This window comes from Schistocerca gregaria, chromosome 1, assembly GCF_023897955.1.
Source record: "Schistocerca gregaria isolate iqSchGreg1 chromosome 1, iqSchGreg1.2, whole genome shotgun sequence".
NCBI classification, from domain to species: domain Eukaryota; kingdom Metazoa; phylum Arthropoda; class Insecta; order Orthoptera; family Acrididae; genus Schistocerca; species Schistocerca gregaria.
Window position 1 is genome coordinate 524,427,225 of NC_064920.1, and position 72,089 is coordinate 524,499,313.

Genomic DNA, 72,089 nt, shown 5'->3' on the forward strand with positions numbered 1-72,089 from the left:
CACTAGAATGTGAACAAGTTATCTTTGAAACGAAACCCAGCGGACGTTATTAACTACATTTCCAAGCAGGTATTTAAAGAATACGGCGAGGTCATAAGAGTTGGGTTTTCACAAATAGTGTTGAATTTATTAGGTCATTTAGACGACAACAGTACGAAATTACAGAGAGTTGAAATGCCATCAGTACTTTGCGTCCGCTGCACAGGCTATGGAAGCAGTAACTACTGCTGGATACTGACCGGCGACTTATAGGATCACGTCTAACAAACATGGTGTGGGAAATCATACTCTACAAAGATATTACACCTCTGGCGACTGTTGAGGAAATATTGAAGAACGCGGAATACATCCATAAAATAATTAATTTTATATTATTATTCATACAATGTGCGCTTCCTGTAAATGAAGACAGTGCATTCGCCTTCAAGTTTTACCAACTTGTTTTCCAAAATGTTTGTCAATTTTCCAGGCCAGCCTGATTACCAGATATTCTTCATTGAAGTACAAGTAGCACATATAGTACTGAAAGTACTGTCCAAGACAGTCTGTCGTTAGGCATATGACCGCGTGTTTTTATAAAACAGAGTTTTTACAGGCAGTATAGCACCTGACTGAAATTCCGTTCAACCTTTGTGAAGACTCAGAAATGTCTGCCAACAAACAACCGGCTTTCGTAATATGTTTGTTTGCATGACCATCTTCCGCAGCACCTGTTAAAGTCAGTTACTATTGGTTATCGGTCTTCAGCTTACTAAAATTTAATTAAAAAGAATTACCCGAGACAATCAAAGTCTTTCGACATCAACCGCAGCCAGTAATGAGGGTAGAAGCAGAATATGGAAAGAAACAGAAATAACAACGGAAGATACTTTAGAAATATAAGCTAAACTCATCTGGTGTAATTATCTTGCAGCAAGTTCAAGACGGATAACCAATAGTAACTGAACCAGCATTCAGTTTACGGCATGGTGGCCACTTCTAACTCTACCGCTGCGAACCTGTCTTCAAACTGTCGGCGAACACGCTTCTAGTGTTGTTGATCCCATGTGATAAATCGTTTATACGCACTGAGAACACCAGAACGTCCCATTAGTCTTCCTTCGGACACATCTGGCGTTAAATTTGTTTCTGTGAAACATTCGCTGTCCACTATAACGTTCTGAGCTCTATTGGCCAAAAAGATTAACGATCACATGTCTGCGAAGACACTACACTCAGGTGACGAATGTCAAGGGATATCTCCTTATACTATGTCGGACTTCCATTTACCTTGCTTAGTACAGCTGCTCGACTTGTCATGGGCTCAACAAGTCATTATCAAGCCATGCTGTCTTTATAGCAGTCCACAATGGCGAAAATGTTGCAGGTGCTGGATTTTGTGTAGGAACTGGTTCCTTGATTATTTCCCATATATGTTCGATGGGATTCATGTCGGGGATTGGGGAGGCCAAATCATTCATTCGAATATTTTAGAATGTTCTTCAAACCAATCACGAATGGTTTTGGCCTGGTGACATGTCTGGGAACATGAAGTCCATGAATCGTTGTAAATGGTCTCCAAGTAGCTGACCATAACCACGCCGCTGCCGGTGAAATTAATGATCGTTTCAGTTGGACCAGAGGCCCCAGTCCATTACATGTAAACACAGACCAGACCATTATGAACCTACCATAATCCTTATTGACAACTTGGTTCCACGGTTTGGTGGGGTATTCGCCCTTCTTGAACCCTAGTATCAGTACTTATCAACATAAATTGGGACTCATCACTCCACGAAACTTTTTTCAGTCATCTAAGATCCAGCTGATATGATCACGAGCCCAAGAGAGGCACTGAAGTCGATGTTGGGCTTTTAGCAAGGCATTCTAGTCGGTGGTCTCTTACCATAGCCCTCTAACGGCAAATTTCGCCTCACTGTCCTGAAGGATACGTCCTTCGTACGTCCCACATTGACTTCTCCGGTTATTTCACCCAGAGCCGCTAGTCTGTTAGCACTGGCAACTCTGCAGAAATGCCGATGGTCTCGGTCGTTAAGTGAAAGCCCCTGCATTGTCCTTGGTGAGAGATAATGTCTGATATTAGGTATTCTTGGCACAATCTTGACATAGTGGGTCTCGGAATTATAAATTTTCCAAACGATTTCCGAAATGAAATATCCCAGGTGTCTGGCTCCAACTATATTTCCGCGTTCAGAGTCTGTTAATTCCCATCGTACGATCTTAATAAATAACATTGTAAATTTTTCACATGACTCTCTTGAGTACTAATGAGAGCATTACCAGTGAACTGCCCTTTTATACCATGTGTAGGCGATACCACCGCCATATGCATATGTGCATGTCGCTATCGCATGAATTTGGTCATCTGATTATGTTTGATCCGTGTTGTCGAAAGAGAGAAGATAATGTGGGAGAGTAAATTGAGGGAGGGAGAGAAATCTTGCCACCTCGTAATGTATTGTCGAGTATTTGGACAGAGCGCATCACACCTTCGTGCATGCCTATCTGATCCATAATGGCTGCATATTACTTTTTTTTTATGGAGTCAGTCTTCTGACTGGTTCGATGTGGCTGGCCACCACTTCCTCCCTTGTGTCAGCCACTTCCCAGAGTAGCACTTGAGACCTACGTCCTCAATTATTTGTGGAATGTATTCCAATCTCGGCCATTCCCAAAGTTATAACCTTCTACTGATCCCTCTAGTACTGTGGAAGTTATTCCTGATGTTTTATCACAATCATGTCCCACCAACACTGTCAATTTTGCTCGACAGTGTCCTCCACATTTTTCTTTCCTCGCCCATGTTTTGAAAGACCTCCTCACTGCTTATCAGCCCAAGTAAAGTTAATCGTCGTTCTATGGCACTAAATCTCAAGCATCTTCTGTTCCCGTTTTCCCACAGCCCACGATTCGCTACCATAGAATGTTGTGCTTCAAAAGTACGCTCACACAAATTTCCTCCTGATCTAAACGCTTATGTTTCATACTAGTAGCACAACATATGGTACGTAGTTAAAGATACAAGAAGACTTTTGTTCAGCAATGGACTCTCCGCCTGTGTCGGTCTGCTCTGTATGTCCTACTTCGTTCGTCCTTCAAGCTTTACGTTTCTTCTAAATTATCAGAATTCCTTCATTTAATCCGTCTCCTGGTCCGCCACTTAGATGTTAAATTGATCGGTTATCACATATCCAGAACCCGTAGTTACTTTCGTCTCCCTTTCGTTTACTCGAATCCGTATTCTGTATTCATTACACACTTTACTCCACTGAGGATATCGTGAGACTATTCTGCACACTGACTGATGATAGTAATGTCAACAGCCAATCTTGTCATAGCTAAATTTTAATCCATCTCGCCGGCCGCTGTGGCCGAGTGGTTCTAGGCACCTCATTCCGGAAATGCGCTGCTGCTACGGTCGCAGGATCTAATCCTGTCTTGGGCATGAATGTGTGTGATGTGCTTAGGTTACTTAGGTTTAGGTAGTTCTAAGTCTAGGTGAATGATGACCTCAGATGTAATGTACCATAGTGTCAGAGCCATTGGAACCATAATTTATCTCCTGAACCGTCATGTTGTTTCCGTCACTTCTTCCTCGAAGCATCGATTCAGTAATAGAGCCAAAATATTACGTTCTTAACTTACTCCGTTTCCTTCCATTGCTAGGTGTCAATGGTGCAAGCGCTCTCTGACCTAAGCACTGCCGGTGAACGGTGTTGTAGTCCAGCCTCGTTGCCTGTGGTCGGTGCCCGCGCAGCCAGAGAGACCGCCATGCAGCCGGAGGCAGAGGACGTTGAGTGGTTGCTAGGCCCCGGGGCGACCCTGCGGCGCCTGGCAGGACTGTGGCGGCAGCAGCAGGACTACTCTGGCCTCCTACGGGCAGCTCTCACCCTGACCGCCGTCGCCCTGCTGCCGGCTTTCGTCGCCCTCAAGCTCACCATGGACCCTCCTGACGAACTGGAAGAACTCGCAATGTGTGGCTTTGTTGCCTTTATCACCAGCGGAATGTTGGTGAAGGTATGTCTTCGATAGATTTTGCATTACGTATGACGCTGTCTTCTGATAAAACAAAAAAACTTTCAGGGTTTCCAGTAGCGTCGAGTGGCTTAAAATCCTCCTCGGCCATCATCGGGTGGGGACGCTCGTGTGCTTGCTCTCGCCGACCTTATAAACCGTCCGCTCAAATATTTCCGAGACTCGTCTTATTCCTCGCGCATAACTGACGTCAGCCTTGTAACCAGGGTGCCAGCTTCGACAAACAACTATAAACGACAGATGTTGATTTGACTAGTAAGCTGTGAGTGGTAGTGGACGCCCAGCCGTAGCGTCTCAGTTTTGTTGCGCTGCAAATCGAAATGGAAAAACCTCTCTAAATAAAACGTCCAAGACATTCTTCAGAATCCCTGAGGGTATTTCCTTTCTGTCGTTACAACTATAAGAAAAGGCGTGTTTTTCTCACCATAGGCCTTTTGTTTCATTGAGATGAAGTATCATCAGTGGTCTGTCATTAAGGATATTTACAATTTTATTCGTTTTTAAGATCGGAAAACAGTTCATTAACAGTTTTTTGGTTTTTACTTATGGTAATTTGTGGTTGCTTATCACCTACAATAATTAAATGCCGCCTGGTAGCTCGCCTTGGGTTTCTTTCTTCATTCGACACTGATACTTGTAGTCTAGTTTTTAGCTGCTTTTACGTTTTACACAACATACTTTTTCGTACACCACTGTTTATTGTTTATTTTTACACTTCTGTTTGTGTACTGTGTTTTGTAGTCTTGCCAACAGTGTCACTAGTTTTCTGTGTGTCCATCTTCTCAGTGGTGCTGCAGGATTCGGCTGTCGGCTACAGGATGTCAGATAAAATACCTTTTAGACGTCTAATTTCCAAGCTTATTTTATTTGATTACCAATTTTGGCGATTTACTACGCCATCTTCAGGCCACTGACTGACGTGTAGGTAGATTCCATGTCGGGTCTTGTTATAAAAGGGTTATTGATTCTCGGATTTCACAGAGTAGATTGGTAGTCATGGGCTCAATCGTTACTCAACAAACGGATTATAATAATAATAATTAGAAAGTGTATTTTTTGTGTACACACACACATTCTTGAATGGAAGAATGCTATTGACATCAAACATTTATTGGTATTCGAATGTTGGCCCCTGTTTTGACCAGAACCGAGGTCGAATCTTCCTATAGGTCGGTCAGGGGCCTGAATATAGCGTAGTAAATCGCCGAACTGGTAGCCAAATAAAATAAGTTTGGAAAGTAGACGACTGAAACGTGTTTGCTTCGACATCCTGTGACACTAGTTTGTCTTTGACCAATACATTTCCTGATGTACACGAGAAATTATTACTGTAATAAAAAACGATCAAACTTTTAACAAACGGTTTTTCGATCATAAAAACAAATCAAATTGTAACTATCGTAAAATACAGATCGCTGATGATGATTTACTCAATAGAGCAACATGAGATCTGCACCGGCCAAGGTGACCGAGCGGTTCTAGGGGCTTCAGTCCGAGACTGCTACGATCGCAAGCTCGAATCCTGCCTCGGGCATGGATTTGTGTGATGTCCTTAAGTTAGTTAGGTTTAAGTAGTTCTAAGTTCTAGGGGACTGATGACCTTAGAAGTTAAGTCCCATAGTGCTCAGAGCCATTTGAACCATTTTTGAGTTACCAATTAAATTATGAATCTCAGTATTTTATCTCGGTCAACTACGTCTCACTGGTCATGAGACACTGCCTCGGTCGCATAGGAGCGTCCTTAGTGAACACTCGAAGCACAACTACATCTTGGTAACAAGTTGGATGTGAATGAATCGAAAAGGAATGTGCAATCTAGGGATGTCCTTGTTAGTGAAATGTTGTGCTATATGAATTCCTGCTTCTTGTTCATCTATACAATGCTTAACACACCAATGACATAGAAAATGCTGGCAAAAGAGATGTATTCTTTCTTACACTTACTACGTCCATCTGGATAACATACCATCCTTTTCGCTAAATGATACAATATACCAGTGTTTCCTGTTTTTATTCACAGTGTTTCCATTAAGAGCCTGCAACATAAGAACATAGTTAGACTCCCCCAGATCATCAGAACTGATTTCAGGTGAGTACGTCAAGGATGTGCGTCTAGTGTTTTTGAGGCATGGTTTGCTGTCCAGTTGTCTCAAACCAAAAAGACCCTTCAACGCTGCCATCAACACCGATGCTTCGCCGAGTACATGTCGTCACAGTGGTGTTTTAGATCCAATAGGTTTTGAGTGAGATTTCTCTAATTTAAAGTCTCTTTAGTGAAATGTAGATTCCTGTAAGAAGCGACCAATTAATCTCTTCTATCACAGATGTTGCCTTTTTTGTGCGAGTGTCAAGATACGCAAGCAGAAACACCTGTCTGACTGCTTGTTGGCAATAACTGTACACCGTGCTGGCACACCTGTAATAAGGTACATATGGAATGCTTTGTGATTTACACTTTCATGCAAATCCAAGAACATAAAAATCACGAGTTTGTGACCATAAAACATGTTTGCATATGTCCACAGGCTGCGCTCTTCGTCCATGGGGGACGCGCCCTGCGCCAGCTGGTGCAGCTGCTGTACTGGACCAGGGGACGCTACGGCAGTGGAAGAAGCGGCGACGCTACCAGGAGCCGCTATCGGAAGCTGTCGGACCGCGTTTACTTCTACTTGCAGGTTAGATTCACATGTTAAGAGATAACTCTGCGTACAGTATTATCATTATTCATAAATAATGCGTAAGAATCAAAAATATTTACCCTGGAAACATAGGCGAGAATTCTACTGTTAGGATATGTGTGGAAACTAGGTACTAATTGTTATCTTAACAAACACGTCAATCACACAGTTCATCCCATACTTCCATACGCAACAATATTAATTATGATTATTTTTGGAGCACAGAACAAAGATGATACAATTTAATGTAGCCAGCGTCTACTGTAGATGTCTTAGCGCGCAAAGCGCCAGTTGCCGAAGACGATGCAATGAGAATTAAGCAGTTCACACGTTATCATCTCGACGTCATGGTTCGGCGTCTCCATCAAGTGTTTCCTGCGGCTGGTCCACAACCTCGCCTTGTCCCATACTTGCTCCTGGCCGGTGTCCGGTGTTCCCTACGACGACCGCTCCCTCTGCGGCTGTTTCTTGTTGTGCTCTTTCTTTCTCTAGGCGTTCCGTCTTCAGTCCGCTCCCGTTTCCGCTCATTCCTCCGGTGTCGGCCGTGCCAAGGCGTTCCAGAAAGAGCGGGTTCCCCGGTACTATCGACACACTCCAGAGGTTTCTTATGCTGTTCGCGGCCGCTCCGGCTTTCTTACGTGTTCCTGTCATACTCCTGGTCTTGTAGGTTCGGTACATCCCTAAAAGGTGCGCTTCGCGGCGAATCAGGCTACTGTGGGTATTGCATATTCCGTCAGTGCACGCTGCAGGAGTCTCTCGTAGTGGTGGCCACGGTATAGAGTTACCTACTGTGTCTGCTCCTAGGATGTATGGTGCCTCAGGTTTCGGGCGCTTGATGTTCCCTCTCTCGTCCGTGAGCTCTATAGTTGCAGCTTCACCTGGTGCTTCACAAGCGATTCGATCCCACTTATTATACCCCTTATTCACTGACATTCATTACCGGAGAATGGAACAATTTTGTGTTGTTTCTTTAGTAATTCTAAAGCCGGATCCCACATCGTATTGAACTAGTATGTTGAATTCCGGTTGATCATGTTCTCTGTTATCTTGATATCGGTAGTTTCACTAATCATACTATCCCGAAATCTTGTGGTCAGACGCAGGATCCTGGTTTTATCATAATACATGACACGTTCAAGTTCGAGGCAATGTTATGCTACTGGCAATTTAGTGGCCTGTCGTAGCCTATGTCAAGAGTGCTCTTTACATCGTTTTTCGCATTTTCTGGGGGCTTAACCGATGTAAGACATACCACATTCACTTTATGTACGGTAGATACCATGTTTACTTGAACCCAAATCATCTTTGACTGTTCCAAGGAGCGCCCTGATCTTATTTTGCGGGCAAAACACTCTTTTTTTTTAAGGATTCCTGCTGATCTTAGCGTATAAACCCTGCATAAGTTAGAAAGGCTACACTTCTGGTCTTTTTTTCTTGTTCTTGTCACGTTATATCAGGTCGTGTGGTAGCAAGTGCGATTTGCGGATTTCCCTGCAGGACCACTCATTGTCTGTAACACTTGCTGCAGGTGTTCTAACTCTGCTGTCAAGGTGTCTCAGTCATATAGTGTCTTTGTTCAGTATACAAGTGTTCTCAATAGCCCGTTCTTCTGCGGCGGTTTATGGCAGCTGCTAACCTTAAGAGATAAGACAGTGTGCGTCGGTTTCCTATACACGCTGTGGTCTATTGTGCCGTCCGTCTTCCTTTTCACCACGACATCGATGTTAAAATATGCTTGAAAAGGTCCAGAAGAACTCCATAAACTATGTCACTTATTAACCTGAGTGTGTCCTGAAGTGGTAACCATTGAACAGGGACATGACATCAGAGATGGCTCGCTGTTTGTGGAGTCTCAGGAGTTGATACCAGAGAAGGTAGTGATATTGTGACCCAGAGACTAGAGCGAAGTCCTCGTTTTGACACATCCATAATGTGTTCAGTGTGATGTAGGAGGGATTCTGGCCAGGGCACTCCATGTCCAGAATATTATTGTCCAAAAACCATTATCTCAGTGATACAGCACTATGATGGTGTGCTTTGTCAAGCCGATACAATGGATGTCACCGAACTGTTCCCCTACTTTATGCAGTACACATACCTGTAATATGTGTTCACATCCTTCCCCGTTAAACGTTTTCTTAAGCTCGATAAGTGGAGCACACCCTAAGCACGAGATACACTCCGATGTGGAAACACCACCTCCTCTGTATTTTACCGTTGGCACTGTATGTAATACACGTAGACTTCTCCAGACGTTGGCCAAATCCACACCCTTCACTCTTATTGTTACAAGATTCATCGCTCCAGCTCACTCATTTACTGTCATCCACTGTTCAGTGCGTCGCTCTTTGCGCCACGTCAAGCGTCGCTTAACATTGACTCCAGAAGTGTTTTGCTTTCCAGCAGCTGCTCGAACACTGCACTGCTCTTCTTCCAATACCCTACATTCACTCATTGTGCTGGTAGCACTTTGGTACTCACGAGTGAATCCTTCTGCCGATCTCATGTGATTTTTTAAAATAAAATTCTCCGCAGTGCTCAGCGGTCCCTGCCCGTCTGTACACGTGGTCTGCCTCATCTTGTTTCAGCTGTGGTTACGGGAGCAAAGTACAGTGTCTCAGTGTGCCTCCATTGAAACGCCGTTAGCCTAAACCTGTACATATCTCACTGTGTGCGAGCGCACTGCAGCAACGAGAAATGACACAAAGTGTATTGTTGCTCTTCCAGGCAGCAGTTGTGCCGGCCATCATAGGCTGGGTGGGTTCTCCACTGCTGTCCCACAGCGTGCTCCGGGGCGCAGAGGGCTCCAGCGACGCACGTCGGCAGCTGCCCGCGCCTGCGTGGCTACCTCTGGACATCCAAGTGTCACCCACATATGAACTGCTGTACGCGATGCTATCATTCTGCCTTCTGATAGCTTCCGAGACTTCGGTCAGCGTCGACAGTTTCTTCATTCACCTCATGCTGATGATTTCTGCAGAAATAGAGGTCTTAAGTCACAATGTGTCAGCCATGCAGAGAATTCGTACGAAGATTCCACAATACAAGGCTGAGGATTGGTGTTCCAGTGTACAAATAAACAATGAAACGCTGAAATTTTCTCGCAGCCAGCATTCCTTAAATACTACGCTGATAACAAAAGATTTTTCAGATGAGGAGATATATTTCCAGCTCGTGAACAACGTTCGACATCATCAAGCGATATTTAGGTAAATATAATCCTGATATTTATACTACGGTACCGCAGTACTACAAAGTTTATGCTCATTTTCTTTAGTCGACACTTCGCTAATGCCTTTTCGACAGCCACTAAATCTACGATCATTATGGAAAAGCTAACAAAAAAAATTGTAACGAATTGGGAACAATTGTGTAGAAAGTAGGAAATCTGTTTATGTATGATTAAAAACCAAAAAAATAGTTGACTACTATTTTAGTCCAGTAAAACTGTGATAACATGTCATTGGCAAACTTAATATTTATTGCAGTGATTACAGAACATAAACAGCTATTGCATCATGACAAAACTCAAAAGGTTACTGAATCGCAGCATAATTTCAACTTAGAAAACGCTGCACTGTCATTCGGAATTACCAGGTGGCAAATCCTCGTCTGACCCTCCAGATTCAAATTTCCTGGAAAGCCTCTAAATGACGAGACGGTTTCCTTGACAGGCTGATGTCCTTCCTGCCTTCGTCCTATCTGGGACTGTGTACCAGTCATTAATTGTAATCACTTACGTAATGTCATGCATCTAATGTGGTAAAGTCCACTGCAGTCACAGGTATGCTTCTTGGTTTTGCTGTTTCAACTAAAAATTGGGTGAGGGGTGCATTTGTTCTTCAAGTAAACAAACTAATAACTATCCGACGTCAATATGTGGGAAAAGGCTTTCACAATCATACAAAACGGAACAACGCCGCTGCTCATAATCCTTCACTGCGAGTTATCAGAATTAACTGCAGTACGTACACTGAAGTTATAGTACCTAAATTTGAGTTTAGAAAGATGTTTTCAGCTTTGCATGTAAGAGTTTTCTTTCACCACCTGTGTATGTCGGTCACTCATTTTATAATTTAGAAGAAGAAAACATATTTTTAGAGCACGATGGAGTCGAACGATATTTATGACTGAGGATGCAGTTAAATGGCTCTGAGCACTATGGGGCTTAACATCTGTGGTCATCAGTCCCCTAGAACTTAGAACTACTTAAACCTAACTAACCTAAGGACATCACACACATCCATGCCCGAGGCAGGATTCGAACCTGCGACCGTAGCGAGGATGCAGTTAGATGGATTCTTTTGTGATGTACGTAGCTAATAGCTCGTGAACACTTACAGCGATCTCTTTTACTCTCGAAAATGCGACAACAGCAGTTGACTTATTGTGTCTAAGATTTTCCTGTTAAGATTGTTAACGTAATTGACTGGGATTGCAAAGTAAAATAATTGACATATTATCACCTTATGCATGTTTATTCTTCCTGTACTTACAGTTTCTTTAGCTCTAAATATTATCGTGTTCTGAAACTTGCTGGAAGGCAAAAACACTGTGCCAGACTAGGAATACAACGCGTGTTATTCACTTTTTACAGGCAAGTGCTCTGCCAATTCAGTTACCCTAATACGACTTTCGAACACTCCTCACAGCTTTACTTCCGCCAGTACCTAGTGTCCAGCTTTCAACACTTTACAGAAACTCTCCTGTGAAACTTGTAAAAGTAGCACTACCGGAAGAAAGTGTGCTCTGATATGAAACTTCCTGGCAGATTAAAAATTTGTGCCTGTCCTACACTCGAAGTCGTGCCGTTGCCTTTCGCAGGAAGAGTGAAAACCTCATTCTGAAAACGTCCGCTGGTCTCGGCTAAGCAATGTCTCTGCAATAACCTTTCTTCCTGGAGCGTTAGTCTTGCAAGTTTCGCAGGAGAGCTTCTGCGTGGTTTGGAAGTTAGGAAACCAGGTTCTGGCGGAAGTACAACTCTTACGACAAATTAGTCGGTAGGGCACTTGCCCGCAATAGACGAAGGTCCTGAGTTCGACTCTCGGTCCTACACTCAATTTTCATCTGCGAGTTAGTTTCATATCATGGAAGACTCCGCTGCAGAGCGAAAATTTCATTCTGGATTCTCGTTCTCTACTTGCAGATGTTCTACGTAAGGAATACTTTCCTTGCCTCTGAACATTTTCGTGCTCTTTTTACGCAAGTCCTACGGATATACGAGGCGTAGATGCCTCATTTGAGAGTCTTTCACTTGCAGTTCTGTAAGTCATTCTCTTCTGTTCCAGACTAGTTGCTGTTTTGCAGTCGTCAATGACTGTGTCAATATTTGTACTGCTCTTCGTCAACATGGCTAATTTGTGTTCCAGTATGTTTGTCACTGCAGTGGTAAGTAAATAACGCAGTTTGCTAGTTAATTACGACTAGGGAAAACTTAATTAACGGAAATGCTCCAACGCGCATTATATTTAAGAAATTTCCTTAGTGATTCTACATTTTAAATCGGCTATCTAAATGAACCAGACTGAAGAGAAACATCAGACGCTTTGTGAATGTGTTCTTTATTAGATCAGCAAACATAAATATCTAGTACAATGGAAAAAGAAATCAAAGAGAGGTGTAGATATAGATATTTTTCTCAGAGAATTGAGATCTCTGAACAACAGTTTATGGGTGCCCAGATGCAATGAGTCTTAATCTGAGACGCAGTTGGAGACTAACAACTGTTAAACAAAAAAGTCACGCTTCTTATGTAAAGAATAATTAGATGTACGTGTAAAATTTGCAACTTCCACTGCCACGCTGGAAAACGTAGATGAAAAGCGTGCACATTTTTATGACAGAAAATCAGTTCTGTCTAGTTTATAATGTGGCTGATTCTCCATGATATCTTGAAAGATAAGGGACAAGAGTGACCTGTCAGCCATTTAGTCCTCGTTTGGGTGTTTTGAAATATACCGGAACATTGGGCAACAATGTACAAGTTTGTGCGGATATTTCAACCACATATTCGAAGGGCTTAAGAGCTTTATAATACTCATTTTTAATTTAAAAAAAGGAAAAACTGAAATCATGCAGAAGAAACCGTTGAAAAGTTTTTGCCTGCCGTGAGATTAGCGTTCGTGGCAGATGCAGTGTCCAATCAATCAAACACGTTTGGATCACCAGTGGGGCGAAATACATAAATAAATGACGTGTGACGAGGGCCTCCCGTCGGGTAGACCGCTCGCCTGCTGCAAGTCTTTCGATTTGACGCCACTTCGGCGACTTCCGCGTCGATGGGGATGAAATGATGATGATTAGGACAACACAACACCCAGTCCCTGAGCAGAGAAAATCTCCGACCCAGCCGGGAATCGAACCCGGGCCCTTTGGATTTACAGTCTGTCACGCTGACCACTCAGCTACCGGGGGCGGACGGGGCGAAATGTGAAAATACATTTCACCAGCAGTTCACGTACGGAGGGTATCTGAACAGTTCAATCTTTTCACAGTCCAAGTACCATCACAGGTGGTTTGAAAGTATATCAAAGAGCGTCTGAAGCACGTTTTACAGCAATTTTTGTAATTTCTGGATAATTAAATGCTATTTCCAATGTATTGCCTCGTTTTGAAAGTTGCCTTGCGTACATATGTGAGTGTATGCGTCATTGCAGCATACCATGGGTCGGCAAAAAACTAGAGGTCGGTCGTTCTCAAAGGAACGGAAGCAACGAACGGTTACCTACAACGAACGGAGGAACTGAGAAAGGACTTCTAAGGAAAGGTCATTCGTTATTCCCAGCTCGCTCCCAGAAATTTTATTTTCTTTCTTTTCTGGTGGGTATCAGTTCCAGTGGCACCTTTGTTCACACAGTTGTACTTCCTTTCGTTCATTGTGTGCTGCTCCCCTTGTTCAGTGTCAAATTTGTAACACAATAAGTCTGATTGGATGAAACTAGTTTATATATATGCCAGTGCTAGTTTTTGCAAATAAAGTGCCCATAATTTCCACTTACGCCTTTACAGACAATATTCATTAAAGGAACTTTTTAGGTTTTTGTATATGTGTGTGCTATAGGTTATTAAAGTATAAAGTTTTAAAATGAAATTAAAATTAATTTATCAAAACAATTCCTTGCAGCATTTTCATGTTTTAGCTCCTGAGACACGGCTGGCAACGTTTTTAAACGGATAAAAGAATAGCACATACGTTTCTGTCGCTCTTATCACCAACCTATTTTAAGTCGGATTTCGGTCATCTGACTTTTTAAAACTATAGGAGCGCTGTTGAACGCATAATCGGCAGAGTAGTTCCCAAACGTCTGTACGAAGGTTAAGAAAGTGTCATCCAAATGCAAGGTGTTTTTCTCTTCCCAGTGTTCACTGAATGCTAACTAAAATATCATTTAAATGAGTCTCTCTCTACAGTATTATTGACCACAAAGCCCATGAAGAAGTATGCGCACCGAGTAATAGGGAACTTCGAGATGGTTTAACTGAGACCTGCGTAAAGTTTGATTATTGATCGTCGCTTTCTACTATGAATCCAACATTTGTATATGATTTGTAAATGATGAGATTGAGAGTGGAATTTTTTCTTAAATTTATTCTTGTTGAGGTCGATTGTGGGAGAATTGCTAGTACTATCAAAAGCATTTATTTTAGGGAAAAGTTCCTTTTTCAAAAGTAGTGTTCCTCAACGTGCTGGTGGTGGTGGTTAGTGTTTAACGTCCCGTCGACAACGAGGTCATTAGAGACGGAGCGCAAGCTCGGGTTAGGGAAGGATTGGGAAGGAAATCGGCCGTGCCCTTTCAAAGGAACCAGCCCGGCATTTGCCTGAAACGATTTAGGGAAAACACGGAAAACCTAAATCAGGATGGCAAGAGACGGGATTGAACCGTCGTCCTCCCGAATGCGAGTCCTACACGTAATAAATGTAATATAAGTATACGTTAAATATAGCAGTTTATTATTGGTTAAACACGAAGAAAAGTCTTTCGACCATTTGTTGTTTTTTTAGATGAAAGGAAAAATATGCGCATTGTTACCAGGTACTATTAACGCAATTCATATCTTATTACTACGAAAAGTGACAAGTAATTAGAAACTATTTCTGTGTTCATATTTTAATAGACTGTAGTAATGAAATCCAACAACCTTTCAACCTTGCGTTGTTCTCCATGAAGGAAAGTAAATTTCACGTACACTTAACAAGGAGATTCCTTTCCAAGTTATCTTGAAGGCTGATTGGTAGTATTCAGTGTTCCACGACGGGACGGAAAAATAATTTAAGTTGTTGTTTTAATCAAAAACCACTCGTTTATACCTGCAATTGCACCCCAACAAAAAGTAAATATCATACATGTTCGATTGATTATTGCATTTACTAATATCCAATGTGGCCTTGACAGTTGTTGCAGAGAGACAAGAACGTAACAAAAGCACTGAAGGCGCTGTTGGCAATACCTCCGGTCCTATACCAAACGGGATTGTACTGCATTTTCGGAAACATTATAACAGATCAGGTAAGTGACCGTTATCTGATATAGTAAAGGGTTTCGTGGATGTGAGATAGCAGCTTCAGCACTATTTCGCACAGAGGTTGGCAAATAAAATTATACGTGAGTCGTGACTGACACAAAAGGAAAAACACACTTTAGGCTCGGGTTCTGAGGAAGTCGCTTGGTTGTTGCATATACGTGTTTAAAAATTAGACACAGCTCTCATTACTAATGAAATCACAGTGTTTTGGAACCGTGGAAACGACATTTCTTTTGTGGCACAGCTTCTACTTAAAGCTTTGTACGACTGCGTACATACTCAATGCTAGTGCGGAGAGCTATGGGGAAGCGGCGCTTAGTATAGACCACACGGCAGCAGCGTTACCTGCTGCGATCAACCGAGCGAAATGAGTGCGAGTATTCTAATCAGAATCTTCCGGGGACCAGCACGTAAGTGATGATTTGTGACACGAGCTACGATAAAGGCGACGGAAACACATGCTATGTAACTTCAGTTTGTTAAGTTGGCCCATTGCCTGGGAGGGGTTTTGGGAGGGCGTGGGGAGAGGGGGGGGGGGGGGGGGGAAGAAACAAGCTGAGCCCTCACGTAGGTAGCTTAGCTGTGTGGCAGGGAGACATGAGTCGGCTAAAAGCATCGCTTGCCTCTGGCGAAAGTCACGTGTGGAAGGAAAACTTACTTAAACGTAATTATTATTCTAAATTCAAATAATCTTATATACAGCAACTTTTAATAAAGCTCCTAATTGTAACACTTACGTACACTATCAGACAAAGGAAACCGTACGAAATAGAACAAATTACTAACCAGTAATACAACATAAAATAGTGACTACCTGTCAGCTAGGTAACGGTGGACGCAACAAAAAGCAGATGGCTTTACCAATTTCAACACATTCACTGACTGGTGAGTGGAGGAGGCTGGGTGGTTGGTAATCTACAGTAAAATGCGCTGTAGATATAAGAGTTTCCGGACAGCACCTGTTATCAGTAAAACGTATTTAAGACTGTGTCACTTCCTTTAATGAAAAAAACCACAGGCTGATGCAACAAATTCCAATTCCAACTGAACAACGGAAACGACAGACAATTTTGGGAGACAGCAATACACGCTGGCGTCACCACATGGAGCAAGGGTGGGCAGCTTCCTACATCTCAAAGAAATGTTCAAATGTGTGGCAAATCTTATGGGACTTAACTGCTAAGGTCATCAGTCACTAAGCTTACACACAACTTAACCTAAATTATCCTAAGGACGAACACACACACACCCATGCCCGAGGGAGGACTCCAAATTCGCCGGGACCAGACAGCAGCGCCTGAGGCCGCGCGGCTAATCCCGCGCGGCTTCCCACATCTCCTCCCTCAACGTACACCCCTCCCCACAACAACAAAAAAAAAAAAAATAATTACGGTTTTCGCTAGCTGAAATTTAGTATTTCCCAGCTACCCATAGTACGTATGAGATCAACATCGTTCCGAAGCAAATCACAACATTTGATGGACATTGGGCAGTAGCAACTTCACCCTGAATCACTTGAAGTTAAATCTCAAGACGAATTCACCAACGGCTGAAGATCACTCGCCAATCAAGCCCAGTTGCAGGATGCATGGACAACAAATTTTTTATTTTCACTATTTCATGCAATTACTGAATGTATTTAAAAATGTTAAATGCTGTGATAAATTGCAAATTAAGAATTACAATCTTGCGTCAAATCTTGCCACAATTATGATTAACTTTGGTCTCAGTGCATGAATGTTCGAAGTTAAGTATATTCGCCGCCCGAACTCCGGAGAGGTGATGCTGGCGTCACGCTGGCAGCAGCGTAACCGTTGGTGAAGCGCCCTAGAGCCGAGGCGGCGGCTGTAGGAAACGCGCCGGGCTTAACTGGCGGAGCGCGTATTTGAAAGTGTCGCCAACCGGATGGCGGCCGATACCACAAAAGCATTCAGCGACTTCCAAAAGACTTTACACACGACCTCAAACTTCCTGATATTTCTGCTTGGTGATACACTCCCGAAAATAGTTAAAGTAAAAATATTTCTCACTTCCTAAATTTTCGCTGTTCTTGTAGTGAAACTTCAGAATCAAATAACACATTTGATTTCATTGCTTCTTTACTACAATTGTATTGGTAACACATTTTCCAGGAAGTATCTACATATACCACTGAATGTATCCGTCAGATTATTGCATTCTACCACACATGGTTGAGAGGATATGACGTCATAAACATGAGCTGCACGAATAATATGAAGTTAATAAAATATACATAATGATGGTTTTGGAAATTAAGTCGCAATAGTGTTACCCCCTCAGCGTCAAATATTTAACTCACTTAAACTAATCAGATTTTTCAATCTGCTTTGTAGGTGATGGTCTGATTCTTTAAAGTTTAGGCTATTTTTCCTTTTTTTAAATATGATTCCGTTCGTTGTTATGCTGAATTATTATAACTCTCGAATAGCAGTATCTTCATTAAATATGTTATGTTTATGTATTAAAGCTTAAAATTCAATAAATTTCAATATTTGCTTACATGTTCGAAGACGGTCGGCTATCAGCTGACCGTCTGGTGACGTCACATGGTACACGCTGTACGCGTGTTACAAGAGTGTCAGCCGAAGTTACTAGTGTTTGTCCGTACTTTTTTTGCAAACAGTTTCAGTTATTTAGTTATTTAGTGTTGGAAGACGCATTTAGAACTTTTAAGTAACAGTGGAAAGGACTTTTGTGAAGGTTGACGTATACCTTTCGGTAGTTCGCGTGCTTATGGTCTCTTAGCTCTTCAAAAACAATCCAGAGTTATGTTCCGGGAATAAGAAACATGAAAACTGCCATTGATGACTACTGGGACGGAAGTACTGTGGCACAGCAATAAGTAGCAGAAATGCCTCTAAATTGAAGGAGTCCGGAGCTGGATCATCTGCCGGGACCATGCTGAAAAGTAGTACTTACTATCTTGTAGTTTCTGTCTTGTGTAGTGGAGTATGCAGTTTCCTTCAGACAGGCATGCAAATCTGAAGGCGCAGACAATGCTACGTTCTACAGCTGTGTGAAACAGAATAAATTTACTCACAACTTTGAATACATTTGTTCCCTGCTCAAAAAATTTTCCAAGGCGACTTGTTAAAGCTAGCATAATAAAACACAGTGGAAACTTTTTAATTTGGGATATAAATCTGATTCTTAATTGCTGTGGTTATTTCGGCAACTATTACTCTTTTACAGCTACCTATTTTCTCAATTTTCAGATTTTCAGACATAACAGTGATACTTGTGGTGAACTCTAGAGCGTCATCGTGTTTGCCTTCAACAACTTCAAACATCGCAGTTCTTGTCACTCCAGGTCGTTAATTTAAACCACATCTACATCTACCTATATACTCCGCTAGTCACGAAGCGGTGTGTGGCGCAGGGCATAATTTGCGCCAAAGTCATATTTCCCTCCCTCTGTTCCACTCGCGGATCGCGCAAGGGAGAAGCGATTGTCTGAACGGCTCAGTACGAGCTCTAGTTTACCTTTTCTTTGAATGGTGATCATTACGCGATCTGAAAGTTGGTAGTGATAATATATGCTCTAAATCCTCGGCGAAAATCGGTTTTCGGAATTTAGTGATCATCCCCTTCTGTTTAGCGCGTCGTCTATCTCCAGGTGTGTCCCACTTCAAACTTTCTATGAGATTTGTAACGCTCTCGGAATGGCTAAAAGTACCGGTGACACTTCTTGCCACTTTTGTTTGTACCTTCTCAATCTCTTGAATCAGACCCAACTGGTAAGGGTCCCATACAGATGAACAATACTCTAATACTGGACGAACTAACGTATTGTAAGTAATTTCCTTTGTTGAAGGCTTGCATCCCTTCAGTATTCTACCAATAAACCGCAATCTAGAGTTCGTCTTGCCCGTTACTTGTGTAACCTGATCATTCCATTTGAGATTATTTCGAAGAGTCACACCCAGATACTTGACGGATGTTACTGTTTCCAGAGACTGGGCATTCAGTTTGTAGTCGTACATTAATGGAGAATTTCGTCTTGTTATACGCAGTAGGTTAAACTTACTATTATTGAGAGATAATTGCCAGCCGTTACACCACGCATTCCTTTTCTGCAAATTCTCATTGATTTGTTCACAACAATCGTGTGAAACTACTTTCCTGCAGACTGTAGCATCATCGGCAAACAGTCTAATGCTGCTGTCAGTACCATCATCTAGATCGATTATGTAAATCGTAAAAAGCAGTGGACCTGCTGCCCTGGGGCATACGTGAAGTTAGGATTCTTTCTGTTCATGTGATCTAATTCCGGACGACATACTGCTCTCTGTCTGTTATAAAACGTTTTATCCAACAGCGTATGTCATCGGACAGACTTTTTGGAGCAAGCCACCGTGCGGAACTGAGTGGAACGCCTTTTGAAAGTCGAAAAAAATGGCATCAATCTGGGAGCCGATGTGTAGAGCCTGTTGTATATCATGCACAAAGAGGGCCAGCTGTGTCCCGCATGACTTCTGTGTCCTAAGACCGTGCTGGTTTCTGCAGATGAGCTTCTCAGAGTCTCCTGCCACACCTTAATAGACCTGACGCCACCAGCAGTCGACCAGTGGTATGTTCGCTCTGAAGATGGTCCATGCGATGGGCTCAAACAGGTTGTTACTAAATAAATATAAAACGCGATTAAGACCGTTTTTATTAATACTTAAGGTCATTATGCCCCAACACAAAATATGTTCCATGATTGTACAACAAATCAATGTCACTGAAATTGGCCGGTAATTATGTGCATCCGATTTTCTACCCTTCTTATAAATTGTTATGACCTGGACCTTCTACCAGTCCCGTGGAACTTTCCTCTGTTCCAATGATCTCTGATAGATGATGGATAAGAATGGTAATATATTTGTAGCATAGTCAACATATAATCTTACAGGGATACCGTCTGGGACAGATGCCTTCCTGGCGTCTAAGGATCTTAACTGTTTTACAAACCTAGATACACTAAACACTATGTCAGCCATCCTTGCGTTTCTTCGATAGTTGAAAGGGGGAGTGGTGCTGCAGTATTCTACTGTAAACGCGTTTTCGAAAGCTAGGTTTAGAATTTCGGCCTTCTGTTTATCATCATCCGTTACATTACCCGTAAAGTCAGCAAGAGAAGGTATTGAATTATTTTTAGCGTTCACAGAATTTACCTACGACCGAATTTTTTTGGGGCTATTTTTAGAATCTGCAGATAAAATAGTGCTTTCAAATTTGTAAAATGAATCTCTCATTGACCTTTTGCCGCTGCTTTCATTTCACATAATTTCTGTTGGTCAGCGGGGCAGTGACTACATTTAAAATGACTGTGCAAAATTCTATGCTTTCTCAGGACTTCCTAATATGTTTGTTGTATCATGTGGATCCTTTCCCTCCCCTATGTTTTTGCTGGGCACATGCTTCTCTAGCAAGTGGTGGACAATACCTTTAAATTCCGACAAAAGATGCTCAATATCTTTGTGTCCGACGGTGAATGCTTGGAGCTGACTATGATGATATTCATTAATGACACTTTTATTTGCTTTCCCAAACAAGAAAACTCGACGCCGTTTCTCTATTTATTTATTTATCTAGATTTTTGCAACTTCCACTGACACGGAAGCCACAACGTTATTATAGTCGCTAATACTTTCTCCTAGATTAACTTCCTCAAAAGATCAGGTCTGTTTGTACCCAAGATATCTAATATGTTCCCATCTCGAGTTGGTTTTCTAACCAATTGTTCAACGTTGTATGTTGAGAGCGCTCCAAGAATAACTTCACACGAGGCTTTGCTTTTTCCCCCTCTGATAAACATTTAATTTTCCCAGTCAATGGATGCCAGATTAAAGACTCCACCTGTAACTATCGGATGATTTGGTTATTTATTTCCTGTGTACTCAAGACGTTCCCTGTAACGTCCTGCGACGTTTGTTGCTGATACTGGTGGTCTATAAAAACATTCTAATATAATGGTCAATGCTTGTCTGATTGACAGCTTTATGCAGATTATTTCACAGTCCGACCAAGTATCGATCTCAACCACCAAACAGTTAAAAATATAAAATATTTAGGTGACACACCAGAACATTAAAACATCCACTGTCCCACTGCTGCTGAAACATTGTTGTTTATAAAATTTTAAACAGGACCATCTTTCATTTTACCGTAATGCCATGGTCTTATTATATTTCCTAGCAGTTTCAAACCAAAGGTACAGCTTTGCTCTTTGTCAAACTCACATAGCTTTAATGGATGGAAGTGGCCCGTCTTCAGCGACTTGTTTCGAAAGAATAAAGTGGTCTGAAACTGTTACAAGGTTTCTCAGATTCTTCAGAGTTAGAGCTACATCAGATAGGAAAGACAGATCCTTGTAATACATCTCAAACTGATTAGGAGTACAATTAAACTAGTAAATGAATATAGCTGCTGATATTAAAATGTTATATGATACAGAATCTATACCTTATCCATAACTGTATTACGAGTAAAGCAAACCTAAAACACAGTAGTATTAAGGGAAGAGGACAGGAAGGAAAATGAAGGAACTTGCTCCCAATGAATGTTGATCTTGCGGACACTGCGTCACACGCCCAGCACGCTATTTATTACGCTACAGGCGACAACCGGTCGGTATGGAATGGGTTTACTTACTTGAAGGTGATTCTCACAGAAATAAATACGCTAGTGACCACTGTTTCATTTGAATCTATAAGCTATTTGCAACCACATTTAATGCATCTTCTCATTCTTTCAATGAAGAGCAATTTTTAAGGAGCTCTTACACATGTATTTGTATACCATGTTAGTATTAGGGCAACCTTCGTGTCACCCCACTCTCCATTGTTACCAAATATATTGAAGATGGCGGCGATGACGTCATCCAAGATGGTGTCATGTATACTTAGCAACAGGGCATGACGTCATCCAAGATGGCGGATTTTGGCGGGAAAATAGTCCAATTGTGCTACCTTCTCTAACCTAAGCATCCAGAAGACAAAAAGGTACGAAGTTTGAATTCCAACATTATAATGCATTCAAAGACCGTACTTGGCTTTTTATTATTATTGATTATCATTCATTAATATTCTTTATTATTTATTATTATTTATTATCATTCATTATCATTTATTACCATTTATTATTATTTATTATCATTTCTTATTATTTATTATTATTGACCTGCCGCCACTTGAAAATTCCATCCAAATTCTAATTCAAACACGATAATGGCTGCAAACCCTTACTTTTGTTTACTATTATTCATTATTATTTGTTAACATTCATTATCATTCATTGTCATTTATTATCATCATTTATTATCATTTAATATTATAGGCCTACCTCCACTAAAAAACAGTGCCAAATTCAAATTCCAACACGATAATTTCTCGATAACTGTACTTCTATCTATTACTATCATTTATTACTTATTCAAGATGACCGATTTTCTCAGCGAGAAAGCCATTTTCCTTTCTTCCATAACAAAAATCTGTCACAAGTTCAAATCCCAACACCATAATTGATCACATGTACGAACTTTCTCCCTCACTTATCTTTTTTCACTGGTAGCCTATCATAATCATGTCAAACAATAACCTGCAGGGGGGAAGGGACTGAAGATTGTAATTCAAGCAGTACGACCCTCACTATCTCCGCCCCGCTATATTAAATAATTGAATTTACAATTTCATATACGTATGCAAACGTGTTCAACCCTCTATTTTCAACTACTTTTCGAGGACCAGACCGCCACCTCCTCCTCCTAGGAACCAGTGCGAAGTTTGAAATCTGCCAGTAAACAAAGCTCACATGCGCTTCCGCCACCAACCTAAGGGAATTGTCTGAAAATAAGCCACCAGCACTCAACCTCTCCCTACAAGTTTCTGGTAAACGCACTAACCCTGCGCTACGTCCATGGATGGAGGAACGAATTTACTTTATTTAGGAATGGAGAATATGTATCACACCGACATGTCCCACATAATACAGACATGCAAAACACTCCTACATAACTCATTTATGATGTTCTACACACACGCTTGCTAATTGTAAACAGTTAAAAATAACTCGTAGCATGGCCTACAGACATGCGAACTGATCGGAAATATTGTAAAACATTTACCTCCAAATAGCCAAACAACTGCTAAATAATTTCAATGCATACGCTGATGGAAGGAGGAACGAGTGTACTTTATTTATTTGCGACATATCTTTTTGAAACTTTTACTTCTCATAGGTTTCGATATGTAAGGCAGACATAAGGCAGTTTCTGAACTCCAGTAGTGCACTACACTTACCAACACAACCACACCCATCAAGATATTCATTCCAATCCAGACCTGTAACTCCTCTACAGATAAATTTGTCCAGTTATTTGTCTACTCACTCACATTGTGACCAGATTGCCGTTATTACGCAAAAACAGCTCAGACTGCGGTGTGCTGCTCGGGGAAGTAAGGAAGGGATGCACTCTATTTATTTGGAGCCCTTTCATTTAGTCGTGGATTATATTTGTCACAAAACACCCGCACTGATCCCACTGTGGTCATCTGACACAGGCCAAAAACACGTATACAATTCCTAATTTCACCACGCAATAGCAAACAGCTCTTAAATAATGCAGTACACAATATCAGCAGACGAGCTCTGTACTCTTAAACTCTCCAAATACAGCACCTCATAGTGCACAGACATGCTCGCAAAACAGTGTAACTGACGCGCCCAAACACCACCAGCTACCAAACCGTCCAAAAGTCTCTGCTCGGCCTCCCCCAAACATGACCTCAACACAGTCGCATTCGCACCTATCACCGGAGAAACTGATATCGCCTATTCGCCTTAGATTACGCTCCAAGGCAGGCCTGGCGCGCGTGCGGTCGGCGGGGAAGGGATTCCAGAGTCTCCAGCCAAGTTCAGCTTCCAATAGCTCGTAACAGCCGACACATGTGAAAGCTGCATTGTTCTTCTCATGTATACCGCCAGCGTCTCAGGTCTGGACCTGTCTTCACGTCTATTCTCAGAATAGCACATAGCTCATTGACACACTCGATTAACGCGGCCGGGAAAACATTTACTACTCGCATGCAACCGAGATGGTGATGGAAAACCAAATCACTCTGATCTGCGCTGCAGGCACGTGTATTCATTGAGAACACTCCATTTATATGTTTCGAACAACTTTTTTAACCACACAGTGTCTATCACGCTATCACAAAACACCAATCCCAGATGTGCCCATAGACACGCACACAATCATAATTTCAGTACACACTATAGGAAACTGCTACTAAATAATACATCACACAGATGTGTAGATACTCTCAGTGCTCGTACACTATCCTACTAACGCATAGCAGAGCCTGCAGATCCGCTCGCAAAATAACTCAGCAGACGTGCTTAGGTACCCCCACTCTGCACCCTTTCCACAGGATCGTGAAGTCACCCATCCGTCTGATCTCAGACCTCGCACAGCCCGTGCTCGACTTTCGCAAGCATGAGTTGGCGCGGTCAACACGCTCATCAGCGGTCAAAGCACGCATATACGTCAATCCAGGACTGCGATCCCGAACCGCGACCACCTAACGAGGGTGAAAGTCAACTTTATATCAACGTAGCATAATTCCAAAGCGCAGCCTCCATACGCTAGACACATCATAGCAGCACATGCCTTTACCTCCTATGACACTGTAGCACACTGCACATTGCTCCTCACACAACATTACATGACCCTTTAACTAAACATAACAACACATCCCTGCTCCCACATCGTCGCGTGACCGGCCATCTAAAAACCTTCTCAATATTATTCTTACTTTACAATACTAAAAAAAACATCTAAATTACACCTCCCACAGCACCTAACCTCACACCGGTCCCTCCATCAACATACGCAAATGTCCTCAACCCTATCTTGAGCGGGTGGGGTCAGGGATTTTCTCTCCTTCGTGATGGCTGGGTGTTGTGTGATGTCCTTAGGTTAGTAAGGTTTAAGTAGTTCTGAGTTCTAGGGGACTGATGATCATAGATGTTAAGTCCCATAGTGCTCAGAGCCATTTGAACCAATGTTGCTATGTGTTCGGATATAGGAGTCTCTAAACGGCGGGGCGAGATTTTTTTATGTGGAAATTTATGGAATCTATAGATAGTGATATTCGACCGTTAGTGACAACAGTTAAGAGCGGAAAAATAGGTACAAATCGAGCGCTGGCAGAATGTTGCGGCAATGGTAATAACGTGTAGGAAGAGGATGAGTGCTGGTGGCTTAGTTTGAAACAATTTTCTTAGGTTGGTGGTGGAAGCGCAAGTGAGCTTTGTTTACTGGGATATTTCAAACTTCGTACTGGTTCCTAGGAGGAGGAGGTGGCGGTCTGGTCCTCGAAAAGTAGTTGAAAATAGAGGGTTGAACACGTTTGCATGCGTATATGAAATTGTAAATTCAATTATTTAATATAGCGGGGCGGTGATAGTGAATTAGCAAGAGTTCTCGCAACGAGCAAACGCGCTGTTATACGGTGATGGAGGATTCCACTGTCGGTCAAACTCTGGCGCCAAACGTATCCTTTGTCAGGCACACGGTCGACAGATTCCATCCTGTCGAGCGTTAAGTGCTCTTGTGCGTGGAAAGATGTTTACATAGTCGGACTCTGAGGTGAGGGCGGCTGGCTGGGGGTGTTACGGGCTCCGCTGGTCGCATAATGTCAGCTGTCCAGGGGGCTGCCGAAGGAGTGGGCTCAGCCGGCCACGCATACGTCAGCTGCGCTCTGGAGTTCCGTTGTGTGAGCATGGAGAAGTCATTTGGGACACACCTGCATGACCGTAATGTCTGAAATAAAGAGTCATTTACCAGGTATTTACAGAAGGTTATGTCCGTCGCGTGTATGGAGGGTGTGTGACGTAAGCGGGGTGGCGGCGCAGCGATTGTACAGTTATACGTGCGCGTGAGAGCGAGTCAATTAGCGGGCGTTCTAGTGCGGTCCAAATGTACTGTTATATAGTCATGGGGGATTGGACTGTTGAGCAAACTTTGCCGCCAAATGTGTAGCACTGCATTCTCGCTCGCACAGGGACACGTGGTGGACGGTGAGCGGTCGGCATCGACAGGTTTGGACGTGGCGCCGAAAGAGTTGCAGAGAAATGGCCGACCATTGTGTGATTCAGTTCCGAGGTAGACAATTATGGCGGGAAACGTGCGGAGGCTACGAATACACGTGGTGAGCGGATAAGGGGCCGCTGTGACGTCAAACCCGGTAAGTTCCAGCGTGTCCAGCGAAAACATGTTTACGACGTGGGAGTGATAGCTGGGCTGGCCCCCCGCACTAGTGGCCAGCCGCCTCACGTGACAGGCGTAGGCAGTGTCTCCGCGCGCTGGCCAGGGGGTGGCGAGGATTTGAACTAATTCAGTTGCAGTGCGGACGTCATGGTGACTGCACTGCGTTATCAAAGACGTGTGTGCTGACTGTGTTGGAGAACAAGTGATGACTGTACTCCTTGAAGTGAAGTCTTCAGTCCCTTCCCCCCTGCAAAATCAAAGGACGTGACTTATGTTACTATAAGAGCAGTTTATTATTTCACATGGTTATGATAGGCTACCAGTGAAAAAAGATAAGTGAGGGAGAAAGTTCGTAAGTGTGATCAATTATGGTTTTGCGATTTGAAATTGCGATTGGTTTTTGTTATGGATGTAAGGAAAACGGCTCTCTCGCTGAGAAAATCGGACATCTTGAATAAGTAATCGCACAATTGGTCTATTTTCCCGCCAAAATTCAAAATTCCCGCAATTATTTCTTCAGGTTAGGTTAGTGGACCTAGCACAATTGGCCTATTTTCGCGCCAAAATCCGCCATCTTGAATAACGTCATGTGCTGTTGACAAGTCTACATGCTGCAATCTTGGATGACGTCATTGCCGCCATTTTGAATATATTTGGCAACAATGGAGAGTGGGGTGATACGAGGGTTACGCTACTACTCATGTTACTACACTCAGTTTGTAACCCATTTTCCGAAACGTAAATTTCAAGGCAAGCTGTCACCAGGAATCCACTTTAAGACAGTACGAGCAGCATGCAAGACAATGAAGTCATAGTCATCACATGACTCAAATGGATGTTTTACGGATTTTCAGGTTATCGGAATTTAATTTCCATTTTATTTTAATACTGATATTCAAGAGGGGCGAAAAGGCATCTTAGGAGCATAAACTGACATATTAACCATTTAAAGGGGTTTCCTGCAGATGGTCAAATAGCTAGTTGTGAGTGAAAGTTTATTAGTCCCCATTGCCTGCCTAGCAACTGGAAATGCCACATTGTATCTTGATGTCGCAATGTTTACTCTCATATTAAACGCGCGTGACATTAATGCTTCTATCTATTCCAAAACTATCCTTCGCTTACTTTCCAGCTGCTATACATTCCATGGTTTAGAGATGTTCAGTAAGGACAATTTTAAATGTTAAAATGAGTACTTCAATTGCACTGCCTACTTTTCTTTGTTAAAAATATTCCTTGAATGAACACAACCATATTACTTAGCCATTTAATAAGCGTCTCAACAAGAATGAGAAAATGGTAGATTTATTACGAAAAAGGCAGTAGGAATAGGTTCAGACATCTTGAAGGACTTAGTATTCAAAAGCAAAACTCATAGTAGTTTTCTCTTCTTTATGCTGCTACAAAAATTACAATTACAATAAACAAGAGCAATGACTCTGTTTCAGAGTGAGAAGCTCGTTAACTGTGCTTTCAACTGTGGCTGGGCAGACTGTGACATCCGCTTCAAGCGTAACCTGCTCATCTTCATGATGCGAGCTATGCAGCCGATGGAGGTCACTGTCGGGAAGACCTGTAAACTGTCCAAGCAGATGCTATTGCAGGTTAGTGAGCACATTCAGAGTTCCATTTCATGTAACGTTGAGCCTCTGAGATCACTGTAGCTGTTTGTCAAACTTTTCCTCGTCGCTTTCAGAGAGGATTATGGAGAACAGAGACAGCATTTCGCGACAAAGGTAATTAGTTACCTGAATGAACTCCGTATCTAGCGAACTTTTACATAGCTTCCATGATTCTTATGACGTTGTGGCCGAGCGGTTCCAGGCGCTTCAGTCCGGAATCGCGCTGCTGCTACGGTCGCAGGTTCGAATCCTGCCGAATCTCACGAACTTTTTACGTAGATTCCATTATTGTTCTGAAATGCGTTCGTTACACATTTGGAATCAAGCAAACCTGAGAGTGTTACATTTCTGTTGTAATGGTTATTAATATGCTACACGCACTTTTGTTTCTGCTTTATCTATTTATCTGCTAGTTTGACAGTATATGCTGAATGTACACTAATAAAAGCGACAAACTGCAGAGATGGATTCCTGACTGGAAATGTAGGAAAGAAGGCCCGGAAATGGACGGCGTGCATGAAATGACAGCAAATCGTCCCAGAAGACAGTATGGAGATGTATCGGATACATATATGTTCAAAATGGCCTGAGTGAGATTCAATGCACGAGTCCACATGTCGTATTTATGGCCTACCACACTATTTCGTACGTTATGGCGTCTGTCCGGATAGCGTCACGGGCGTCATGAACATCCTGTTGAAGAGTCTGTACATCAGCAACGTGTTTAGCATACACAATGCTTCTCAGATACCCCCAGTATTAAAAATCCAGAGAGTTTAAGTCTGGTGATATAGGAATCCATCTTACCGGGCCTGCGCTTTCTATCCAATGTCCGGGCAAGTAGCTGTTGAGGTAGTGATGAACCGTAAGGCGGAAGGGGGATGGTGCTCCGTCACGAAGAACCACATAACCTGTCCTACTGCCAAAGACACATTCCCAGGCAGAGTTTTTGGAAGTAATTCCAAGTCGAGGAATAATAATCGATGCAAGTGTGTGGTAGCCCTCACACACATACAGAACGTGAACCAATGTTAATGATACACCTCAGCCAGTTGTCTGAAGCCCACAGGTAACAACTATGCAGGCAGTTGAGGCCTGTTCTGGTATAGGTTGCTTCATCGGAAAAAAAACGGACTGATGATAGAAATTCCAAAGTGGTGATGCTCTGGTGCAAAAACCATCGACAAAATCCTTCCTGAATAGGGAAATCCGCTGCTGATAATTCTTTTAGTCGTTGCACGTGACAGCAATAATAGCTGTCATGCAGAACGCACATAATCGTACTTCACGTTACACCATGTTGGTGGGCCACTTGCCTGGAGGTTGTACTAGGGTTTGTCTCAGTTTACTGTACAAAGTGGTCCCCCAGATCTGGTGTACGCCCAGTCCGCCGCCTCCCTGCACGTTTGACAGCCTGAAAGGCCCCATGGCGACATAGATGCACAAAAAGGGCTTGAAATGTTGTTTGATGTGGATGGATTCTCTGAGGGTTCTTGTTTTGGAAGGCAACGGCCTTGCCACAGTGGATACACCGGTTCCTGTCACATCACCGAAGTTAAGCTCTGTCGGGTGTGGCCGGCACTTTGATAGGTGACCATCCGGGCCACCATGCACTGTTGCCGTTTTTCTGGGTGCACTCAGCCTCGTGATGCTAATTGAGGAGCTACTCGACGGAATAGTAGCGGCTCAGGTCAAAGAAAATTATCTTGACGACAGGGAGAGCGGTGTGCTGACCGCATGTCCCTCTTATCCACTTCCTCATGTGAGGATGACACGGCAGTTGGATGGTCCCGATGGGCCACTTGTGGCCTCAAGACGGATTGATTTTTGCTTTTACTTGTTTTGGTACATTCGTGTTGCCTCTTGACCGTTTCCATCTGCTTGGCCGTACACAAACACCATCTCGGCTTATTTCCGACATAAATATCGGACCATTCCACCGCTTGTAGTGCACTGCGTCAATCACACAGCCTCCAACACCACACAACGTACACTGAGCACATTGACAGAAAAAATTTCATACGTCAACTCCATCCACTGTGGCAAGATGCATTTGCAGACACATGTCCACAGGACATCTTTTCCTCCATTTCCACTCAGGAAACTTTCCGTGCGGTTTGTAGTTTTTAATTATGTTCGCCCTATGTGTGTGTGTGTGTGTGTGTGTGTGTGTGTGTGTGTTTGTGTATGGGTGGTTAGAAAAAGTCTGAAAAGGTAGCCAATCAGGTCGTTTCACGCTCAAACTCAAACCGCCCGCCACATATAATTAGTGTCAGTTTTTCTCATAGCGTAGATGACTGCGCACGAGACTGCTCAGCCTTTGGCTCGGGTTCGGTCCTTACTACCGTCCCATGCATAATTTCTATGTCTCTGTCTTGTTCGGTTTTAAGAAACCAAATGAAGAACACCATCTTCGAGGGGATGCTTGAATTTTCGAGCGCAACTGCCTGATTGGCTAACTTCAATGCTAGTTAACTCTGATACAGTGCAATGTACAGAATGTTTTCTTAACAATTAGTTTTTCAGTCCTTTTTCACCCACCCTAGTATACCGGTATATACAGGGTGTTCGGAAATCACCGTTACAAATTTATTCTACTAGTACAGAGGAGTGAGGACATAAAATATTCAATAGGAAACTATGTCGGCTACAATCGTTTGAAAACATTTTGGTAACGTGCCAACTCTTTCCAGTAATTCGTTTGGCTTGAGCCATTACATCACTGGTTTTAGCATTCCATTCTTTATTAACTAGGGAAACAAAAAGAAAACTTGATCAGTTTTCACAAATTTACAGTTAATTCCTGTGTACGGCGTCTCCTTGAAGCACAACAGTCATTCCTGCTGACCGTGAAGGCACCTCTTCCTGAAAGTCGTTGAGTAGTTGTGGCGAAAAGGATATGCGGTGAAGACAGACGTTGTGAATGACGATCTTGACAAAGGTGGTGAGCTAGTTCTTCCATAACCGTAACCTACGCCGTACGGAAGATCATCTCGGTGTATTCTGCGAATGTGTACTAAACCATGCTGCTCTCACAGACAGTTGAATTAGGCTCGAACCAGATAGGTACGATAGACGTCATATGACATCAGCCGATCCGACGTAAGCACGTCCCCCAACCCCTCCTCCATCACCACTCACCATGACTACCTAACAAACACGTTTACAAACAGCTGTAGCACTGAAATACAGTAGTACCTTTCCGGGCATCGATTTCAACTTAAAATATGGCTAACTCAGTTCCCTCTACAAGTCCTAGAAATCAGTAGCCGGAATTTCCGAATACCTTATATATTATCGGCATTTATTTGCAAGTAAATGACGAGAAAGTTAAAATCCTCTGCTACTGGTACTACAGTATACAGTGTGCTTCACTATTGTTCTTATTTGTTTTGTTAGCAAACACATTATGGCGTAAAAGGAGGCTCAATAGCATAAGATATTGAGGGATCACTATGAAGGGCAGCATACTATCGTGAGACAGCGTTCTCAGCACCTGACAGAAGTTGAGGACGACCGCATTTTGGATCAAAATTTGGCTGGCTAGTCGACTCATGAAACATGTAGATTTTTGGGCCATTGGCGTACAACAGCGGCCCAGTGTTGGATTGTAACGGTACGTGATATCAGGTATATTCGGCGTCAAGGTTCCAGTGGACCAAGTCTGAACACTACAAGAGAGGAACCATGTACTGTGCACCAAATACCCCACAAAACCTTCATATTCCTATCTGCTATTGGAGAACAGTTAATGGACTTCCTGCAGTAATCTGTGTCCTCCTGCTACACTGGTCATCGGCTAGATATACGTAGCTGTAGTACGCAGTACCATGCCAGTCGCACTCACTAGTGCATGATGGCTCTGCACTGCCCTCGATGATCATCGTTAGCGAATACGGACGTGACAGTGAAAGGCTCCATTCTGAAAATATTTGGGAGGTGTACAGCGGTGTTACTGCTGAGAAAAATTTGGAAATCTATGGTAGGTTCGTATACGACTAAGCTAGTGAGCTTATCGGTCCCAGGGCTTACACACTACTTAAACTAACTTACGCTAAGGAGAACAGACACTTCCATGCCCGAGGGAGGACACGAACCTCCGACGGGTGGAGCCGTGCGAACCGTGGGAAATCACCACAGACCGTGCGAATGGTGTGTGACGGAGGGTACTTTCGGCATCACTATCTGATCCCTACAACCAAGTTCCACTCGCGAATAGTGCGTGGGAAGAATGATTGTCGGTAAGCGTTGTATTGGCTCTAATTTTTCGAAATTTCTCCTCGTGGTCAATACACGTTATGTATGTGCGGGAAAGTAATATGTTGTCGTCTGACTGCTCCTGAAAAGTGCTGTCCCTAAATTTCAATAGTAAATTTCTCCGTGATGCTCCAGGTCTCTCTTGTAACGTCTACCAGTTGAGTTTGTTTCGCATCTCTCGCCATCTAAACGATCCCGTGACGAAACGTGCTGCTCTTCGTTGGATCTACTCTATCTCGTCTATCAGTCCTACCTGATAGGGATCTCAGATAGACGAACAATACCCAAGAATCAGACGAAGAAGCAACTTATAAGCCGCTTGTATCGTGAATGAGTTACATTTCCTTAAGATTCTTCCGGTGCACCTGAGTCTTGTCTCTCCTTTTCCCACTATGTGTTTTGTATGGTCATTCAACTTGAGGTCGATCTGGTTAGTTACGCCCAGATATTTTTCGGCAGACGTTGTCTCCAGCTGTTTGTCATCAGTAGTGTAGATCTACAGCAGTGGATTTCTTTCCCTATGTATGCGCAGTATGATAAATTTATTTACGTTCAGGGCCAACTGCCAGAATTCTCTACAGGCCGCTCAGCAAATTCTTACTATCTTCTGGCGTTGTTACTTTAGTATAAACATCTGCACCATTTGCGAATAGCCCTAAAGAGCGTCCGACGCTTTCTACTAGATCATTTATATATACTGTAAACAGAAATTGCCCTACCACACTTCTCTGTCGTACTCTGAATATTACCTTTACATCTGTCGATTTACTTCCGTCAAGAGTCTTGAATCCAATCGAAGGTCTGCTCCGATACTCCGTAAGTTCGTACTTTTTTCATTAAACGGCAAGGAGGGACGGTGTCAAATTCCTTACTGAAATCAAGGAACACGGCATCAGCCTGACCGCCGTTGTCCACTGCGTTGTGCATCTCATGTAGGAAAACAGCGAGGTGAGTTTCGCAGGCTCTCTGTTTGCGGAATCCATGTTGATTTATATCGTCCAAATTTTTGAGCATAAAACATGTTACATAATTCTACAACAGATTGAGGTCAACGGTATAGGTCCATAATTGTGTCGATTTGTCTTACGACCTTTCTTAAAAACTGGAATGACCTGCACCTTTTTCCAGTCGTTAGGTACTTTTCGTTGCTCAAGCGATCTACGATAAATTCCTGCTAGAAGAGGAGCAGGTTCTTTCCCTTAATCTTTATAGAATCTTATAGGTATCTCATCTGGCCCTGATGCCTTATCACTACTAAGTGATTGTAGCTGCTTTTCAGTTCCGCAGTCGGTTATCTCAATATCTGCCATTTCGGAGTTCGCACGATTGAAAGGAGGGACAGTGTTACGATCTTACGCGCTGAAACAAACTTCGGAAGACCTAATTCAGTATTTCTGTCTTCTACCTGTTATCTTTTGTTTCGGTGCCGGAGTGGTTGCTGAGAGGATGTTTATGACCCACTTACTGATTTTACATACGACCAAAATGTCTTACAGTTATTACTCAGATCGGTTGACAACGTCTTACTTTGAAATTCACTAAACGCTTCTCTCGTGCTCACGCTCGTTTTGGCTTCGTTCAGCTTTTGTTTTTCAGCTAGGTTTTTACTTCTCTTGAATCTGAGATGAAGTGCTATTTGCTTACGTAGCACTTTTCTAACACGGCTATTAAACCATGGTGGATCTTTCCCATTCCTTAAAACCTTACTCGGAACGTAGTTGTCTAGGTCATATTGAACGATGCCTCCGAATTATTTTTTCATTTGTTCTCCACAACTTCGTCCTCATCGCTGAATATTTAATGCTGACTGCTCAGATATTCTGAAATTTATAACCTGTCACCCTTGCCGGGAAAAAATATCCTCCTTCCTTTGTTAACATTCCTTGTGGTACCGTCGTCATAGATAGCGTCACAGCCCTACGATTACTGATACATTCCTCTACGTTAACTGATTCGCTAAGTTAAGGTCTGTTTGTTGCCAGAAGGCCTAAGAAGTCACCCGTACGAGTGGGTTCTCTGACAATGTGCTCGAGGTAATTTTCGGACAAGACATACAGAACAATGCCACACGGTTCCCTGTCTCTGGCACCGGTTTTGATGGCATAACACTCCCAGTCTATAATTGATAAGTTGTGGTCACCCCCTATTACAACGGCATGATCAGGAAAATTACTAATGGTATTTTGCAAATTCTCTCTGAAGCGCTCTGCAGCTACAGATCCTGACCCAGATGGTCTATAAAAGCATATAACCTCGCTAGATTTTATAGAAATTTTAATCCAGTAAAGATGCCGCCACCATTGGCTACTAACCTATCCTTACGATAAACATTCGAGTCTAAACGTAGGATTTCGTTGTCATTGACGTCTGGCTTCAATCAGCTTTCTGTTCCCATTACTGTATGTGCATTATAACCTCTCTTCCTTACGAGACCCGCACCTCAGTTAGTGTCGTTCTCTGAAATGGCTTCCTAATCCACATATGACTATCTATGGATTATTTATTCATTATAATTCGACATTACAGTGTACGGTATGTGTGTATGGTAAAACGTTCTGCATGCTGGCTGCTTAACTAATGTCTGTGGTAGTATTTTGTCAATTCATATGCGTAAAGTTTATTGTATTTTACATAACGCTTTGTCCATACAAGCATAAAAAATATAGCAGTCACACTGATTCATATTGCTTTTTGTTATATAGATTCCTTACACTACCAATTTAATAGTTTTATCTACTTTAAAAAAGTTATTGAAGGTATTAACTCAAGAAGAAGTATTAATTTCAAACCAATAAAAAGAAAACTTTCTCCTGTTTGTACTCACATCAAAAAAGTTTTGCATTACCTCGGTTCCGAGAGTTCCGGAATCTGTATAGAAAATTGGAACAGAGATCAACATAAACATCATTTACGCCCTTTTTGTTCCTCACGAAAACCATACATTGCATGTTGTACCACCATACAGCGAGACTTTAAGAAATGATGGCCCAGATTGCTGTAAAAACCGGTACATTCTAATACCCAGTAGCACGTAAACTTGCATTGATGCATACCTGTATTCTTAGTGAAATACTAGCCACTAGTTCATCAAGGCACTGTTGGTCTAGACTGTCCCACTCTTCAACAGCGATTCGGCGTAGATTACTCAAAGTGGTTGGTGGATTACGTCGCCCATAAACAGAACTTTTCAGTCTATCCAAGGCATGTTCGATGGGATTCATGTGTGGAGAACGTACTGGCCAATATAGTCGTGTGATATTATCCTGAAGGAAGCCATTCACAAGACGTGCACGATATGGGTGCGAATTGTCGTCCATGAAGACGAATACCTCGCCAATATGCTGCCGATATGGTTGCGCTGTCGGTCGGAGGTTGGGATTCACGTATCGTACAGCCGTTACGGAGCCTTCCATGACCACCGGCGGCGTACTTCGGGCCCACATCATACCACCCGAAAGCAGCAAGGAACATGCACCTTCCTGCACTTGCAGGACTGTTTGTCTAAGGCGTTCTGCCTGCCAGGGTTAACTGCAAACACATCTCCAACGATTGTCTGGTTTAAAGCATATGCGACGCTCATCGGTGAAGAGAATGTGATGCCAATCCTCAGCGGTCCATTCGGCGTGTTCTAGGGCTCATCTATACCGCGCTGCATGGTGCCTTGTGGCAACGATGGACGTCGCCCTGGTCGTCGGGAGTGAAATTGCGCATCATGTAGCCTTTTGCGCACAGTTTGAGTCGTAACACGATGTCCTTGTGGCTGCACGAAAAGCATTATTCAACATGTTGGCGTTGCTGTCAGGGTGCCTCTGAGCCATAATCCGTAGGTAGCGGTCATTCACTGCAGTAGCAGCACTTGAACGGCCTGAGGGGGCATGTCATTGACAGTTCCTGTCTCTCTGTATCTCCTCCATGTCCAAACAACATCGTTTTGGTTCACTCCGAGACTCCCGGACACTTCCCTTGTTGAGAGCCTTCCTGGCACAAAGTAACAATGCGGGTGCGATCGAACCGCGGTATTTATTGACCGTCTAGGCATGGTTGAACTGTAGATAACACGAGTCGTTTAACGCCTTGTTCGTGGAATGACTGTAACTGTTCGGGTGTCAGACCTCACCGTCTAATAGGCGCTGCTCATGCATGGTTGTTTACATCTTTTGGCGAGTTTAGTGACATATCTGAACAGTCAAAAGGACTGCGTCTACGTTACAATATCCACAGTCAACGTCTAACTATCTTCCGGAGTTCTGGGAACGCAAAAACGTTTTTTGATGTGTGTACCAGTCCTGCAACTCATGCATATCGGAGTTTGGTCCCTCACGTGTAACTTCTTATTTTAGTTCGCAGTTCTCAAAAGATACATAACAAAGGCTCTAAGTTCCTACTTGCATTTCTTCAGTTACAGCCTGTCGTATCTTTATAGTACAAGCAATCAATAGATTGGATTAGGCTTAAAAAGGTTCCTCTATGACAAGAATGATGAATATTTCCTATATAACATCATGCTTTTTACTCAAGTTTCATTAATAGTGCTATTCACTGGTAACTCCCACACTGGAACCACGTGGTTTATTTCTATGTGCCTCACGCTTTTCTTGCAACTGATGCAATAAATATTATTTACCACAGATTACCCTCTATCTTCCGAAAAGCCCGTTCTCACATCATTGCTCTTCCTTGCAAGTCAGTGAATGTTATACAGGGTGTTACAAAAAGGTACGGCCAAGCTTTCAGGGAACATTCCTCACACTCAGGTAAAGAAAAGACGTTATGTAGACATGTGTCCGGAAACGCTTAATTTCCCTGTTAGAGCTCATTTTAGTTTTGTTAGTATGTACTGCACTTCCTCGATTCACCGCCAGTTGGCCCAATTGAAGGAAGGTAATGTTGACTTCGGTGCTTGTGTTGACATGCGACTCATTGCTCAACAGTACTAGCATCAAGCACATCAGTACGTAGCATCAACAGGTTAGTGTTCATCATGAACGTGGTTTTGCAGTCAGTGCAATGTTTACAGATGCGGAGTTGGCAGATGCCCATTTGATGTATGGATTAGCAAGGGGCAAAAGCCGTCGTGCGGTATGTTTGTATCGAAACAGATTTCCAGAACGAAGGTGTCCCAACAGGAAGACGGTCGAAGCAACTGATCGGCGTCTTAGGGAGCACGGAACATTCCAGCCTATGACTCACGACTGGGGAAGACCTAGAACGACGAGGACACCTGCAATGGACGAGGCAATTCTTCGTGTAGTTGACGATAACCCTAATGTCAGCGTTAGAGAAGCTGCTGCTGTACAAAATAACGTTGACCACGTCACTATATGGAGAGTGCTACGGGAGAACCAGTTGTTTCCGTATCATCTACAGTGTGTGCAGGCACTATCAGCAGCTAATTGGCCTCCACGGGCACACTTCTGCGAATGGTTCATCCAACAATGTGTCAATCCTCATTTCAGTACAAATGTTCTCTTTACGGATGAGGCTTCATTCCAACGTGATCAAATTGTAAATTTTCACAATCAACATGTGTGAGCTGACGAGAATCCGCACGCAATTGTGCAATCACGTGATCAACAGAGATTTTCTGTTAACGTTTGGGCAGGCATTGTTGGTGGTGTCTTGATTTGGCCCCATGTTCTTCCACTTACGCTCAATGGAGCATGTTATCATGATTTCATACGGGATACTCTACCTGTGCTGCTAGAACGTGTGCCTTTAGAAGTACGACGCAACATGTGGTTCATGCACGATGGAGATCCTGCACATTTCAGTCGAAGTGTTCGTAAGCTTCTCAACAACCGATTTGGTGGCCGATGGATTGGTAGAGGAGTACCAATTCCATGGTCTCCACGCTCTCCTGATCTCAACTCTCTTGAGTTTCATCTACGGGGGTATTTGAAAGCTCTTGTCTACGCAACCCCGGTACCAAATGTAGAGACTCCTCGTGCTCGTATTATGGACGGCTGTGACACAATACGGCATTCTACAGGGCTGCATCAGCGCATCAGGGTTTCCATGCGACGGAGGGTGGATGCATGTATCCTCGCTAAAGGAGGACATTTTGAACATTTCCTGTAACAAAGAGTTTGAAGTCACGCAGGTACGTTCTGTTGCTGTGTGTTTCCATTCCATGATTAACGTGATTTGTAGAGAAGTAATAAAATGTGCTCTAACATGGAAAGTAAGCGTTTCCGGACACATGTCCACATAACCTATTTTCTTTCTTTGTGTGTGAGGAATGTTTCCTGAAAATTTGGCCGTACCTTTTTGTAACATCCTGTATACTTACAAGAACATCATGAATATATTTATCGAAGATTATATGAGGGAGTTGATGTGCCTATCTTGCCCATTAGTAAGTCATGTTCTGGGAGGATTTGACATGAGATCACAAAATGTTCAATGGAAGGTTAGGGATTGGAGCAACAATTGATGTGTTCCTTGTAATGCGTTTATTAATTGTGAACTGTCTTATCGGGGTTGATTTCCAACGAGAGGGAAATGCTATGATTTACCTCTGTGTGGGTCTTTGGTTGTTTTATACTAGACGGCAAAGAATCATTAACGTAATTATTTAAAGCTCAGGAAGGCCATGACAGATTTTGCCAAGGTATCCAAATCGAATACGCGACAAGGGTCGTAGCAACACTTGCCAGTGGTGCTATTGATTTAGAAGAATAAGAGTGTTAATCAGCTGATCTTGATGGAGAACAGCAGTCAGATGTGACAGTTCTTAAAGTATCTAAAGATGAACTGGGAATGACAAGAGGTTATACATGTCATTTGAAAGGGAAGCCACATGAATCCTTCTACTATCCTTTGTATCCCATTCACTGAGCTAAGAAACCTACGGTTTCATAGGAAATTGTATATGTTTGTGAATGTAGCTAAAAGTATAGGATTCATCCATTTTCTGAAAGTGTTTGTTAATACTAAGGTAATTTTAGTTTATATAAATATATAATAAGTTCTTTGTTTCAAACCAATGCTCACATGTGAGCAAGTGCAATAATATTGTTCGTATTAATGCCACATACATACATGTACAGGAAATGTTCAAAATGTCCTCCTTTAGCGAGGATACATGCATCCACCCTCCGTCGCATGGAAACCCTGATGCGCTGATGCAGCCCTGTAGAATGCCGTATTGTGTCACAGCCGTCCATAATACGAGCACATACATGGAAAAGAAAGAAAAATGGTGTTTCCATAGAAGAAACTGACCAAAGGAAGTCTTAAAAACCATAGTATGGGATTCAGATTGTAGTAGGCCTTCGTTATTTTCCCTGAATTTAGGGAACTAACAAAGTGTGGTGGCTAAATTGGTGAGTTCTGTCTGGTTCGTTTGCTACCTGATAAGCATTTATTTATAATCATCACCAGGTAAACGAGGCACTGGACTCGTAACTAAAGCTGCAGTCTCTGTCTTCACTTGTGTCAAAAACTGTAAAGCAGAAAAGTTACTGACTTAATAAACAAGACCGGCGCACTAGTCAAAAGCTCAGTGCCAAAGGCTGCTAAAATTTTCTTAATTCTTTTAGTCTTAAGTATTATCCACATGCTAATTGTGATCAATTTCCTATACTTCCAAGAAGCTTAGATTAAGGTCAGGTTCCTTATAAATAATTTACGAAACATATGAAGACAACATATTTATTTAAAAGAAACAGCACATCGTACCTTGAGCCACATCAGACATCAGACTTCACCAATGAGAAAGTACAATACAGAAACGACGAAAAAAACACAAGCGTAGTTACTTTGTGTTTATATATTATATAACCAGCAAGTGTACGGATGTCATGGAGGTATAATGAGAAGAGAAGGCGCTACAGCCTTACGCTGTACGATGCTTTGAAGGCGGCAGCGCCGTGTTAGTTTGTCCAAAGCCTTAACAGACAATTGTTGCTTGTTCTCAATTTTTGTTGTGTGCACACAACAGTTGTTTCAATTACTATATGTCACAGTGCTTTTGAGAGTAATACAGTGTAAGGAAGGTATTTTCAGACGATTTACTGCTTTTAGGTACATGTTTGATCTAATAAAGTACTTCATCTCGTTAACGCTACTATCCTTTGTTATGTGTTTCGAATAACCAAGAAGAGAAGTATGTAATACAAAGAAGCCGCTTTCATAATACATTATTTCTCTTAATGTGGACTGAAGAAAGTATCCTCTTCCAGAAAATGCTGAGAAAGTATTTTAACGTGTTTGGTTGATTTCCAACTTTTCTTTCACACAGTGTTCCAAATTAGTTTTCCAGGAGAACTGATTCCAAATCTACAATTAAATGAGAGAAATAAAACCATAACGTGAAAGTAACCAACCCAAATGTTGTTCATGTATATAAAAGAAAACATACCATGCAAAAGTATACTAACGAACGAATTGTAATTCCTTCATACTTTAGACTATAATCAGAACAACTAGCTGTAAAAGATGCAAGCCAGTATCTTTAATTGAAACACTTCCACCACATCCTTTGGCCATTCTAACATTAGGACGACAGCGTCAGGTTTGTGGCGTCATGAAAAGTCCCCCTATTATACCTCCATGGCTGTAGTAGTTTCCTTGGCTTAGCATTTTCCAGCATAATACAGTCGCTGTTGCGCACAGTACGCGGTAATTAATTACACTCATCCTGTGGAACCTCTTTTCTGTTCATTTTAGTGTAATGACTACATTGACAAAGAGGATTTTTACTTCTTGAGCTTTGCCAAAAGTCTTTATATGAATTTCTCTCCCAGTTCATCACGTTGCTAACATGTTTAACAATGAATTGCAACAGTTTTATGATGTTGGCACTGTTGTGTTGGTAGAAGAGCCAACACCGTGTTACTAGTGGAGGTCGAAATGCACACGTTTTAGCTGACGTAGGCTGGCGTGAAGAGGGAAGAGCTATACTGACGTGAGATCTGGAACATGACAATGAAATAGAATTCAGAAAGCGGACCTAATTAGTTTGATACTTAACTTTAATTCATTAATGATGAACGTCGCTCTTGAAGATACATGATTCACAATATTATCTGTTCAGAATACAGTCATAGTAACTGAATATGGTGCCTTCCTAGGTCGTAGCAAATGACGTAACTGAAGGCTATTCTAAGCTGTCGTCTCTGCAAATGAGAGCGTATGTAGACAGTGAACCATTGCAAGCAAAGTCGGGTGTGCAACTGTGGCAAGTGCTAGGGAGTCTCTCTAGATTAGACCTGCCGTGTGGCGGCGCTCGGTCTGTAATTACTGATAGTGGCAACATGCTTGTCCGACGTATACTAAGGGACCGCCGCCGATTTAAATGCTACCACCTAGCAAGTGTGGTGTCTGGCGGTGACACCACATTCCTCCCCCGGAAATCGGCGGACGGTTGTGGTATAAGGCCTCCGCCCGCAGTGTGGAGGACCCCATGTTGGCGTATGCGACGAGGTGGGGACCCCAACAACAGGCGAGGCTGTGTCACCCGCACCCTGCCATTCGAACCGCGGAGAGCTAGGAAACGCCTGAAATCCTGCTCCAGGGTGCAACGCCAACATGCGGTGTATGCGCCCGTAGAGAGATAGGAGGGGCCGAAGGGTGCACCTCCATCGGGCCGGGGCACCCGACGGGCGAAGACGACATGCGGCCCGGAGCGAGCAAGAGGTCCATGCCGGAGGACAGCTGGTCCCGTTGAGCTGTCAGCGGTGCTCGACCAGGAGGGGGGGGGGGGGGCGATGAATGCAGCGGCGCGTGCACTGTGGGCGCCGCCGGCGGGAGAACAGGCAGTGACGGCGGCGGCGCGGCGCCATGGGGCAAAACGGAACGCAGCGTCGGTAACACCTGGGGCTGAGGCGAGCCAGTAGATGGCTTCCTGGGGCGCTGACCGGACGGCACTGTCCCTGAAAGCAGACGGCGAGCAGCAGATCCCGTGCGACGACAGAAGCGCAGATGATTGAGATGCCGGCTCACCTCAGAGGCCCCAAAACCAGATATACAGCGCCTCCGAGGCAGCGAAGAATGCGCCCTTCGAGCCAACGCCGTGAACCTTGATAGTGGCGGTAGCAGACAACGTTGCCTGGGGCAAAAGCAGGTGTCCGTCGCTGCACAGGAACCTGAGGCGGCGGATGTAGCAAAGACATCAAGGTTCGACGATGGCGACCGTGGAGGAACTCAGCCGGCGAGCGACCATCTCGGGGCTGAGAGCGATACGACGACAAAAAGAGCAATAACGCGTCCTCCCGAGAATGCGACTCTTTCAACTTCAACATCTGTGACTTGAAAGTCCTGACCAATAGTTCAGCGGCAGCGTTAGACTGTGGCGAAAACGGCACGGACGTCAGATGTTGAATACCATAGGCCTTGCAGAATGACTGAAATTCTGCGGACATGAATTGTGGGCCATTGTCGGAAACAATTGTCTGTGGAAGACCTTCAATGCAAAAGATAGATAACGCTTGGATTGTGGTAGATGATGTCGTGGAAGACATCCAGACAACAAAAGGAAAATTACTGAATGAATCCATCACAACCAACAATTGAGCATTCCAGAATGGGCCAGCAACATCGATGTGTAAGCTTTGCCAAGGGAAGGTGGCTTTTGGCCATGCAAAGAATTTCCACGGTGGTGCTGATTGTTGTTCGGCACACACCATGCAAGAAGAGCACATTTTCGTAATCGCAGCATCAATTCCGAACCAAGTACAGTGCTGACAAGCAAGTTGTTTCGTTCTCACTATAGCCCAATGTCCTTGGCGGAGAAGCTTTAAGACAGAGGACAGTAACAAACGTGGGACCACGACCCTGGACTTATCATTATCAGAAGGCAACAGCAAAGCACCACATCGAACAGAATGTCTCTCCTTGTAAGCAAAAAATCGGCGAACCAACGGGTCTCCAATCTGTGTCTTTGACAAGGGGGATTGCGTAGCAACAAAACGCAGAACGGTAGCAAGGACAGGGTTGGCAGTTGTGGCTGTAGCTAGACGATGAAAATCAGCCGGAAACGATTCAACCACGTCATCGGTTTCCGAATCAATGAACATGCAAGCAAGTTCGGAGGAATCAAATGCCCTATCCTCAGCAACAGGCAAACGGGACAACGCATCGGCGCTTCCGTGCTGAGCAGTGGACCGATACAAGATATCATAGTGGTACTGCGAGAGGAAAATAGTCCAGCGAGTGAATTTCTGCGCTGTACGTGGAGGTCTAGGCTTGTTGGGATGAAAAATCGATGTCAAAGGTTTGTGGTATGTGATTATGGTAAAGTGACGACCATACAAGAAGAACTCCAAATACGACAGCCAATGCTTGTTTCTCGACCTTTGAATAAGTTCTTTGCACAGGCGAGAGCAATTTGGATGCAAAGGCAAAAGGGCGCTAGTGCGAGCCATCTTTGTGTGCAAGCACAGCACCGATCCCGAAATCCGCTGCATCCACCATCAACGAAAGGGGCTTCTGGGGATCGAATGGCGTAAGGCAAGTATTCGAAAGCAACGCCGATTTCAACCGGCGAAGGCGCGTTCGCAGACAAACGGAACACCTTTACGACGTAAGCGATGAAGCGTAGCTGAAATGGAAGGGGCATGTGGCACATATCTGTGATAATAGTTGTTTTTTCCCAGCACACTCTGTAGCTGCTTCAAATTCTGCGGCGAAGGCAGGTCTTGTATGGCACAGAGGTGCGTGGGACTGGGATGTATGCCTTGGGCATTGAGTACATGTCCCAGGTACGGCAAGTCACGAGCAAAAAACACAAATTTGTCCTTCCGTAAGGGAAGACGATTATGTCGCAAGATCTGAAATAAAGTTCTGAGATTGGCTAAATGTTCTTCTTCCGTCTTTCCAGAGATCACAATACCGTCCAGATAGTCTGGTGCAGTAGGGACCGACGCACAAACAGTTTGTAGATATTGCTGAAACAGTGCAGGGGCGGATGCACACCCAAACGGCAGATGTTTGAATTAATACAAACCAAGATGCGTGTTAAGCACCAAAACGCGCTGGGATTCTTCGTCCACCAGTATTTGCAAGTACGCATCTGCTAGGTCCAACTTCGAAAAATATGGGCCTGGGCACAGTTTGTCAAAAAGATATTCTGGGCTGGGTAAAGGAAAAGTTGCAATCACTAGTTGTGGATTCACTGCCGTCTTGAAGTCCACACAAAGTGTGAATTTTCCCGAGGGTTTTGGCAAAATTACAAAGGGTGATGCCCAGAGAGAAGCCTGAACACTTTCAATTACACCTTGTGATTCCAAATCGTGTAATGTTTTTGCGACCTCATCCCGCAATGCGTGGGGAACATTGCGCGCTCAGAAAAATTTCGGCTGCGCGTTTACTCTCAGTTCCAAATATGCTTTATAGTTCTTAGCGCAACCGAGGTCAGGTGCAAAAATGTCTGCAAATTTTTCACATAGACGAGAAACACTGTCTGAAGACACCGTCTGGTCCACTGATAGGACTTTATTTACTATAGACAAGTTAAACAACTGAAGTAAATCGAAACCAAACAAGTTCACTGCAGAAGAAGAACGAAGAACATACAATGACACACGTTTTGTTTGTCCTTTGTACGTTGCAAGAAGACTACACTGTCCTGACACAGGGATCTCTTGACCTGAATAGCTAGTTAACGTAACATTAGCGGCAAGCAACGGAGGTGTGTTCAGCAGTTTGTAAGTGTCTCGGTTGATTAGTGAAACTGCAGCTCCTGTATCGAGCTAGAATGGTATCACTTTGCCGTTAATGTCCAAGTCTACAAAAAGTTTATTGTCCTGCTGACGACAAGAGCGACTGTCTTGTGCAACGTGAACTGACACTGGTACAAAATCACTTTCGACTTGACGGGAGTTCCTGCGATGTCGACGCACACTATTTGTGGGACGAACACACTCACTATTAAAGTGGCACTGGGCGGAGTGGAATGAACGACATGAATTTCCATGGGCGAAGTGTCGCGAGCCTGAGTATCCTGGGTTCGATTCTGATTCCGGCGCGAAGCAAAGGGCCTGGAATGGTTTTGAGTTTCCGATCTGAACTGTTTCTTGTAAACACTCTGAACATGTCCCTTTTTATTACACTAAAAGCAAGTAGCTTGGCGTGACTAGCAATTCTCACGCGAATGTTTAGTAGCACACCGCGGCCATGATTTGTGCACTGCATTTGCTTGCCGGTGCGGCAAACGTGGCTGAGAGCCCGGCCGCAGCGGCGCGGCCGGGCGCGAGGGCTGTTTACTGCTGCGTGCAGCTCACACGGCGGGCCGCTTAACCTGACACACGGCTGGCGAAGCTACAAATGATTCGTGAGCAAAGTCAAGTGTGTTCTGTGCAATTGCATCATGTACCATAGTATCTGAATATACGAGTCCACATTGACACTCAAAAGCACAATCCCTAGTAAGACCTTGCAAGGTTGCAACCCACTCCCGATTAGTCTGACCTCCGTACGTTTTGTACGAAAGAGGGTATACATTGACGGATTGTTTGAAATATGCATCTGATGCAGACAAAATTTCTTCGTAGGACAGAGTTGCTACGTCGCGCCGGGGAAATAATTTGACTGTCACATGGTAGGTTTGCACACCGACGGACGACAAACGAAAAGGCTGCCGCTCGTTACCTTGAATAATGTAAGCGGCGAGATGGAATCCACATTGGGGTGACCACTCTGTCCAGCTTTTCAGTGCAGCATGAAAAGGTCTGAAGGTCGGTGCAACTGCTTCTTGTGGCTGCATTAGCAGAGGAGCGACGGCTGCCGCATCGTTTTGCATTGCACAGTAATCCTGGACGAGCTGTCCAAGGCCATCCAGTAGGGCCTGCGTCTGCTCATTCTGTAAGCGATCAAATTCGGACTGTACATCTGGAGATTGTGGCGTAGCCATTACCCATTTAAATCAGGGCAGTATATATAAGAACTCCGTTTTACACTCGTCACCAATGTTGTGTTGGCAGAAGAACCACCACCTTGTTACTAGTGAAGGCCAAAATGCACGCGTTATAGCTCACGCAGGCTGGCGTGAGGGGGGAAGAACTATACTGACGTGAGATCTGGAACATGACAATGAATTAGAACTCAGAAAGCGGACCTAATTAGTTTGATACTTAACTTTAATTCATTAATGGTGAACGTCGCTCTTGACGATACATGATTCACAATATTATCTGTTCAGAATACATTCATAGTAACTGAATATGGCGCCTTCCTAGGTCGTAGCAAATGACGCAACTGAAGGCTATGCTAAACTGTCGTCTCTGCAAATGAGAGCGTATGTAGACAGTGAACCGTCGGCTGTACAACTGTGGCAAGTGCTAGGGAGTTTTTCTAGACTAGACCTGCCTTGAGGCGGCGCTCGGTCTGCAATCACTGACAGTGGCGATACGCGGGTCCGAAGTGTAATAAGGAACCGCGGCCGGTTTAAAGGCTACCACCTGGCAAGTGTGGTGTCTGGCGGTTATACCACAGGCACTGTACGTCGAAAAGTGCTTCACAATATAGACTACACTGATTAACCCAACGATTATGACGGCTGACCTACTACCGATATAAAACCGTTGAGGCGATAGTAGCGTCACCTGGCGGGAAATGACTGCTAGTCAGACACACGCACGATGCATGTAGTATCATTGAGTATGCTGCCAGTGTGTAGAATGTGGACCTTGCAACTCTATCTGAACCCGACCGACAGCAGACCGTAACGGCCTGGAAGCTCGGCATGAGCATTTCAGGAACTGCATGACTTGTCGAGTGTTTGAGGAGTGCTGTGGTGAGTGTCTTCACCACGTGGCGAAACCCAAGGTGAAACTTCGTTCCGACATCGTGGGGTTGGGCGTCCACGCCTATCACAGATGTTGGACGTTGTAGGTTCGGCAGATTGGTAAAGGCGGTGAGCTGTGGCAGAACTAACATCAGACTTCGGTACTGGATAGAGTACATGTGTGTCTTAATACTCCTAACAATGGGCCTCTGACAACCCGTGCATGTGCCTATTTTAACATCACGACATCAGCCACTATGACTCAAATCGGCACGTGACATCGGCACTGGACGTTTGCGCAGTGGTAGAACATTGCATGACCTGATGAATCTAGATACCTCCGTCATCATGCCGATGGAAGGCGCGAGTCCGTCGTCTTCCATGAGAACAGCTCCTTGACACAAGTACGGAGGGACGGAGGCAAGCTATTATGCTCTGGGAATCATGCACCTGACATTCAATGGGTCCCATAGATCTCGCGCAAGGCACCATGACGGCCAAGCAGTATTGTACACTGGCGGAGACCACTTACACCCCTCCATGACGATCATGTTAACTGATAACAGTGGCATTTTCAGCAAGAGAATGAACCATGCCCCAAGGAGCAGTAGTGTGATGAATTTGGTTCGAGGAACACAGTGGCGTATTAAAGATAATGTCCTGGTTCCAGCTCGCCAGATATGAACCTGATCGAACATATCGGGGATTTATGGGAGTTAGGTGACTTGTGTGAGGAGATGTGGTGGCAGCTCCGTCCAGCAACTTACCAATATCTCACTGCTTCCGTACAACGACGTGTCGTCACTGTTAGCCGTGCCAGTGGTGGACATACAGGGTGTTATGATAGTCGTCATAATGTTCTGACTGATCAGAGTATAATCACTGCAGAAAAACGACAGTCTGAGTTCTATTTAATTAGGATATTGAACACAACAGGATATACATAAAATTTATTCTCAGCTGCGAATACAAGGAATCACCGGCTGTATAATGCCCTGACAGTACTGAAAATTTTTGCCGGACTGGACTCAATCCTGTATCTTTCGCTTTACGCGAGTAGTCGCACTAACCGCTTTGGCTTTCCGCTCGCGACCCACGGATAGACCCAAACAGCCATACGTCGTCGTTCCCTCTACTCGTACACTTCCATAGAGAGGAAGGTATATTAGTTGAGAGAAGCAGCCTGGTATCGGCGGATAAATACGATCATGTAAGAAGAACGTTTCATTGTTAGTTCGGAGATAGATTGCTCTCCTTAACAACCCAGGCACTACAGAATCGTATAGCAGTATATATTAACGCAAAATATTTTTACTTAGAGTTATGACAAATTTAATGTCAGACCTTGATTTAGCTTTGTTACATACATTGCAAGAACACGTGTCACACAAGAGTAAATATGCGAGAGTCAAAATCTTGTGGTTGTCTGCATTGGTCAGTTATAAATATGATTAAACTCTTTGAATGTTTTGAGTTACACTTATAATTTGTGTAAAGTTCTACCACTCAGTTTAGAAACGTATTGCTTCTCATGAATCGCTTTCTGGACTTCGAGTTTTCTTAACACGGTCAGTTCACTGATTCTCGTGTGAAGTGAAACCATGATAGTTTTCGCAGCACTTCCTGGTTACACCATAGCTGCTTAATTTATTACAATTTTTAATAAAGAAAACACCGCAATTTTTGAAATGGAGCTAGTACTGAAATTGGATTCTCGAAATACATTTTGTTTCCAATGGGATTACGTTACAAGCATTCCTATGGCACACAAAACGTACTCCGAGCGTCCAAATCCAGGAAGTTTCAGATCCTATGGGATACTGATGCCATGAAAACGAAGAACGAAAAACAGGCGTTCTAACAGGTGTTTGGTTTTTTTCAGGTGCTGAATGGGACGTACGCATTACTGAACATGCTTTACAACTTCCACGGCAGTGGTTGAAGACTGGCCAGCGAATGTAGCAAGACCAATATCTTAAAATTAATTTCGTTACTTCTGAAAAAATTGGACTTGTCAGACGTATAAACAAATACATTAAGCTTAATACTTTACTTCTTCAGTCTCCCTGCCAGTGAAACTTCGGAAGCGAATTACAGTATATGAATTCAGAGAGTGCTTAGGTCGTGAGGAATTAAAATACTTATTCTTGAGTATACTAACTGAGTCATTCGGCTCATGTTTCACAGAAAAATGTCATAAAACAGTTTTAATGCATTGTAGACATAAATTTTATATAAATGAGAACAGAAAAAAACGTCATTCACATGTACGAACAATAAAAGTTATTGAAGATTCTGTCAAGAATGCTTATTTTCAAGCGGATATGTGCAAAGATGTTTATTACCCTCCCCCTGAAATGTTTGTAATTATACTGATGTGGTATTCGTCATGCTCATAACTGATTTGAACTTTGATGGTGTATGCAAACAACAAAAACTTGACACACATGGCACGAGGTCCCTCAGCAGCGACACTGGAGAAACTAGCCACGCATGACATTTTACCGGTAAATTACCCGCACACTGATTGCCAGCCGCGTCAATACGGTGGTTCTGGTACCGTGCAACATACAGCAGCTTAAGTGAGAGCAATTCGTCGCGTCAGTGCGTATGAAGCCCCAATTCCCATAGTGAAATTCATAATGTCTCCATTCTCATGAATGTTGCAGTGAACACTATCCATAGGTCAGGAAAACGTCGCTAAAATAGCTAGCCTAGGCATATTGCCGTAAAAATATCGGAGCAAAGTAAGCTATACTCGTAAGCTTTTCTCGTCACTACGTACAGGGATTTCAAACATTCAGTCAGTTATCCGAGATACACTTCTTCTGGACATACGAAAACAAGAAAATTGAACAAAAAGAGATTTTTACTATGTATATAGCAACACAATAAACACGGGCGGACACACATTTTTTTTCGGGCATAGGGCATAATGGTCAGAAAGGTGAAGGAGGTCTTCTTATAGGAATTTTTAACACACACACACATATATATATATATATATATATATATATATATATATATATATATATATATATATATATATATACACCAATGTTACAGGGTTTGCGAGCAGAAACGCACTACTTTAGCAATATGAGGTACATAAACAATTTGATATCATACTAAACACAGATTTTAAGAAATATAGGAAAAGCTTCATGAGAACACACGTTTATCGCTTATGGTTAAGCCGCAATCACCATATTTGTCTTCCGAATTCACTACACCAAGTAAAGTCAAAAGACAGAAATGGTGATAATGGGTGAACCGTAAAAGATAGGCGTACGCTCTCGTGGACTTCGGTATCTATCTTTTTGACATCCATAATTTAGTACTTTCCTATTTTTGGCTGCTCAAGGTACTGCATAACAGTGCAGTGCCAACAGATTTTTCTGTTGCCTTGGTTCACTATCATCAACTGTTTATTAAGTAGCATACGTTCCTCATCCTTTCAGGATATAAGATGAACATCAGCAAAAGCAAAACGAGGATAATGGAATGTAGTGAAATTAAATCGGGTGATGCTGAGGGAATTAGATTAGGAAATGAGACACTTAAAGTAGTAAAGGAGTTTCGCTATTTAGGAAGTAAAATAACTGATGATGGTCGAAGTAGAGAGGATATAAAATGTAGACTGGCAATGGCAAGAAAGGAGTTTACGAAGAAGAGAAATTTGTTAACATCGAATATAGATTTATGTATCATGAAATCGTTTCTGAAAGTATTTGTATGGAGTGTAGCCATGTATGGAAGTGAAACATGGACGATAAATAGTTTGGACAAGAAGAGAATAGAAGCTTTCGAAATGTGGTGCTACAGAAGAATGCTGAAGATTAGATGGGTAGATCACATAACTAACGAGGAGGTATTGAATAGGATTGGGGAGAAGAGAAGTTTGTGGCACAACTTGACTAGAAGAAGGGATCGGTTGGTGGGACATGTTCTGAGGCATCAAGGGATCACAAATTTAGCATTGGAGGGCAGCGTGGAGGGTAAAAATCGTAGAGGGAGACCAAGAGATGAATACACTAAGCTGTTTCAGAAGGATGTAGGTTGCAGTAGGTACTGGGAGATGAAGAGGCTTGCACAGGATAGAGTGGCATGGAGAGCTGCATCAAACCAGTCTCAGGACTGAAGACAACAACAACAACGTTCCTCATGAGCATTCCACTGAAACTTCATCAAATTCGATTCAGTGGTCCCGCCATAAGAAGGTGACTGACGACAGAGTTGAATTTCACATTTATAATTATATTATGGTTGAAATACTCTGGTTCCTGATAAAAACATCAAGCAGAATGTAATGACTCTAAGAAGCCTGACGAAGGTGGAAAATGGAAACGCGTAGCTTAAAATGAAGGTGTTTATAGGAACTAGTGCCGGTACTGTTTGTTACTATCTAGGGAAAGAATCCAGAGAGAACATATACTTACCGAAAGTAAATGAAACTGTGAGTCTGAACGCAGCACTAAAAATTAAAAAAAAATTTCATGGATAAAACATTTCACTTTGCATGCATAGCTTGTAATACATAGTTCATTTATCTGCTGCACAATCACGAAACGATCAATCGACTTCATATTTTATTCTACTTTTATCGTAAATTGTGACAAAGAACGAAGCTAGAAACAACGAATTAAAGCCTCTAACACAAGGACTCACACTTACGTTCTGTTAATTCCAGCTTTTAGCACTGTTTAAATTCACAATTATTTGCTGTCCTTAGGTAAAAATTATGATTATGCTGAGATTGACTCTCTCTCTCTCTCTTCTTCCTCTCTTTTTGTCTCTCTCGAACTGTCTGAGGAGGGGAGGGGGGAGGCCCCCGTGCTCCCGTGACCCTCCCACTCTCCCCGGAACCACCCTTGACATTAAATGATTGTGACGTACATAGTTAAAATGAGCGATCTGAATAAAATGTTGATCAAAGTTGTATAAATTAAACTTAAGTAGTGTCCATTAAATATATCTAAATGAAAAACCTTACTGTTACCTAACTCCAAGAATGGATCAACGGTCATTTGGCAGATGGCCAAAAGTGAATGTTCAATCCTCAGTAGTATCTACAAATGCCTAAACAAGGCCATTGTCTCGACATGATACTGAGGCATATGTATATATTTTAAACCAACTTACTATTTCATTACCCTATCACTACGTAGTCGTAACCTTAGTCAGCACATTATGAAGTGGCTAATTCCAACAAGAACAAAAGTTAGTGTTGTCAGGCAAACAAATGGAACTATTAAGTAAGGGGAAGAATAGCCAGTAACGTCAATTTTCTGTATAGACAAATACATTACCAAACGCCTGAACAACTTTCGCAGACCGATGCCAACTGCTTCCGTCGAGAATTCTTTACCGTCAGTGGCCTTTGCTAAAGATTGCCGAATTTCATCTGTGGGCTATAGGATAATCTGAAACTGCCTCTATTAAGTCATAGATGAGCAACAACATTTACAGCTACCCCACAGAAGACGATATGCGATCAAACGATTCGCTGGCGCATTCTTAACTTATAGTATTCTCGAGTGTCCGCCTGGGACACGTCGTAATTTTTACTGTAGATTAATGACTGTGAAACACCAAATATTTAATTCGTAAACGTATTTGACTACAAGTAAGTGAAGGAACGTTTTTAAATGATATGCACTTGCGTTTTCGAAATGGAAGACGGACATATAAAGCTTTGTAGATAATCTTTCATAAAATTATAGGGTTTGGGTAAGTCCAGTTTACATCCAGACACTGTGCACTTATGATGGTTCCCTTGACTGTATTTCCGAAAATTGGATCCGGATGTGATCTATTGTCGATATACTTCATCAAATATCACTACTACATGCTACGCAATGTATCGCCGTGTTATAAATCGGAGTGCTAGAAAAGCTAAAAATTACAGTTCCTCTCCACGTGTCTGTCAGTAGAGCAATAAATGACCAAAAACTGGGTGGTAAGACTGAGTGCCTACATCAGATTGAGTAAATACGAACCGATTCAGTACTCAGCTTCCAGCTTATTAAAATCGAGTCGTATCGCAGTCTTCGTAATGCTTCGTGCTTCGTTACCAAATAACGTTATGATTCATTACAAGTTCTGCAATATTTGTATCAGACGACGAAAATGATCTAAATTAAAGTCGTCTCACCAGCAACTCCAGCATCGTAGCCGACGCCTCTGAAAGGTCTCAGTTTGACTCCCAACACACTTCCAATTTCAGACCTTCACAGACTCTTCCCTTAGTCAGCTGCGCATGTTCCTGATTTGTTAAATACGGAGAAGCTCGTAATCGGGGACAACACGCTACAGTAACACCACAAACAATGAACCTAAACAGTTTTCATGAATAATCCATACTGACTGCGAATTATCTGTGCTGAATATTGCAGAGATCACTTTATGATGGGTAAAAGTGAAAGTGCACCTAATCACCTTCTCCTCAGTTGAAACAAATTCGTAATGTGATCTCGAGAAGACCACCAGAAGACATTATAAACTTGTATCAAGCATCACATCGTACTTGTAAAAGAATAAAACTATCGAAAGATAAAATAGTCATTATGCTGCAGTTAAAATTTAAATTAAGATAACGTAATGGCAAACTCTACAGCCAGGATATTATACAGTGCTGAGCTAAGACCTCCACAATTTAAGTTCAGTGACACTAGAAAAACTTATGTAATACTGAAAACCCGTGAACAAATTATTTCAGTGCTGCCATTAAAAGACAAATAACCAGTAAATCCTTCCATCATGAGCAGTAAAACATTAGACAAAGAAAACAAATATGTTAGTTTAAACACTGATTTCTGCCCTAACAAAAAATAAAAACAGAATAAAGCAGTCATCTATATTTGTGGATGAAACTGACTACACAAATGTATTGATAACAATATTATGTAAACTTTAAGTAGATATACAGGAATTAATTGATGTAAAACAACATACAAACATTAAATATACATTAAATATGGTAAATCGGCTGTTTCTGTTTCAGTTACCGAAGAAATTTTGGATGTTAATTAGTTATGATAAGCTCTCTTGCAAAATTTGTAATATAGGATGAAGATTTTCTATCTCTCAATGTTAAAGTAATAAAACAAGTAATGTGAGACAAGAAGTAAGTTATATATACAATCTAAGATACACCTGAAATTATAAAAACTTGATGTGTTACATACTTGTTTCATGTTCGTCTGTTGCAAAGAATACACAAGTTTCACCCTTTTTTACCTGTCAATACACTTCAGCACAAATTATTGAAGGGAATTAAGATTTTGTAGAGTAATCCACAACTGGAAGTGTTGTAATAATGTAATAATAACCAACTCTGCTTGGTTTTCTTACATAATCAAGAACAGAGAAAATAGAAATTAAAAGAATTGATGTTGTTTTGTGAATACAATGGTAAAGTTTCTTAAATAAAGGTGACATTTTTTTATATCTACACTGTCATACACATAATGGGGAGTACTAATAGTTAATCCCTTCGTGGTGCAATTAGACAACTAGTAAGTCACACTGAATTCATGAAACATTTTCATGTATGCCCTTGAGTACATTACTTGATGACTGCACCGTGGGCTGTTTTGGTGGTCTGTGACACGCCACAATTGACACAGATTTGTCAAAGTATCCAGAAGGATCCAACACTAATTTGTGCCAATAAGGGAGCTAGCACCTCATCTGGACTCGTGTGTGCTCCCAGAAGTGGTACTCGATGAGTAAGAGAGCTCTATACATCTTTTGGCAGAAAAATTTCATGTGGACCAGCAAACAGTTCATCAAATATCCTTGCCTTGTGGGTCCATGTTTCAACCTATGCCATTCCATACATTCTTGTGATATACATGAAAATGTACTAAAATAATTAGTTTGTAAGCCTCATATTACACATTCATACACATTTATACACACATCATATCACCCTACAGCTTATAATCTCCTCTTTTGTAAACCATTTTTTAAAAGACTTTCCCACTTTTTGTTATTCAGCCTTGATAGACATCTTAGGATCCATGACAGTAAAGCATGAAATTTATCATAAATGATTCTAAATAAATACAAAAGCATAGTGTATCACATGTATACACATTATATTTAGCATAGAATGGAATGTACACGATCAGTTTTCATAATCGATCACACAAGAACAGCAAATTATGTATATTCCACGTTTGTTTTGAAGAGCCAGGCACCGTTCCTGTTGACCCTATTAATAGTCAGTCAGGCTCCTATTGGCGTCTGGTAGACTCCTGAAAATTTCATGTTATGTAGTTAGCGTCCTCTGTGTTATATTAGTAGGGGAGTTCTTACAGTTTGAGGGTGATTTTCCCCTATGTAAGTTGCATGTTCTCGCTTTTTGTGACTAAATGTAAATTGTAACGACAAAGTATGACGTCTCATGACAATGTTTGCTTAAAATTCTTAGGAATTTTCCTCACTGAGACTATGCTTTCAAGTACATTAAATGAAATCGCAATTGCGAATGAGGACAACCATCCGCTGCAGAATAGAATGACGACAATGAAAATTTATGCCATGTACCCACGTTGCTTCGGAATCATAATAACGCAGGCACTGCAGTATCGTCCATTGTTTGAACTGTTCAGCTCTAGCCAAAAATTTCTATATGAATCACGATGGGGCAGAAGGAACCAACATAACAGCTAATTTCTCTCTGTGAAATCCTTCTTGTGCTTGAGCATACCACTTCCATGGAGTGTCCTTATCCATCAATGCAAGTAGTGGAGATAAAGCTTAAATATTGAATTCAGAACTTTTTAAAATAAGAGTGAAGTAGTTCCAGATATGTACAAATCTGTTTTACCGTTGTGGAACAGGAAAATCATGAATTAGGATCAGCCAGCATCCTTCGATGCGATCAGAATGTGAACAATGAACGTGGCCAAGAAGTTTTATTTCTCATTCTCCCAAACTCTGGCTTCACTAAATTTACAGTTACGCCACACTTCTTAATTAAGTTCAACAATGTGTCCAATACGTCATTATATTTTTCCAAATCCTATTCAGCATGTAAAATGGCATCCACACAGGTGGTCAATTCTTTTCTTAAATCAACTAGTGGATGTTGTTACAGGAGATTAACTAGTATTGAATCCAAACGGTAACTTAGGACTTTGGTAACAAGAGCCATAACACAAAAATGCCGCACAACTCAAACACAAGGGATGTCACTCACTTGTCTTAAATCAACTGAAGACAAAAGTCTAACATCATTAAATTTTTTGAGAAGCCCATGTAACACCAGTGGCCTACTAGTTTCTGGCATAAAACCTATATACATTTCCTACAAATCTAATACCACGCTAATACCATAACCTTTGGATTTACCAACAACAGTTTATCATAGGAACTGACAGGACGTTCTACGAAAGCTTGCTGTAACATTTTCTGAAACTCAGGCTCCACTCTGTCTATATAAATCAGTGGTATGAGATATAACCAGCTAAAAAGTTTCTGTGCTCCTCAACCTTCAAATTATACAAGAAACATTGCTTGTTCCAGGATTTTCTGAAACACTGAAGAATGACGTTGCAGTACGCCAAACAATTTTCCTTTCACTACTTTGTTTGCTTTTCAGCTCAGTCAATTAGACTCCATTTTTCTTGCAAGGAAAGTTTGTATGATGTGTGTACCGTGTTACTAAACTAATCTGCTATATTGTGCGGTTAGACAACGCCCTGATCTATAAAGTTATGTTCTGTTATGTCTGTTCATGACCCAATACTCAATCTGTAAACGTTATCTGACTAAATCCGAGTAAAGTATTTTGTGACAGTAACACAAAGTTACATAATACTGCACAGAGAAAAATGGATATGCATGGCTTATGTAACTGAATATGAAACAGAAGGTAATTGCTCGAAGGAACCTAGAAACATAGTGTAGTGTGGCTATGTTTAGCTTATAGGCGAACGGTGTACAATGAGGATGATTCTTATTGACTGTAACTGATTCAGAAATGATCATCAGTGATGTACCTATTTATGGGAAATGAGTCATATTATTATTGAAAGACAATGCTTACATGTACAACTGAAAAGAAGGAGAAGGTATTACTACCATGTGCTACACAAAATATCTCTCCTTTTCGTATGAATAAACACATTGCCCCAGAAACCTGAATTATGGAAACAGCACCCAAACTTTCATTGCTTTGGCATCATACATGCGGAGAGCTGGTTATTTACAGCTAATGAAATGGGAGATATGTACAGAACTGAACTGTTTTGTTATTGTTATACTGCTTAATCACTGAAGAGATGAATGTGGATCTTTGCAAGATGTGATGAGAAGACAGAGTAGCTTAAAGTGTGCTTCTAATTTAACGTACGACATTTAAATATATGACCTGGAAGAACTGAAGAGACTAGCAGTCATACTGAATGAATATCGTGCGGGGTGGTCAGAAACAGTCTGAAAAGCTTGTAAGGCTGTTACAGAGTATGTAGTGTTGAGAAACAGTTGTTATGAAAAAAATTCAGTAAATTAGGCCGCTTCCTATTTTATTAGCTTTCAAGTTACCCAACCAGATCGTTTCGTTCAGAAGTTGAAAATCTTGCACACGTGTGTTCTCTGTTTAATTTCCTCAAAACTGAACGTACGTAACGTTTGCTCACTTAGCTTGAATTTATCACTTCCTAAACAGGAACGTGTTTACTGGTATTGAGAATACTGAACAAGTAATGTCTCGTGGTCCCAAAGCCGTCTGCGCATTACGGCATTTTAACGTGTGCAATTGATTAAATTTCCGCGCAAGTGCCTGATTTGCTAAAGTCAATGCCAGTTCAATCGGAAACTTCGCAACGTGTGGACTTATTTTCGTAAAAATTATTGATTAGTACAATCTATCATTCAACATCCTTACAACCATTATTCCAAGTTTCCATTTTTCTTCTGAACGTGTAGTTCAGCAAACCACTTCATGGACAGTAACACATTGTTAAAATGGTGCAGATTAGTCTTAATGCCAGCACACAGTGACTTCCTGCCCATATCACTGCTTTAGGTACACGTGTAAGACAAACGTTACGTGTTCCATTTCCCTAAAGCCGAGGACATCATACATCGTGATAACGAAACCTGCGACGGCTAACAGCCATCTACAAAAACTTTCTGGAAGCCGTGAGGAGAGTAGCCTGGGAGAGGACCAGGGAGGATGTCCTGAAATCCTGACAGCCATCTCCAAATCTCTACACCTTGATTGGCATAGCAGTGCATCATCTTTGAATCCTGAGTCGCTCCTCAGCGAGCCCCGGGCCTACTATCGAGACAAACGAGACATTTAGCTTCGTTCGGATACCAAGTGCAGTAATGTAGTGTAGTGGGGTGTACTGTTTCTAGTGTTGTGTACTAGTGTAATTCAAAATTATAAATTACAAAATTCGTGATCTACGAATGCTGCATAGTGTAACAGATCTGTGCCATGTGCCTTCTGGATTCCATATGAAAAGATATCTGAGCACCACCTCGCCAAATGGTCGTATGTAGACTTGTTTTTAGTTAGTTGTTACTATTATTATTATTATTATTATTATTTACATAGGTACTCTACCTTTTTCCCTTAAACAGCCAAATACTTAGGCAAAATTTTCATGTGGTATTTTCATGCCAATTCATGTACACATTCAGTCTATTGTTTTGTCCAGATACAGACTAACAAAATTACAAATAAATAAATAATGAAAAATTTACGCAACATTCACTTGACTTAACTCACTGTTTAAATAACGATCATCATTTGCTTCTATTAATACCATTCACTGCTGAATCCTCGTTTCCACGTGTCTGAATCAATTTTACACTTAATAATCATTGATGGACGCAGAACAATCCACACACTACAATTGAAACCAATTTCCAACTCGTTTTTCGGGGAATCTTTGCAGTAACATCATCGTAACATGTTAAAGTACGGTGATTTCAGATGAGCAGATGAGAGGACGGAATTATTTGCATTTCATGGAAAATTATTTTGTTGAACAACTTGAACACATTCCTTCGGCTTCGCGGATCGCAATGTTTTTTTCCAGTATGACGGACCCCCTCGGCAATTTCACAGAAGTTTGACGCGTGACCGAACATTCCTAACGCTGGATTGCTCGTCGTAGTACAATTTTCTGGCCAAGCTAGACCTTACGGTATTAGACTTTTGTTGATGGGGTCGGATGAAGTCTGAAGTCTACAATCGAAAGGTGACTGAGCGAGATGAGATGCTTGGTCCTATCATGGACAGAGCTTCCATCATGAAAGAACGTGCAGAAGCACTTAGACAAGTAACACATCGTGTTCTCCCAAGAGTGTACAAGTCCACTGAAGCTATCAGTGGGATTCTAGAAATTTATTGTGAACTATACAATTACTGTAATCTGTCGTGTACGATAGTACGTAGATGTAACTTAAACATACATATTATTCAGTTGATATCTTGTAATGTTTACTAACTGTTGTATATGTGTACATGTTTAAACCTGTCAATGTATTGAACAATACAGAAACTTCATGGTCCAGTCACATTAATGTGACCACTGCCTATGTTGGATGGCAACATACTATAACCACCCACAGATGTCACATGGCAGGAGTAGGAGTGGAGGGTATAGAACGCTAAAATCACGTGTGCTTGCAAACCAGATAAAACAAATAGTCAAGTCAGGCAACAGAAAGGAATGGAAGGCTACCTTCTTATTAAATTCTCTGTAATCAGTTACCAGACTCGATTTGCCACACGGTTTAGCCACAGGCAATATGATAGCTGAACAGGGTTCTATGGAAAAGTGAACAACTCCTTGCTGCTATGTCTCTTACACTAGACAATTCATTTTTTCACGCGCAAGGACGACAGACGATACGGAGACCTCTGGAGCAGAACGATGTCGGTTAATTCGATGTGGTACTTATATACTTCCTACCCATAGTACATGGCAAAATTCGGCGCACAATTGCTGTGCTTGCTCACTTAGACTCTGTAGCAGATGATGTAATCGCACAGCATGACCTCCGCCTTCCCTCTGTCGTATCGCCGCTATCGGCGACTGAAAACTAAAGCCAAACTAGAATACCGTTCTACTGCCAAATTGGAAGGTGACGTGAGCTTGCTCTAATTTGGGATCAAACCAGATCTCTAAATTATATCCGACCCCAGCTGGTATCACCGTCGCAAGCCTTAATTATATTTCCATATAAACCACTGGATTCTCATCTTAATTACAACCCCCTCCCTCCCTTTCCCACACCACCACAATGCACTGGAACTGGCTGTCACATAGGCGAATCATCCAAATTTAAATTAGATCCATCACCCACTGCCCGATGTGTACAAAACTACATTCGCTGAGTTTCCCTTGTCTATTGGACCACATATCGGTGCATTATCAATTTTGCAGCCACTAAATGGCGTTTATGCCCGAACCGAGCCTCATTGTCTGTGGCAGCACCGACATACGTGACACGCTTTTCTGCATATTTCGGCCACATTCAACTGCTAGTACCCAATAGTTTCTACTGCTGTCGGTGATCCCACCGGAAATGTTCCACAGTCCGAAAGAGAAAACAATGATTACGTTTTAAACTGCCCTCTCGGAATATTTTCATTTATCATAAACGCTTGAGGTTCGCACTACCGACGTTCGTCAGAATATCTGAACCCTTGAAATTGATAAGTTCGTTCTTATAAATGTCTGAACGTACAAAGGGGAGGAGGGAACAGCTCGTTTTAACTACCTGTTGGTACAATTATATCCACGATACTAAAACTACATTAGCCTCAGTGGCCGGTAGACAAAATTTGCATGTAGCCGTGCGAACACAACGTATTATCCAATTGGCTCGTTTATCTCCTGGTTGCGTTCATATGGTACATCAACAAGTTCCTCCATTATCCACACACGAATTACTCTCCCACATAGTAGCCGGTGAAACTTTGCCACGATATCCACTTCAACTACGAACCCAGATACCTTGCTTGACAAGCTGCCTCTAGTGTGTACAAATCTGAAATGCAGAAGTGCCACGTTCTTAAATGTAAACACGTCCTTCACTACTGTCAGTAGTGCCAAGTTGTGAAAACAGCTCACTGTATCCGGTTGAATCTATCGAAATCTTCTTGTTACTGAACAATACTATTAACGTCTGGGGAATCATAGCAGACTGCGTTTTCCGCTATTTACCATTTCTTTCCAGGAACCTTATCGAATTATGTCCCATCATTCCGTCTACTGAGTTGTCTTTGTCCTCAGACATTATTATCAGGCAGGGTCACTTTCCTTCTCATATAGTTACCGAGTGTCGTAAGAATATGAAAATTGATTAACTATTTACTATCAGTATCGTGGGTTTGCTAATGATCATTTTCAATCTAAATTTTCTGCCTCAGTAGCTGTTCATTCTTGTATAGCATAACAGAGGTTTATCTGATTTGCGGTTTTGAGTGCTGTCGAATAGTGTGACAACCTTCTGTTGCCACGCCAGAATTTATTTGCTTCAATTTCTTTGCCATTGCCTTTCTTAATATTATGGAGATTTATTGCCCAAGCGGGCTGGCGACTGTTTCTCTGTATCATCACCGATTTTTGTAGTAAACATTACGTGGTACCCTTTTCCCCCTTGTGTGGCTCCTCAGCGATTGCAGTACATTCCCCCACCATTTCAAAATTATCGCCACTATTTAGATTAGTTTTAGAATAGTTTCTTACTTCAGAAGGGTCAGTTGCACACTTTCTTCAAACTAGCCGGTGTTAGTTTTCTTCGGTAACGATAGCCTTACTCACTGTAAAATTTAATTTGTCATATGCGATCATGGTCAGTTTATTGCAAACCAGTAGGCCGGTTAGGAATGGGGACGGTTACAAGTCTCGGCCGGAGGGACCGTGCGGTTCTAGGCGCTACTGTCTGGAACCGAGCGACCGCTACGCTCTCAGGTTCGAATCCTGTCTCGGGCTTGGATGCGTGTGATGTCCTTAGATTAGTTAGGTTTAATTAGATCTAAGTTATAGGTGACTAAGTCGCATAGCGCTCAGAGCCATTTGAACCATTTGTACGATTACAAGTCAGGTGGTCGCCTGTATCAGATCTATGTGGAATAAAGTTAACTGCTGGCTGTTTTCACGGGTCACCTGATCTCGCTGTGACAGGTCTTCAGCCATTCATATATGTTGTGGTGTTCTTCAGTCCTGAGACTGGTTGGGTGCAGCTCTCCACGCTACTCTATCCTGTGCAAGCTTCTTCATCGCCCAGTACGTACCACAGCCTACATCCTTCTGAATCTGCTTAGTGTATTCATCTCTTAGTCTCCCTCTACAATTTTTTCCCTCCACGCTGCCCTCCAATACTAAATTGGTGATCCCTTGATGCCTCAGAATATTTCCTACCAACCGATCCATTCTTCTAGTCAAGTTGTGCCACAAACTCCTCATCTCCCCAATCCTATTCAGTACCTCCTCATTAGTTATGTGATCTACCCATCTAATGTTCAGCATTCTTCTGTAGCACCACATTTCGAAAGCTCCTATTCTCTTCTTGTCCAAACTAGTTATCGTCCATGTTTCACTTCCATACATGGCTACACTCCACACAAAAACTTTCAGAAACGACTTCCTGTCACATAAATCTATCCTCGATGTTAACAAATTTCTCTTCTTCAGAAACGCTTCCTTGCCACTGTCAATCTACCCTCTCTACTCCGACCATCATCAGTTATTTTGCTCCCCAAATAGCAAAACTCCTTTACTACTTTAAGTGTCTCATTTCCTAATCTAATTCCCTCAGCATCACCCAACTTAATTCGACTACATTCCATTATCCTCGTTTTGCTTTTGTTGAAGTTCATCTTATATCTTCCTCTTAAGACACTATCCATTCCCTTCATTTGCTCTTCCAGGTCCTCTGCTTTCTCTGACAGAATTACAATGTCATCGGCGAACCTTAAAGTTTTTATTTCTTCTCCATGGATTTTAATACCTACTCCGAATTTTTCTTTCGTTTCCTTTACTGCTTGCTCAATACACAGACTGAATAACATCTGGGACAGCCTACAACGCTGTCTCACTCAATTCCCAACCACTGCTTCCATATAGTGCCCTCGACACTTATAACTGCCATCTGGTTTCTGTACAAATTGTAAGTAGCCCTTCGCTGCCTGTATTTTACTCCTGCCACCTTAAGAATTTTAAAGAGAGTATTCCAGTCAACATTGTCAAAAGCTTTCTCTAAGTCTACAAATCCTAGAAACGTAGATCTGCCTTTTCTTAATCTAGCTTCTAAAATAAATCGTAAGGTCAGTATTGTCTCACGTTCCCATATTTCTAAGGAAGCCAAACTGATGTTTCCCAAGGTCGGCTTCTACCAGTTTTTCCATTCGACTGTAAAGAATAAGAATTCGCGTTAGTATTTTGCAGCCGGGACTTATTAAACTGATAGTTCGGTAATTTTTACATCTGTCAACGCCTGCTTTCTTTGGGATTAGAATAATATATATATATATATATATATATATATATATATATATATATATATATATATATATATATATATATATATATATACAATTGTAGTTGCAGGAGACTTCAACCAACCGAGTATAGGGCGGGGCGTCTACGAATTTATTGCGGTAATCTTACGAAATTTGTTTGAGCACGTTTTCTGATAACAATTTTGAGCAATATTGAGCAGCAATTTCTACAGCCCACATGTAATCTAAATATCTTATATCTTGTCGCTACAAACAGGCCGGATCTTAACAACAGCGTCAATACAGATACGGGGATTAGTGATTGTAATGTCGTTATTGCAACTATGCCTAGGAAAGATAATAAATCAGTGAAGAAAGGTAGGTGAGTTTTTGTGATACAAAGAGCAGATCACCTGTGGTTGGAATCTCACTTAGTGAGCTGACATCACTACTTTGCAGTAAGTTGAATGTAGAGGATTTAAGAACAGTTTCAATAAATTGTACATAGTGTTATGGAAAACTACGAGCATGTGCCAAGTAAGTGGATTACGGACGGAAAACACACACAATGATTTAACAACGATTTTCGGAAAATGCTGAGGAAGTAAAGCCTGTTGCTCCGTTCAAACGAGAATGCCCAAGTGATGATAGGCTAAGGTTATTAGAAGTGCGAGCGCCTGTGAGAGGATTTATGCGTGAAGCATACTGCAACTACCACCGGCATACTTAAGCAAAATATGTGGGGGAGAACCGGAGAATATTCTGCCCCTATGTAAAATCACTAAGAGGGTTTAAGGCTTCTAACCAGTCACTAGCTGAACAGTCTGGCGTCTCAGTTGAGGACAGCAAGCCGAAAGCAGAAGTTTTAAACATCACGTTTAAAAAATTCGTACAAACGCACTGTCGTTTGACCATCGAACATACTCCGGTATGGATGTAGTAATAAGCATAGCTGCCGTAGAGAAATAGCAGGCAGCGCCGAGAATAAATAACACGCCAGATCCGGATGGAATCCCAATTCAGTTTTGAAAAGAGTACTCTACGGCATTCAGCTTGCATTTATTGCAAATCTTTGGCCTAGCGCAAAGTCTCAAGGGACTGGAAAGAAAAGCGAAGATGATTGCTGCATGTAAGAAGGGTAAAGTAATGGACACGGAAATCTACAGAACAATATTTCCATCATCGGTTTGCTGCGGAATCCTTGAAATGATTCTCATTTCGAATATAATGAATCCTTTTGAGACTGAGAATCTTATGACAGGATATCAGCACGATTTCGGAAAGCATCTCTCCTGTGAAACTGAGCCTGCCATTTCGTCGGATAATACTGGAGGGCAACAGGCTGATTCCACATTTCTTGATTTCCGGAAAGCATTTGACACGGTAATGAAGGTACGAGTATATGCAATACGCCCTCGAAGTCTGGGTCGCTAGAAGCCTTTTTATGTAATGAAGTCAGTCTGTTGCCCTCGACGGCGATTAGAGACAAAGGCGTCGTCATGTGTGCTCCACGGAAGTTTCATAGGACAGAGATTATTTTCTATCTACATAAAAGTTCATATTGGAAGGACGGGTAGCAATCTGCGGCTGTTTGCTAATGGTGTTGGTGTGAATGGGAAGGTGTCACAGTTGAGTGACTGTAGGAGGGTATAAGATGGTTTAGGCAAAAGTAAGGTAATGCAGTTAAGTAGGAAACGTAAATCCGTTATGTCCGGATACAGTTTTAGAAGTATCCTGCTGGACATAATCACTTCGTTTAAAAACGTTGCAAAGCGATACGAAATGGAACGAGCAAGTGTAAAGAAGACCGCATATTGAACGGTAGTGTGAGTTAATCTTGAATAGGGTTCTAGTATTTGGGATTCGTACCAGGTCGGATTAAAGGGAGTCTTGGAAGTATTCAAAGGCGGAGTGTTTGTTACCGGTAGATTCGAACAACACGCAGGTGTTAAGGAACTACAATGGGAATCCCTGAAGGAAAGCTGTCGTTCTTTTCGAGGAACTCAAAGCAGAATATTTAGAGAAGTGGCGTTCGAGGGTTACAGCAGAATGATTCTACTGATGCTGGCAACATACATCGCCCGTAAGGACCATGAAAATTAGAAACGAGAAATTAGGGCTCATAAAGAGTAATACAGACAGTTTCTTTCCCCTTACTCTACTTGCGAGTGGAACAGGGAAAGAAGTGACTCGTAGTAGCACTGAATACCTTCCGTCACGCACCGTACGGTGGCTTGCAAAGTATCTGTGTGGGAGAAGATGTACATATGACAAGTTACTGTCAACTATGTGCAAGACTGCCTACGCATATACCCCAGAACGATCTGCTGTACCATAAAAACAAAATAAATACATGACGCGCAAAAAAATAACGAGGTAACGTTCTTTGTACAAGTGGCATAAATCAAATCACTCACGCTCACAGTATAACAAATATCGCCTTCAATACAATAAAACATATAAATCACTTACTTTTACGATGTGTAATTAACGAAGGCAAAATGGCTACCGTGTTTAGGGAACACATTGGTATACACTGTGTGCCATCGCACAACAGCCATTATACGTTACACTATAATCATATACTTTCTGCGTGTAATATTACTTGTTAAGCAATACACTCAGTGCACTGCTTGCACTCTACAACACTATAGTGAACCACGTTGCCACCAAAATGTAGCTGTCGGCTTCCAAAACGCTTAGGTAGTGCTCCTCTTGACATGCAGCAGCCCCATCTCTACCACCTCTGGAGTCGCAGTCCTCTGGCCTTGGAAAAGTTAGCAACCTCTCTACAGGGTTGCTTCTGTCCACACAAAAGCACCGCCTCATGCTGACCATTAGTGATAGGCTATAGTCAGCTGGTTGGAATAGGAGAAGGCTTCCCGTTATCGGTCTTGGACCAACTGAATACACTCGTCCGTCATAGCTCCAACTTGGTCTCAGCGCTGCTCGCTGCAGTCACTTGCGCCTGCAGACTTGTTGCGGCACTGTCACAACCGACTACCTGTCGTGACTCTGGATGCGAGGAGACAAACGTGCTGCTTGATATGGCAGAGCCTGCACGTCCCCCTACGGCGTTATGTGTTTAGAAGGACGAAAAGTTTTTAAACGAGACCTCGGGTTACTATTGTAAGATTTCCATGTTTTCTGCCATTGTAAATAATCGACCTTTACTGTACTGGGACAAAGATTCGTGCACGAGTAGTGAATATGATCGTTACAACTGTGGTTAGGTTTATCATTGCTAGCTTGCTACTGCCAGCACTATAACATCCTATTTTATTTACAGAAGCGTCAAGGAGATTTGATATCTGTGAATCTGATAGAAATTACCTGGATTACTTTCTTACCCATATGAAAACTTACTTCTAAACATACACTACTGGCCACTAAAATTGCTACACCAAGAACAAATGGAAATGATAAACGAGTATTCATTGGCCAAATATACTAGAACTGATATGTGATTACATTTTCACGCAATTTGGGTGCATAGATCCTGAGAAATCAGCACCCAGAACAACCACCTCTGGCCGTGATAACGGATTTGATACGCCTGGGCATTGAGTCAAACAGATCTTGGATGACGGTTACAGGTACAGCTGTCCATGAAGATTTAACACGATACCACAGTTCATCAAGTGTAGTGACTGGCGTATTGTGACGAGCCAGTTGCTCGGCCAACGTTGAGGAGATGTTTACAAGTGGTGAGAGATCTGGAGAATGTGCTGGCCAGGGCAACAGTCGAACATTTTCAGTATCCAGAAAGGCCCGTTCGGGACCTGCAACATGTGGTCGGGCACTATCCTGCTGAAATGTAGGGTTTAGCAGGGATCGAATGAAGGGTAGAGCCACGGGTCGTAACACATCTGAAATGTAACGTCCACTGTTCAAAGTGCCGTCAATGCGAACAAGAGGTGACCAGTGTAACCAGTGGCACCCCATATCATCACGCCGGCTGATACGCCAGTATGGCGATGACGAATACACGCTTCCAGTGTGCGTTCACCGCTGTGTCACCAAACATGGATGCGACCATCATGATGCTGTAAACAGAACCTGGATTCATCCGAAAAAATGACGTTTTGCCATTCGTGCACCGAGGTTCGTCATTGAATACAACATCGGAGGCGCTCCAGTCTGTGATGCAGCGTCAAGGGTAACCGCATCCATGCTGCTGCAAACGTCGTCGAACTGTTCGTGCACATGGTTGTTGACTTGCAAACGTCTCCATCTGTTGACACAGGGATCGAGACGTAGTAGCACGATCCGTTACTGCTATGCGGATAAGATGCCTCAGATCTCGATTGCTAGTGATACGACGCCGTTGGGATCCAGCACGGCGTCCCGTATTACCCTCCTGAACCCACCGATTCCATATTCTGCTAACCAACGCGAGCAGTAATGTCGTGATACGATAAACCGCAATCGCGATAGGCTACAAATCCGACATTGATCAAAGTCGGAAACGTTATGGTACGCATTTCTCGTCCTTACACGAGGCATCACAACAACGTTTCACCAGGTAACACCAGTCAACCGCTGTTTGTGTATGAGAAATCGGTTCGAACTTTCCTTATGTCAGCACGTTGTAGGTGTCGCCACCGGCGCCAACATTATGTGAATGCTCTGAAAAGCTAATCATTTGCATATCACAGCATCGTCTTCCTGTCGGTTAAATTTCGCGCCTCTTCGTGGTGCAGCAATTTTAATGGCCAGTAGTGTATAATATTGATTCTACTGATGGAGGAGACTTTTTGGAGGGATTTTTCAATCTAACCAATGAATGCGCAAGACAGAAACGTTTGCTTATCAGAACCGTTAACTGAAAAAATTCTTGTCCCTCACATAACTAACAGTATTCATGATCAGTGTTATTTTGACCTTTTCGTTTTCATTAAATGACAAATAACGAAATTGTCTGGAATGTCGGTTAATTTTTGTATTGAGAGAATATGATAATTATTAGGTTCTTTTTATGTTGCACAGGCTTTATTTTACCATGTGTACATTGCACCATATGTCACACGCAGCCATAGATTATTTCTGACAAGAATAAACAAATTTTATAGTGAGTAGATAATTTTTCTGTAGCTGCTGCAGCTGCTGATTTCAATTTGCTTTTGGGAACGTTGGTACACCAGACACAAAACAGCATGCTGAGCCTGAGGTAAGTTACTATGATTTCAGGGCAGATCTCAGTTTGTGTTCTTGTGAGTGATTAGTATACATTCAAAAATCTTAGGTATTGTGCTTATTAAACAGATTAATTTACAGTGAACAATGTAGGTAACATTGAAACCTTTATTTTCTATCGAGTTGAGAGTATATTTCATTTCGTGTTATAATTTTCATTGTGAACTTCAGTATTGAGTTACAGTTAAATAGTTAACACTATATTTCTTTTGGGCCTTATTTTCATTATTTCAGATTCAGCATTTCACTTACATTAATGTTCTGTTTCATGACACTGTTCACATGTGTAACCAGAGCCAACCAACATTCAGCATTGCTCAGCAATTGAATAAGATATCTACATCTACTTCTACATCTACATTTATACTCCGCAAGCCACCCAACGGTTTGTGGTGGAGGGCACTTTACGTGCCACTGTCATTACCTCCCTTTCCTGTTATAGCCGTGTATGGTTCGCGAGAAGAACCACTGCCGGAAAGCCTCCGTGTGCTCTCCAATCTCTCTAATTTTACATTCGTGATCTCCTCGGGAGGTAGAAGTAGGGGGAAGGAACATATTCGATACCTCATGCCGAAACGCATCCTTTCGAAACCTGTACAGCAAGCTACACCGCGATGCAGAGCGCCTCTATTGCAGGGTCTGCCACTTGAGTTTTCTAAACGTCTCCGTAACGCTATCACGCTATCTGACGCACACTTTAGACTAAGAGAAAGTGGTATAACACTGCCTGCACAGTGACACCAAACCAGTGTCGTATTCAGTTTACATGCATACAACAGGCCACCTACCACGATATTATTTCACTTGACCTCGCGTGGCCGTTGTCGGAAATACGCTGTGACGTTACCGTGAACGAGTGCAGTGCTGACTAAGGAAAACGCTTCACACTGTGAACCACTTCCAGACAGCTGCGTGTTCAGCCTCGGCATCTGCGTAGTCAACACGGAAGACAGTTAACTGAAAGGGGCCGGGGTTGGATGCCCGCCGGGCTGGGGACTAGATGTCCTTACCTTCACATTGTCATACGTGACAAAGAGGATCGTCTCCAGTACAGTGTCATATTGTCTTTTCATTACTAACCTGTCTAAATGGGCACAATCCGATAACCAATAAAGTAACAATAAAAGTACTTACACTACAAAGCCAATAAAACTACTGCATATACTATGAAGTGGTTCAGCGTGACCTCGTGAAACATCACGAGAAAAGGTAACGATAAACTCACCGAAGCACGGTAATATTGTGGGCGACCAATAGATGCTGGCTACTCTCTTGTTGACGACGTACGCTGTGAACTTGGATTATATTTTCTGTTCGACACTGGCTGAGAATGTCATAGGCGCTCCACAGGCTTGAGCTTTATTCACGGACTAACAGTTCTTCTCAGACTTCATTCTTTATAAAGACACACCCAATCCTTTGTGCGCCGAACTCTCAGTCTGTACCAGGTTTGTAGCTAATGTTCTCGTGCAAATGGAACGGAAGCTCTTTTCCGACAAGAATCACCTTATTTTTACTAGAGCTGGTGCCAGAGCTGTGGTTGACGCATGCAGTTCGAGCAAGGTTAGAAGCCATTCGCACATTTACTGCATAGGCACGTATCTATACAGGATTGGACATCATTAACATACAGTATACCCATCCCACCAACCTTGCACACATCCGTTTTGCTAATATCTCGAAAAGCCAGACAGCTCTACGTTGCACCCTGGAGCGTCAGTAGACACAAAAAATCAGCTGAGGCTGAAGATGTTTATCTTACCATGTATATGTGGTATGAGATATTTTTCTTTACGCAAGCAAAAAATAATGTATAGTTCCGTTTTTTCTTTCGTGGGGTATCCTCAGATTATTTTAAAATTTTCCTTTTGGAACATTTTAAAAACCATAAGATCGCTCTGTTGTAACAGGAAAATTTTAAGACAAACTTCAGATGCCCACGAAAGCGAATTGCGTTGTTAATAAGAGAACAGTTGCAACGAAGACTGTTTTAAATTCAATTGTTCCAAATATGGCTATACCACGTGTCCTGATTTAGAGGGAGAACTTTTACGATTCAATTATAAGTTTTTATTTACAAACTAACTAAGCTTTTCCTTCGCTTTACTTACGGAACAGCTAACGTGTGGTAATAGCTTCTGAGATTGAAACGCACTCCTCCGTCCGTGTTTGCTCATGGCAGCATCCATGAATAAACACATAAATATAATTAAAAATTCAAAAAATTGAAAAATGTTCATTACTTGTAACGATACAAGTATCATTACCACGTTGCATTAATTGTTTGATTTCAATAGCACAATTTTTTTCGTAACTTGTTCCTACAAGTATTAGCCACTCATAGATGGATGACAACATACATAAGGCAGTGAGGTGTTAGAGTAAGCATGTACGCTTCTGCCATCTAACGATAACAGTGATGAAATCAGCTCACCTATCACTGTACGATGCTGCCACCAGACAGATTAATGAGAAATCTTAAATCGTAGATATATTGTTATGAAATTTACTGTTTAAATAATGACTTGTGTGTTGTTATATGTATATTGTAAAACTGCTTTTATCATTGTAATCGTCATGGACTTTTGTGACTACAAATATACAGGGTCATATCATTAGTTTTAAGATATAATCAGAAGCGACATCCCCGTGGAAGGGTTTTGGTGGCAGCAATACCGCCATTTTACTAACATGAATATTCTCTAAGGAGAAGTAGAAGGCAGTATAGGGTTACGTGTGAAATGATGGACAAAAATGAGCATAATTGTTATATAAGCCTCGGATGGACGAGATGAAGTTGCTACTGTTAATTCTGCATTGTTTTAAGCAGCTTTTATTCAATAAAGAAGAGGTGACTATATTTTTCTGCTCCAGTCTGAAGTTGTGGTGTGATGTCTTACGGCATGCAATACGTTGCGTCAAGATCTACTGTTCTGGCCAAGTGTGACGGTGGAAAGAACTTCCTTTACTGTACTGGGACAAAGACGCGTGCACAAGTAGTGAATAAGATCGATACAGCTGTGGTTAAGTTTTTCGTTGTTCGCTTGCTACTGAGTCAGTTGTGCAGCACTGAATATCCTATTTTAGTAACGGAAGCGACTAGAAGATTTGACATCTGCGAATCAGATAAAAATTATCTGGATTGCTTTATTAGAGATATGAAAACTTATTTCTAAACATACACTACTGGCCATTAAAATTGGTACACCAAGAAGAACTGCAGATGATAAACGAGTATTCATTGGACAAATATATTATACTAGAACTGACATGTCATTACATTTTCAAGCAATTTGGGTGC

General features: G+C 42.3%; 1 protein-coding gene across 1 annotated transcript; it reads left to right on the plus strand.

Annotated features, from left to right (window-relative positions):
- Positions 1–3,771: 3,771 nt before the first annotated feature.
- On the plus strand, positions 3,772–49,057 carry LOC126357041 (uncharacterized). The gene is made up of 8 exons (XM_050007423.1): positions 3,772–4,017; positions 6,561–6,710; positions 9,441–9,922; positions 12,002–12,101; positions 15,107–15,230; positions 19,764–19,870; positions 27,960–28,115; positions 48,998–49,057. Exons 1-8 carry the CDS (start codon positions 3,772–3,774, stop codon positions 49,055–49,057), a joined length of 1,425 nt encoding a protein of 474 aa, XP_049863380.1.
- The last annotated feature ends 23,032 nt before the right edge of the window (positions 49,058–72,089 follow it).

Coding starts and splice junctions, on each gene's coding strand:
- LOC126357041 (XM_050007423.1), top strand. CDS start 3,772: ATGCAGCCGGAGGCAGAGGACGTTGAGTGGTTGCTAGGCCCCGGGGCG. Junction 15,231..19,763: donor AACAGATCAGGTAAGTGACC/GTTATCTGATAT, acceptor TGGTTTCTGCAG/ATGAGCTTCTCAGAGTCTCC. Junction 19,871..27,959: donor CATGCGATGGGCTCAAACAG/GTTGTTACTAAA, acceptor ACTCTGTTTCAG/AGTGAGAAGCTCGTTAACTG.